Source organism: Panulirus ornatus, chromosome 42 (genome assembly GCF_036320965.1).
Source record: "Panulirus ornatus isolate Po-2019 chromosome 42, ASM3632096v1, whole genome shotgun sequence".
Classification (NCBI taxonomy): Eukaryota; Metazoa; Arthropoda; class Malacostraca; order Decapoda; family Palinuridae; genus Panulirus; species Panulirus ornatus.
Genome location: NC_092265.1, coordinates 2334464 through 2406552, shown reverse-complemented (window position 1 = coordinate 2406552; position 72089 = coordinate 2334464).

The window sequence follows — 72089 nt, the reverse complement described above, 5'->3', positions numbered from 1 at the left end:
ATTTTCAAACCGTTCTCTTCATCCTGAGTCTGCACGATGAATGAGAAAAGTTATACCGGCTGTAAAATCATGCTGTGAAACTCTACGGGGATGTAAACAATCACTCTCCTGCAGGTTGGTACATACAGATCTCGTTCGTAAAAATGTCGGAGTTTCTGGTTAATTTTCTATCGGATTGTTCATCTCCTGAAGAGAGTGAGTGAAGAAGTATAGTTCTATAATTTGAAATATAAGATTAATCCTTTCATTCGGATTCTTCATCATGATATGATATTTCATGACATACGTAAGTCCTGGCAGAACCTGCCTGGTGGCTATCGAACCCTCTTAGGTTGCAGTCAAACCTTTTAATGGCTTGTAGGAGGGAGCCATCAAGCACTTACCACTACACTGATGTTATCGTGGACCAGCTTCACTTGCCTCTTGGTGAGATTGTGGCCATACATTCCCTCACCATGACAGACACCGCTCCAGCAGGCAGCAGGGGTGTAGCTTTACGCTGAAGATCTTTGTTACGTAATATATGCAAATTGAACCTGTGAACAATTAACATACTCTTATTAAGGGATTATTATTTTCTAAATAAGTACACGTAGGTGATCAGACTCCATTGGTCATCACTGATTACGGAGTAATATCAGCGTTTTTCTCGAGTGTTTTATTAACACCTTCAGCACGACGCCACGACCTTTAAGCACGTCACCACGACCCTTGAGCACGACGCCACGACCCTTGAGCACGACACCACGACCCTTGAGCACGACACCACGACCCTTGAGTACGACGCCATGACCTTTGAGCACGACGATACAACCCTTATAGCCACAATGATGACCTGGCCTGTAACTTGACCCTAAGGGCTCGTACCGTCCCCCTCAAGGTTTATAACGCTGCATTCAAGGGTTTAATACACAGGAACACGTCACATTAGATGTGTGTTCTGTAGGGTCACTGTGAAAGCCACCAAGCCAGGGTTATATTACCAGGTTTAACCACAAGACCTGCAAACCTGAATATGATAGTCTTGTGTACCTGTGTTTTCTTGCTTGTATAGTAAAGCATCCTCGTGTGTGTGTGTGTGTGTGTGTGTCTACGTCTTCTGTGTATAAAACCCACTCAGCCTTGTAAGGAGCCATTGTAAAGCATTTGACGAAGCAGGTTAGATGCAGAGATCACTACTGTCAACAGGTAGGTACATACAGCAGTCCAGCGGCTCCTGATTCTTATAGTCTCCCGCCACACTCATTCTCCCTCTCTAATACAATACGTCCAGGAAGTGTATAAAGTATTATAACCTATAACAACCGCTAGTGACAGTTTTATGTACCATTATTAAACTGAGAGCTCCAAACAGTGTTACAAGTTGTGTGATCCAGCGGAGGAGCAGTAATTACTAAATGCTTTTCTTTAAGGCAGTGAATCACCTGTTATCATACTCGAAAGATTTGAATGATTCACCTCGTTTTTAATTCATGTTGCAAAGTCATCTGGCAAGACGGATCCGGCCCGAAAGTATTTTGCACTCACAAAATTGGAAGTCATCTTCTCAAGGCGTGAATCCCTGTAAGCGATCACCTCCATATTAAGACGGCCGTGATAGAGGACAAGCTTCGTTATTTATGGCTTCACCTGGAGCGGGCGGGCTCCTCCTCGGCCAGCAACAGTGGACACTCACTCGTTATTTAATGCTCTTAAAGGCAGTGACGGAGGACACGACACAGGGCCGGATCCCCGCGCGCTCCAATCAGGTGCATCTTCAGCGGTCCCTGCCCTGCCCTTGCTGCGTTGTATAATGTGTATTATCCTTAAGAGAATGTTGATTAATCTTTTATCACGTTGAGGCTGCTTCAAGTACGTGAATCAGATCAACGGAGCTTCATGCATGTGAATCTTATTGGTGGAGCTTCACTGTATGCGAATCTTTTTGTGAGATATGATCGACCCTGGCGAGCACTGTTGTCGTTTGCAGACGCAGTTTTCCTTCAATAGTGTCTGCAGGCTTTCCCTGTTTGTGTGTGTGTGTGTGTGTGTGTGTGTGTGTGTGTGTGTGGTGGCTCACCTGGAGCCCTCTGGTTCTGGTGGTGAGAACAGAACAGTTCTTCATCTTGATACATTTTGCATCTGGAGTGTGAGACTTTCCTGATCTTCTGTGTGTCTTAACTTTCACATTACTCTGATCTTCTGCGTTATTGTCTTCTCGTAACACTTGACTTTCATTTTCTACTTATGTTGTATTCACATCACGACCTTCCGAGACACGTCGATGCATAGGACAAACGAGTCGCAGGTGATGTACCGGCTTGTGTGGAAGTTCCTCGCAGGACGAGTTGATATCGTTTCCTTCATCTCTGTCGAGTTAATGGTGACCCGGGGAGGCGGGACATGATATCGTAGTTCTTGAATAACTTTGTTATTTAGTATTTGGCAACGTGTTTCTTCGAGCCATTACACGTGGTTCAGCCTCTCCTTCTTCTCCTCCGTACACTTCACTTACCTCTTCCATGTTGCCTCTTATCTTCTGTCCTCCTCCCCTCCGCCAACAGCCCACTCCCTCCCTGTCCTCCCTTCCCCTTACACCAGCAGCCCCATCTTCCCCCCTCTCTCTCTTCCTCCTACCCCCCCCCCCCCCAGCCGACCCCCGTCAGCCTGTCGTACTAGGACAGTGTCCTCTGCCACCCACCCACCCACCCCACCTGCCCCCCAGGCCCTACAACCGACCCCCTCCTCTCCACCTGACCAAGTGTCTGGGGACAACCTCCTCCTCCTCCTTCTCTTCCTCCTCTTCCCCCTGTTCTTCTAATGACTTTCCCTCTCCCTCTCCCTCTTTTCCCCTCCACTCGCCCGTCTCCCTCCCTCCCTATCACCTCTCACCCGGGCACCCTATCCCATGCTCACTTGCTTACCTGCTGGATGCTGCGCTGGGTCTGCACGTAGACAGATTTACGGTCCGAGATAAACAGCAAATCCCGCAAATAATGAGAAGCAAGATGGATTGCCTCAGCGATTACCGTCCGCCGGAGGTATGCCGGCCACTTGGGGCTTAATGTCTCGGGTCCCCTTGTTTACTGCACCTCCCTTAGAGTGGGGAGAGGCAAGGTGGGGAGGGAGGAGGTAAGGGAAGAGGGAGGAAGGGAAGGGGGTGACTGGTGAAGTGGAGAAGGGGGCACAACAGGTGGGGGAGATAGAAGGAAGGCTGATGTGCACTGTAAAGTGAGGTGTAGTCTCTCTCTCTCTCTCTCTCTCTCTCTCTCTCTCTCTCTCTCTCTCTCTCTCTCTCTCTCTCTCTCTCTCTCTCTCTCTCTTAGTACTGGGAGGTGTAGGAATCCGAACTTGTGACGGCTATGGTGAGGAAGCCAAACGCTGAGATGGCGGGACAAAGATAAATTGGAAACTGGATCTTCGAAGGAGTGATATTGTCCTGGTAACTGCAACGAGATCAGTGATGTGATTTACCGTAATATTCGTGACGTCGAATTGCCGCGTCTGTAGAGAAGATGTTTACCAGCAGTACATGTAGCCTGGCAGAGCGCGGGGGGAGTCCCTGGGAGGCACCTCTACCACCTGAGGGGCAGCTTTACCGTCTGAGAGGCACCTCTACCACCTGAGGGGCACCTCACCCAGCTAAGGGATATTACTGCCAGTTGAGGGGACCTTTTCCTACGGAGGGGCATCTCCACAAGCTAAGAGGTGCCTCCAGAGGCAAAACGTGAGAAATGATCTAACGTTCAATTTCTTCCGTATTCGTCCATTTCCATCTCGTTTCCTATTGTCTTTTCGCTCCCCTGTTTTTAAAGTGTTTTGTAGAACTCTTAATCTTACAGAAAAGAGAAGAAGAATCTTTTACTCCTTGAATGAATTAAGATCATTTAGATCTATTTCATCTCATCGGTAAAATTCTTTTCGGATTAGATGCTACACACTTACTATTTCCAAATCTGAATCACTGTTTTTAGCAGCAGGTAAGCTCAGTCTACAGGTGCTGAAGCTGGATTGTACACGAGTCATATTTCTCTCATCATCTTCGTCAGCCTCCCAATACGACATGGTGGTGGGCGAGACACTGGAAGCCCTCGACAGAGGTGACTGTTTAGATAGAGATAATAACTATATACTGAGGCTGAGGGGCTTGCAAGGCCTGCATGACTGACTCCCACGGGCAAGACAAAGACACACTGAGGTTCCGACGCCCCTCTCCTTCTGAAGGCCCAGTTCATTAGTACTAAAGAGGAAAAATGAGGGAGAGGGGAGACAATAAATGAGAGGAACAAGCAGGGGTGGTGCTTGCCGGTGTCTCATTAGAGGGGAGGGAGGGAAAGAGAGTTCTTGGTGCGGAGGGGAAAAATATCTGTTGGAGACAAAACACGAGGAGAGTTGAACGATAGTGGAACAGACAGGTGTGGGGTGGCCAGGGAGGTACTGTGTGTAAAAAGAAGAAAGTGAAGACAAAGGATGACTGCGGCGAAAGAGGAGTAAGGTAAGGAGGGAGGTAGTGTAAAGGGGCCGTTAGAGGGAGAGTGAGAGAAAAATTACTGGTAAGAAAAGAATGCAAAAAATTAGATATCAGGGAGGGAAATTAGATTTCAGGTTGTTCATGAGAGTCAAGATGACAGCAATGGAGAGTTAAAATGAGGACAAAGAAGAAATCACATGTTCAGTAGAGTGGGACAGCAGACTCAAATCAGTGCTAAAGAAAATCCAAGAAATTTTAAAAGTCAGATCGAAAACGAAAGAAAATTTGAAGAAAAGGTTAGCCTTAGAATACAAATAGAGGAGAGAGAGAGAGAGAGAGAGAGAGAGAGAGAGAGAGAGAGAGAGAGAGAGAGAGAGAGAGAGAGTCGGTGCACTTAACAGTGACCATACATGCCCTCTGCAGTGCTGGTGTTGCACTAAAGCCAAGCCAACGGAGGACTTACTCAGGATCTTCAAACTTTCCTCTGTGGTGTCAGGGATACGTGAAAATGCTCGAAGTTCATAACGACCTCTCTCTCTCTCTCTCTCTCTCTCTCTCTCTCTCTCTCTCTCTCTCTCTCTCTCTCTCTCTCTCATTAGAACGGAAGAGAGTAGGAAATTTTGTTACCATTAATGATCTTTGTTAACAAAATAATGTTCCTTACTAAAGAAAAAATATATATTTTTTCTTCATTTTTTGATAGCAATGGCATGGCCTCTACCTTACCTTAAACAATGGTTCTTAAGAGAGAGTTTCGAACCGAGTATCCGTATCTTAGTGTCGTCAGGGGATAATCTTTTGGAAAAGATCGAAAAAAAAGATACTTGGGGCTGAAAAATAGAGGAAAATAAACGAAAAAAGTTAAAAGGAAGTACATATGATAAAGAAGGAAATGATTGCTGTGAAAACCTTCAGTGAAGACAGTATTCAAAACTAGATGAATGAGTATGTAATGAGAGGCATCAGAGCAAGGTAGAAGAGTTGTTAAAAAATGAGGGAACGAGGTTTACCAGGTGAGGGAGGGCAAACGGGAAGTTTACACACAAAACAAATGATGGGCCGTAAAGATGTGGTGGTGGGAGGAGGAGGGGCGGAGTGGTTGTCGTCAGTCGCTTCCTGCTGAAGGATTGTTCACCTCGCCAGCCCGTGGGAAGCTGCTGCTGCTGCTGCTGCTACCCTGGGGTGTGGTGGTGTTCCTGGTGGTGGTGTTGCTGCTACCCTGGGGTGTGGTGGTGTTCCTGGTGGTGGTGTTGCTGCTACCCTGGGGTGTGGTGGTGTTCCTGGTGGTGGTGTTGCTGCTACCCTGGGGTGTGGTAGTGTTCCTGGTGGTGGTGTTGCTGCTACCCTGGGGTGTGGTAGTGTTCCTGGTGGTGGTGTTGCTGCTGCCCTGGGGTGTGGTAGTGTTCCTGGTGGTGGTGTTGCTGCTACCCTGAGGTGTGGTAGTGTTCCTGGTGGTGGTGTTGCTGCTACCCTGAGGTGTGGTAGTGTTCCTGGTGGTGGTGTTGCTGCTACCCTGAGGTGTGGTAGTGTTCCTGGTGGTGGTGTTGCTGCTACCCTGGGGTGTGGTAGTGCTGCTGTTTCTGCTGGTGACCTGAGCTGTGGTGGTGGCACTGACCTGGGCTGTAGTAATGGTGGTGCTGGGGGAAGTAAATTATGATAATGGTGGTAGTGGTGGTGGTGGTAGTAATGATGGTGTAATGGTCATGATGGTGGTTGAGGGTTGAGAGGTTAGTGGTTGTGATGGTGGGAGTGGTATAGTTGTTGTTGTAGTTCGTTATGGCTGGTAGAGGTGATCATGGCGCTGCTGGTTTAGGTGAAGTGATCTATGACCACAGGTAACACTGCTGCCCATGATGATGATAATGTTAAGAACGGATCAAGATTTCTCAGAGGCAGCACAAACGTCAGGATTGTTGGATCTGTGTACGCACACACACTGTCACGAGGTCCCCTTTCTAAGTTCGTAATGTACTCCTAATAATATCAGAATAATTCGTACATACCAAAGAATAGTCAGTCAGGATCGCAAAACATTCAGACAAGGAGCCAGTAATTCCTGCCATATACATCTATGCTGAAACTCACTCTCATCCTTTTTTTTTCTGGGCAAATTAGTCCGACCATCAAACTCTTTAAGATGTTTTAGTTCGTCGTAAACCGTTGTGGAGGAGCTCCCGTGTGGTGGGAAGATGTCTTCAGTCCATTGCTCAAGGGTCGTTCATGGACACTTTTATCGGTGTTTAGGGAGGAGGGAGGGAGGCTGAGAGGGGTACACACCAACAGCATCCGGAATCTCACGGGACTCTGTCGAGGGGAGGTGAGGGCGCGGGAGGAACCTGTAGAGACAGTCACTGCCGCCCGCTGAGCATCATCCCTGCCAGACGTGTTAGCGTTCAATCCTGACGACGCACGAGTTCAGCAATGCTGATGGTATTTACAGTGTTCTTATCTTGTAGGGTTAAGATATATATATATCCCACATTCGAAGCAAATTGACGTTCTGTTTAACCTCTTCCTGACAAAAAATGATGAGACAAAACACTTCAGTCATTATGCTAAACGCACGTTCAGAGGTGCTTGTTTATATGAGCATTTATGTGGAAGATGTGAGGCATTACTCTGCGGAGGAAGACCAAGAGAATCAGTTGGTGATGGTTGCTGTGGCGCTCAGCAGGTTGGTCCAGCTGACTGGTGCTGACGATCGTTACATTCTCTGCAGCTCTACACTGAAGTATATATTACATTTTGGTATTCACTGTGTACACACACACACACACACACACACACACACACACACACACACATACCCAAGATACTTCAAACATTGGCTCACGTGTTTTTATGAGGTGTTGCTAGAGTGTTGGTGGAGTGTGAGATCTGTGAACAGCTCGGTGTTGACTTCCGCCTCAGTTGCAACTGGAGAACAACGCTCCACCAGCCCCAGTCGCTTGATGCAGTGCACCTGTTGGGGCCGCCTGCAGTGTGTGTGTGTGTGTGTGTGTGTGTGTGTGTGTGTGTGTGTGTGTGTGTGTGTGTGCAATTGCCTATTTATAATAATCTAGTTCTACTGTATGGGGAGGGAGTGTTATTATACTTATGCGGACCCATCTTTTGAGCATTCTCTCTTATAATACAACTTCACAATCACTCTTCTTTGAGTTATAGTATCAAAGGTCTTCCGGGAATATATTATCCAAACAACAGGTCTTCTCTTTTCTTTCTAAGGTGTCGCTTCGTCTCTCACAGAATCCCAACAGATTAATCTCTTCATATCTTCTTGTCGCATCTGAAAACAGTATCGTTTTTAGTCTGTCGGTATTTGCGTCTGTGGACAAAGTGTGAAAAAATAAAGAGAGAGAGAGAGAGAGAGAGAGAGAGAGAGAGAGAGAGAGAGAGAGAGAGAGAGAGAGAGAGAGATTATTTTCCAAACCAAGGACCCCTCTCATGGGTCTACTGATGCGCCCACACGAGAGCACGGTAAGGTGGATTCCATTTCATTCTCTGATTATGACAGAATGATGGTGAAAATTACTTTTTGTTCGTGGTCTTCCTCCTTGCAGACAGAGTCTGGTATTGTGTATATATATATATATATATATATATATATATATATATATATATATATATATATATTCGGTGGGTGGCCGGGCCAAATACATTATTTTTCCCAGCAACACTGAAGTCTTCGCCTACAGAAAACGGTCATTAATTAGTGTTGGATGATGAAGGACTGACCTTAACGACCCTCTCAGATCTCAACCCCGAAACTTCAACCTTGTGGAAATGAAGTTCCTCCGGGAGCTGTTGCCGTGAAGGCGGGAGACTTTAAGCCCCTGTTATTAGCCTTGTGATATGACAAGCTACAAGGTGGGTGAGGCGTTGTGGGCGTGGAGGTGTTGAGTGTGGGCAGCGGGCGTGAGGGCGGTGGGCGGGCGGGCGTGCAAGACAAGCCGCCCACCCTAACAGGCCCTGATGGTTATTGCCTATAAATTAACACACACCGCACCCTTCCCAGCCAGCACACACACGCGCACTTTTTCTCCTCTTCTCCTCTCGTGTTTAATTCATTTTTCGTGTGTTTAGAAGTAGTTCTTCTCATATCCAGTGTCTCTTGTTTCCTTTTTTCGAAACTTTTTTTTTAATCTTTTTTATATGATCGGTTTCTCAGGTACACGTAGTTAAATATTCGCCCGTGGTATGATGGTACATGAAAATGGTAAAAAACAACGATAGATATGGCTCATTGTTTCCTTCCTTTTAAACACGACGGTATGACTACTGAACACGACGGTACGACCATTATGTACGACAGTATAATCCTTGAGCTCAATGGTACGATCCTTGAACAGTTCAGTACGGCCCTTGAGCTCGACGGCACGACCCATTCAGTACGACAGTATGACATTTAAGGATGATAATAACATACACTTCGACCTAACCCCTGCAGGATCACGTCGGAGCTCCCGACCTCCTCCCCTCCTCCCTTAAACACTTCCCTCCGCCTCACACTCCCCCTCATCCTGGAGCTAGCCGCCAACCCTCCGCCGCCCCTCCACGTATTTCCACAAATCCCACCACGTCTTGGCAGCGCCTTCCTCACCCCCGTTCTTCCCTCAGGCCTCAATTTTTTATCCACATCGTCCATAAAGGAGGACAAATGAGGGGTTTATCTGTAATTTGAGTCTTGTAGTGCGCTTCTCCCCTCGCTTAAGCAACATTTCTATTCCTCCTCCTCCTTCCTCCTCCTCCTCCTCCTCCTCCTCCATTTTTCACTTTTTCACTCCGTCCTCTGCCCTTCTTCGGTGTATCATACATTATTGTTATTATTATCATTTTATATATATATATATATATATATATATATATATATATATATATATATATATATATATATATATATATATATATACTGCTGATAGTAGATATTAGAATAATGCTCACATGGCAGCGGTCACCATACATAACCCCTCCCTCCGTCTGTAGAATCATCATTCACTCACTACATTTTCCTAAGTTTTGATGTTCACTTTTCATCCCTTCGGCCATCGTCAGCTCAGCTGCGTCGCTTTCAGTAGCATGGGAGACCCAAGTGCCTTGGTTCTCCTCATGTTCCTCGTCACCAAGCCGAGTCATGGTGTCCTGATCCCCGCGTCTTCGTCTACTGCACCACACACACAAGTGCCTCTGTCATACCCATCCCCGTGGACAAAATATGAACCTCATTTTCAGGCAGAATTTGTGATGATGATGTGGTCAGAATGTTTCGGATATGAAGAATTTACAGTTAGTAGTACTCATTGATGGTATGGTATCCATCTTCGAGGTTGTTGAGATAACTGTCCTCTTACGTTATCACTGTAGGTAACAAACTGCTACAGGTACCACTTGTGTAGTGTGTCTGTCATTAGTGCATGGCAGTGTCCACACTGAGGCATGTAGCAAATTAATGAACATCCTGGGATTATGATATCTTACCTAATCTCAAGTACATAACTGACTCTCTCTCTCTCTCTCTCTCTCTCTCTCTCTCTCTCTCTCTCTCTCTCTCTCTCTCTCTCTCTCTCTCTCTCTCTCTCTCTACTTAACACACTCTCCGTTCGTACGTTTACATACCCCTCTCCTTCATTTTAAGATTCTGCCCCGCAAGACCCTAAACGCATCTGACATCTATCAACATGTCCCCCGCCCCGGCCTCCTCCTCCTCCTCCTCCTCCTCCACTAGAACACACAAACAAGGTGGCAGTCATCAACCCTGACGTTTATTCGACAAAACTTCCCCACCACCACCACCACCACACACCACCACCACCACCATCACCACCACCACCACCATCACCACCACCACTCTGGGTATTTTTCCTCTGTAAAACTTGACCCAGCAGAAGTTTTACAAATGACCTGGAGGAGATGACGTGGATGTGTGGTCTTTGTTTTTTTTTTCTCGTATTAGAAGAAAAATATGTATCTGTACCTTTGTGGTGATGTCATGTTATGTTGAGTGAAGTATTACGTGTTTGATGTTACCTTATCTTTCCTTTGTCTTGGCTCACTCAAGCCGCCACCTACAGAGGTCTTGCGTCTGTCGTGTCCTGACGGTGGAGGCGAGGACGTCTGCCATCGTCACGTTCTGAGCAAGTCGGATCATTCGTACGCCACGTAGCTCTCAAGATTGAGTTGTGCACGCCGAAAGAATCTCTTCGTATTTCTCCCTTTTCTCGAACTGTTGCTTAGGTCATTCATTCCCTTCCAAGGACTCGTGTTCCGAGATTCATTTGTTTTTCGAATCATTAGTTTCGAGAAGAACTGATTATCCTGGCGGTGCCACTCTCTTTACCAGGAGCATCACAATTGTCGTGGGTCTTCTCATGCTCAAGTCTTGTAAACATTGCTGACGACGTCAGGAGACTGCAAGTGTGGTTAAAGGTGATTGACAAGGAGATAATTACCCGTGTCTAATTGCAGGAGAAAACGGGGTGGATATTGATGGTGTGTGTGGGTGACTAATCTATTCTAACGTCAGCTTTTACGAAGTTGCTGAAACTTGTGTGTTTTTCTCCCAGATGGGCTACTGGTTTGTCACTTTCAATTAAGTTGTTTGTTTAGCTTGTGTTTTGCCGTGTTTCTGTTTTTTGCGAGGAACATTTTCTGTGTATTTTCATGATGATGGTAATACTAAAATAAACTTAACTGATACATGAGACTGGTAGAAACTGTGGAACATTTAATGTTAGAATACACGTTGTCTGGGGACCAAGTGAGGACTTTGTTAACTATAATCATGCGTTACATAGATCCATATATTATCTTCCATTTTCATGCACTTATGTGACGTTTAAAAAGTATTTGGCGAAGCGCATATCAATCTTCTTTGGATAGATCAAAGTTAAATGAGCATTGTGACACCGTGTACAAGCGGAGAGGCTGTTTCCTGTGACAGTCACGAAAGCACCACAAGAGGTCGTTAAGACTGTCGGCATGAGGCAGTGTTGATGAGTCCCATGACTCTCACAGTTGACTGATCTCTATCGAAGTCGTCACTTGCCAACACCCAGGAGAAGGTGGTCTCCTTGCGACGCTGTCTACAGCTCCTGCGAGTACCATGACTCGTCACACTGGGGCCACAAGAGAGAGAGAGAGAGAGAGAGAGAAGAGAGAGAGAGAGAGAGAGAGAGAGAGAGAGAGAGAGAGAGAGAGGTTCAGGGATGAGATAAGATGAGTCATTTTTCTCCTTTTGTAGTGAGGATCGAGGCTACTGCATGGCCATGTTTGGCTCTCAAGCATCATATCTCAACAGGACTTGAGCGCGTCGCCACGCCCCCACGAGCGTGTGAACCAGGCGCTCCTCTCCCTTTCTTTGACGTTCGTGTTTATGTAATCACCTGGTGATGAAGATTGACGTAACGTTTGTTATCAATTACTCCCATTTATCTGATTGCTTCTCCTCGCCCTTGATGAGGTGGAATTACGAACACCTGAACGACTGCATCGTTTGCACACATTCGCCCTTTGGCTGTCACGTATGATGTACCGAGACTACACTAACTGTGTGTATGATTTCACTGGATGATATATAGCCTCACGATTTCCCAGGGTAACCGTTGTGGTGTCTGACACCGTCAGTAGGTTTTGGCAGATCAACAGCTAACAGCAAGGCTCCACCATTCTTCTCTTTCTCTTCCCTCGTGTGACCTCCTGCCATCCCTCATGTGTCCTCCTCCTGCCATCCTTCGTGTGATCTCTACATGTCCATCACATCACACGAGCTCTGGTGGCGGGGTATGGCATGAACTCTACCCTTAACCTCCTCAGCCGCCGCTTTCCTCCAGCTTTTAAATCTTATTTTCTTAATTTCCATATGGTCTTTTAGCCTCCGTACTTGCATCACCCAGAGATTAAGTGCATAGTTGTGGTAGCAGGTAGTAGTGGTAGTAGCAGTAGCAGTAGTAGTAGTAGCAGCAACAACACTTCTGCTGCTAATAGTGGTTACTACTATTACTACTACAACAACAACTACTACTACTACTACTACTACTACTACTACTACTACTACTACTACTACTACTACTACTATACCACTACTATTACTATCATTACTTCTGTTACAGTGACCTCAGTTTGTTTTTGTGTTTTGGCTTTCTTAAATGATTTCATTTTACACTTTCGTATTTAAGTGTTTAACACATCCCCGCCCCACCCCCCTTACCCCTGCCCCAAAGAGGAAGTGAGTTTATCAGGGTGAGGATCGTGTTCTGGCCACTGATACCATACATAGGTGGTCGGGGTCAGGTTACCAACCAATCATGGCTGGTCTGCTTCAACCAGGCCGGCTTCATCTTTACCTCCAGACTCGAAAAGTAATTTTAGACAAACCCTGATATGGTTAGGCACACGCGATGTTACAATCAAAATGTATGTAAGTTTTGGTAAATTCGTGAATTGTAATTATAATTAATCAACATCTTAATATATGATACAAATATCTGCAAACACGGCGAAAGAAAAAGTTGAATCTGTTACTCTTGAAATTTCGGTTGGTGTCCAGTGAAGACATTTGATCTTCCTTGGTAAAAAGAATTAGTTGAGTCAGTCAGCCAACATGACCAAACCTTTGGCAACTTCCACCATCAATCTGTATCTGATGTTCATAAACTTTGCTCTGTAGATCTTCAGATAGAAACATATTTGTTGTGTTGTGAAGCAAAGAAAATAACAATGCTTGAAACTGAAGTTGTATTTGCTTGCAATTTATTTTTTCCTTTCTAGTTATAACATATTCTATAGTCTATAGATTTTACAAAGTCTCTGAAAAATCAACTCTATATCACACGTTCAGGTTGTGAAAAGTTATATATAGCCAGATGTGTGTCTCTGTTCCTGTAGACCTCGGATATGATAATCTGTAGACCAAGCTTTAACGTACATCAAATTTCACAAACGTAAGATGTAAATATGCAAAAAAAAAAATAAGCAATTTTGTTTTTACACGCGATAAACACGAAGGTAAGTAGAGAAATGATTATTACTTACGACGATATAAAGAGAAGATATACCTCATCACACATCCCGGATATCATAACACATAACTGGTCTCTCCGTCTTGCAGTGAATCATATATAGTCAAAACACTTTACAAGTTGCCCAACATTACATTGTGTTGTACAAAACAGATGAATTACCGGATTGTGAATTCGTGTCGTATATGTACACCGTAACACATTAATGTCGGTGTCTACAATAGACTTCCTTATAAGATGAGATTTATAATATACATTTGTCGCGCTGCTCTTCACTACGCTAACCGTATCTCAATTACGTTAGGTAAATCGTTCCTTGATGCAAATTTTCCTGATTTTTAATAGACTTCCGTATCGAATGAGAGTAATAGGGAACCTCCTTCATACTTCACTGTCTTATTCTGTAGTCAAACATGTCAAGACTGCAGCGATGATGGCTTAAAAAAAAAGAAACTTAGAAGGGATTTTCAGCAATATTTTCATTGTTTCCCCTGCTTATAATGAATCATAATGTCAGGTTCACTGTAGTGCATAGTACACCACAGTGGTGCTAGGGGACATTTTTGATAGTAGTAGTAGTAGTAGTAATAGTAGTTGTACTGTTAGCAGTAGTGGTAAAAGTAGTAGCGGCAGCAGTAGTAGCAGTTCCAGCAGCAGAAATAGAAGCAGACGTAACAGCAGTCGTAAACACAGCAGCAGCAAGACCATCATCAACAATGTTATCAACGACAACAAAGAAACACCATTAATGGTCGTAATGACAAAAGCAAAAACATGCAGCAGCAGCAACAACAACAACAGCAGCAACAATAACAACAACAACAACAACAACAACAACAACAACATTAGTGGTAGTAATAACAATAACAAAATCGTCATCAACGATAACAACAACAGCTGTAGCAACAACAAGAACATTGAAACACCAACAAGTACAAGAGTACCAACAACACTAGTAACGGTGCCTGTATAACAACAAAAACAACAACATCGGTTACAGTAATAACGACAACAAAAACTGTAGCAACAACAAGAACAGAATACACTAAGAATAAGAACAGTAGAGAACAGCTGGTGCAGGTGGTGCAGCAGGAAGGTGTCTCATGTTCTTCACATGGTTGTGATACACTCATGATCCACGTAGCCAACTCGTATTTGTCTCCTGTTTGTTTGTTTGTTTGTTACGTTCAGAATTCATCCTCTAGCAAGGAAAACGAACAATTAAAGATTGATTTATCCATAAACAGGAAATGATAATAATGATGATGATGATAATGATAATTATAATGATGATAATAATGAAAATGATGATAATGATGATGATAAGGATAATGATAATGATGATAGTAATGATAATGATGATGATAATGATGAAGGGTTTATCAGAATAAGGCAGCCATCTACATCAGATGACACAGAAGGATCACACTAGACCAGGAAGGTTCATGGTGACAAACAGACGTACATCAACTTTCACTGACAAGTGCATCACTGGAAGGCTTCCAGCACCATCTGTCGCCAGGGGCTTCCCCGGCCCACCCTGAAACTGGAAACCCATCTCTTTCACCCCCTTCCCCTCACACCCCCTCCCTCCCCTCCCTCTCACCCCCTCCCCGCCTCACCCGGTAATGTAAAGTTAAATCGATGAAGAATTAATCCCCCTTCCTCTACCCTCCTCTACCCTCCCCTGATCCTGACGGAGCAGGGCACCGAGCCCTGTGTGGCAGCGGGGGTCAGCTAGCTGGGGGAGAGAGAGAGAGATGTTAATCCGTCTACAAAAAATTAGGTTGATGATGGGCTAATATTTCCAGGATAGTAATCACTATTAAACGAAGGGAAAATTGTTATGATTACTATATCCTAGGATGGCTGGTATGAGGAAAAGTGCAGGATGAAGGTGGACGACGGATGGCGAGGGAAATTATACTCATTCATATTTTTTCCTGTTTTACGATAAAAGTGAAACCACATTTACGCATGGCCACACAAGCACGGGAACAATTCTCCTGAACGATACACAGACACACACACACACACACACACACACACACACACACACACACACACACACACACACACACACACACACACAAAGTCTATGTCCACAATACCATGACAGGAAAGCACATAAGAATGCAAACTGTCTACTGGTTAATATCAAGATTACTTTTAAGTACATGGATAATGAAACGTTCAGCAAACTATTTACGATTTACATCAGACATAAATTAGAATGTGCCACACTTAAAGAGCATGAAGAGGAGGTCCAGAAGAGAGGCAACAAAGACGATACCTGGACCAGAAGACGTGAGTTTAAAGGAAGAGGGTTGAGGCTGCGGAATAAGGAAGACTGCATGATTATTGTTCATGTTTGTGGATCAATTTACGATATGTCGTCAGTGATCATTTCTTTCAGTGATGCAAGGAAAGAGCAGACAGCAGGCACACTGAGGAAAGCAAACATAAACTCACTGTAGAAAGATGTAGAGAAGGACTGTTGCTGATATCACGCGTTGTGGGTGACCAGGATCAGGTAACTGACCACACTGTGAATGTTGACGGTATGATGCAGAAGTTAAAGAAGTTGTGCTGTTATGAATAATAGGGAAGGTACATGAATGAAGCCCTAGGAATGTACAGAACTCTCTCTCTCCCTCCGCTGAACAAATAGGTAGTCACACACACACACACACACACACACACACACACACACACACACACACACCGTGCGAGCGTGTTTCGCTGAGCCAAGTCACTTCTTCCTCCGGTAGGCTGGGCCGCACGACCATCAACCTAGCCTGATGGAGGCTCCAGCTTCTCGGTCTCGGCCTTAGTACCTGCTGTCGGCAAACGAATGTCTACTTACAGTTCATTAGGGCTAAACATCTGATTGCCTCTCTATGTATGGCCCTGACAATTGGCAGTTGGAAACGAAGCAATTGGTGTAGTTTATTCTCTGTTGTTCCTTGTAAGGCATGATTGCTGTGGCATCCACCGTTACCTCATTTCCTTTATTGCTCGAGTTTTTTTTTCATAATCAATGTCTGGGTCTTCGGTGTGTGTGATTGCCAACGTAAGTATTACCGGTTCTTGTGTGTGTTTTATTGGGCAAATCATCACTGCTGTATGTGATGAGTAATCTCGATACGTTGTGATTATCGACAGCTGTTGGAGACATAACTAGGCAGAGGGGGATTAGTACTGCCAACGTCGTCTAGATAAGTTAACTGTTGACATGGTTGTTCCCAGGCTGGACACGACGGCGACACCTTCATTATACCTAATACTGAGAAGTTTATTGTGGAGGTGGCTACAGCCTCGACAGGACAGCTGCACTTTGCTCATAACTTGTTGCTTTTGCCTCCGTGAACACGACTCAAAGGCATGATGGCCAGATCATCATACCCTACACCCGTATTGTCGTACTTCAGGATCGTATCGTCGACCTCAAGGGTTTACCACTGTCCTGTGAGGGTCGAACCGTCGTCCCCAGGAAGCTACGACTAATATCAAAATCTCTGCAGTACGCTGATGAACATACACAATAAATCCAAACATGTATTTGCATGTGATAAACTTGACGAAAAGTACTTTACCAAGCTTTCCTCCGTAGAAGACCCACACCTTAGGAATCCACCACAGAAGACAGATCAGAGTTCATGTATGTACGACACAAGGTAAGAAAAGTGTACAAGCATGAACGACATAATGAAAACAGTATAATGATCATGTCTACAACACCCGTCCCAAGAATGAGACAGACGCACCCTTGCTCTTCTCTCCATGACCCTATCAACTGCTAGCCAGACAGGAAGAAATTAGTCCACTTTGTTCTGGTATGTAGCTATACCGTCTATCCCTCAGAGCGAGAGAGAGAGAGGGGGAGAGCAGGACAAGAGCCCTGGACATAAAGCCACCACGTCAAGGCACGCATCATTCCCTCTTAAGCCAGGAAGAGCCAGGGATCGCAGGTATCCAATCAGACATGCCACATCTCCCGCGTTGCCTCGGTGACCGGTCGCCCATCATCCCAACTTTCGGAAAAGTGATTAGCGCATCCCCTGGCCCCGATTACTGATCAATTCCGTTGCCATGACAGTTTATCTGCACAAAAATGGAAACATAATCAACCCTGATGCGATGGTATACACGGGAGATTGATCTGGCCGGAATTAAAACTTCGATATAGGGAACCCTTACCTTACTGAGAGCCTGGGAAAATTCACAGTCGGTCGGAGGGAAGGTTAAGTCTGTAGATTACTTGAACTACATCATTTCCAGTCCCCCAGGAGCAGATCCTTCAAGCTGATGAGAGGGAAAACATGCAGGGAATATATCTACGCAGGGAACACACCCCCGTCGCTTATGGGTCTTCTCCTGCGTCCGGTGGAGATTAATTAAATATTGTGGCATATTGAATGTTATCGTGTAGCTTGATTTATTACGTCCAGAAATTACCTTCACTGAGAAAAGAATTAGCTTACTATTGATTTATTTTTCTCTCTCCATCAACGTATCATAATTTCATTTTGTACGGGACAACATTTTGTTTCATAATATTCCAGTTCAAAAGTTTATATATATATATATATATATATATATATATATATATATATATATATATATATATATATATATATATATATATATACTTTGTTGCTTGAGACCAGCATCAGAGTGCTGATGTCATGCATTTGTCTATGTATCATTGTTAACTCTGGCCACAACTCCACGAGGTGAGTTACGTGCGTACAGCCATGATGCATCTTTTGTGGGAATTGATATTACTGGACTAGCGTTCCCAACCCTGGCCCCACAGGCTGGCAGGAACCAACAGATAACCACAGTAGACTTGCTACCCGTCTGGTGAGTCTCACCTACACTATCATATCCCTGTGAACCGCAAGGTGCGCATCTGTCCCCACGTTTTGTGTCTTATTGTTGGATTTTGATGATATCGAATGAATGAAGTGGATTTGTCGTCTTGATATGAGCAGGAAAGAAATCCCGTCCCTCAAAGCCTGGACGCTGGATCGGGTTTAGGAGACCCTCACCTTCCACACACACACACACACACACACACACACACACACACACGCTAGACTCTGTGCCTGTTCTTGTGAACTTGACCTTACAAGGCAGATGTGATCCAGTTCCAAGTTTCCCAGTAGGTAGAGGACTGAAGGCGACAGTCTCGAGAGCTCTGCTGCTAGAGGAAGATCAGGCACGGAGATGCTCAGTCAGACTCACGCCACACAACAACATATTTTGGAGAGTTTGTCCGCCAAGTGAAACTGTGTATTGTTTAAATACCCACAGAAGTCCACCCTGAGTATCTTGTGTTTGATCGTGTTAGAGTAATTATGAGGATTATGAATATAAATTTCATTTTGAATGCTCACGGTGTATTACAACTGGCCCTTTATTGTTTATCATAATGTTTTGATGTAAAAGATCGTTCGAAAGCCTGTGTATCTTACACCTCTTTATTTATCATTATTCTTGAGATGCCTTCAATACCCAGTGTATAAGACTTTAAGACATATAATTGTAGTTCTAAAAGCAAATGATGGATCACCAGAGGCTGTTCATCAAGTTGATCTTCCCTTATATATATATATATATATATATATATATATATATATATATATATATATATATATATATATATATATATCCATGGAGGACAACCTTTCTTGGTGGTGATCTCTCATCGTCCATCAGCCCCATTGAGCCTACAGCAAAGCCTCTCTGACACCTCCGTCGTGGCATTTTTTAGGTAATCCATCTGCTCTCTGACGCCCCTAATTCACGCGTGTTTTTACCCTCCTCTCGCCCAGAAAAGCCAGGTTAAGTGGGCGAAAACGTCGGGTTTGATGCATGGACGGTGGGGCACGACGGAGTTTGTTTGTGTGTACATGACGAGATGGGAGGAAGCCCCTTTTGAGAGGTAGGGGCGTGGGAAACCATGGGTCTTGCTTGAGGTCTTTATACATGTGTCCCTGTGTATCCCAACGTGGCGTAACATGTGTCACAAATATGGTGGAATATGGATCCTGGTCTCAGTAGGGACTCTGTTCGAAGTGCTTTTATGTGGTGTATTCCGACAGGATTTTTGTCTAGGGAAGCCGGTGTTGTGCCAGTAGCGTAACCAACTTTTTTTGTACAGTACGGGGAGGGAGTTTTACTCTCGTTGAGCCCCCTATCTTGAATCTTCCCCCATTCATACAAGTTTTTAGACTTCAGTATGTACATCTGTACATCATATTTTTTTCACAGGTGTCTTGATTGATTATATGTTATGTCCTCTGGTTGTTCTCTTCCTACATCATTCGGTAAAATCTTCACTGTCCCCGTCATCAATCTGGTTTAAAAACTGCTCTTCGCTCACCGTACCAACGCCTCGTAAACTGTCTGTTAATGAATGCCTTACAACGTAAACATCTCGCAACGTTTTTTGAGCTCCTTCCTCCTCTCGTAACTCTTTTGGTTCACGGTTCCCAATCCTTCAGATCCTTTCATTTCTCAGGTTTTCTCATTATATACTGCAGGTCAGTGTGACTACGTGTCATAAACAGCTCTCCCTTTATCTCCTTGTTCCATCCATCATTTATCTTTTTTTTTTTGTAAGTTGTAGAGCAAAAGTTGCTCATTGATTTTACATTTGGATGAACTTAATTCTCAGGACTTTGTGTTGAGATAGATGGGAGAACAACTTCCCAGATGTCACGTTACTCTGGTGGGTCTTGTGATCAGGTGAACCTTCATGGCTCGTTAAGAAGTAACCTGCATCACCTACACCTTAACTGCTCCTTTAATCACACATGTCAGTCGTCTTCACAATGCACTGAATGCTGAAGGCAGAACCTTCACACACCAGCACAGACCAGACACACACAAATGACCAAACTCCCTCAGTGCCGACTTCCCTGCCTTTTTTACACACAATGGCACCAGCAGACCTGACCCAGTTTTCATTAACAGAGCTGCTGCTTACCACACACCCTTCCCCCCCCCCCCCCCCCTCCAGGCTCGTTATCAGGCTCAGATCACAACCCAGTTAGTTTCCACATACTTAAGAATTTAGCTGTAGCTAAAATCACACCAAAATTTCAGTGCAAGAATACATACATGGATATTTCCAAGCACATACCTCATAAATATATATATATATATATATATATATATATATATATATATATATATATATATATATATATATATATATATATATATGAAGGAGTGATTGCACTTCAGTAGATCAGGTAATTCTTTGAAACTTTACAAAACATGTCCCCGGAGGACATCCGCCTCATCAGGTGTAAACAACTGAAAAAGTTTCAAATCCCAACACGAAGATAAAGGCTCGTACATCTTCCCATCACCACACCAGGGTACACACTGACCTTTGGTCGCTGAAGGGAAAGTAAGGGGGTTCCCTGTGGGTAAGGGGGATTCACGCCGGGGTTGTTGGCTTGGGTAGGGAGGTGCTTGTTAACTTCTCTTCTTAAGTTATGTTGTCTTGATAATTGTTTCATAAGGATTTAGTTGGAAAATAAGATGTGCTGTAAAGCTACCTAGAGATAAATTGAAGTTATTCACACTAGCAATTGAGGCAGATTCAATAACAATATAGATAACATGATCCGATGAGGAGTACGATGTGATTGGGTTGTTAAGGTCTACAGGATGGTCGGTTTCTTGCCAGTGCTTAACAATAGCATTACTGTGGTCACCCATACGTGCTGAATGACTGGCCAATTAGCATTTCTCGGTCACAAAATTGTTTGTTGAGACAAGAACGTCCATCAGGTAAGCCATCCTGTGAAGGCTTTATGAAACTGTTCTTCAAGGTGACCTTGACCGGTAATAACCCGTCGGCCAAAACGCATCCTATTACTTGTTTGGACTTAACTACCTATCATGAATTAGTAGACGAAGTAACAGCTGTACTCCTTCTCCATCTTCAGTCATTTGTAATTGTAAAAGCTTTCCTGATTCTGTTATGTGTGTCTGAGAAGTCTATATGATCATGTGGCTCAGATTCTCTGATGTCTGTATCTAAGAAGTCCGTATGAGAAGCTAACATTGGTACATTGCTTTTCACTTGACTGGTGAAGTAAAAAGAAAAATAATTTACGATTTATAACAGTGAGTGTAAATATTTGCGTTCGTTCGTTATCAGTAAGGTTTCCTCGTATAATGTAGTTGTATAGACGAAAGTGCAAAGTGTATATCTCTTGTTCCACGACGGTATGGGTCATAGTGACCTGGCCAAACCCTTACAGGTCTAGTTAGAGAACATACTGCTGTTCCCAAGGGTCGTCCCGTCGTTGACCGTATGTGTTCCCCGTGACACAAGTCTAATCACCTGTCTCTCTAGTTGGTCATACCCAGCACATGCCACATCCTGACGTCAGGCAAACACAAAATGGGCACTACACATGGGTGTTGCGTGTGTATCCCTCCATACCTGCCACCTGTCTGGCAACACAGCCTTCAGCCGCTGGATCATATAATAATCAGGTATAGACTAACGACCACGCAAACCACACTACTAGCGACACAAAACAACATTCAAAACCGAATCAGAAATAAACAATCATAATGATACTAATGTCTCGACATTCCCAATAAATTCTCGCATATTGACGAAATGAAACGCAGGGGCTGAAAGCAGAACACAGGTATCGACTCTACAGTGATACGTTGCAGGTTTCAATATCGAGGCACACCGTGGCAGGGTTTTAATTGGACGCTGCGCTCCGGGTTCGTAAGCCATTCGCCTGGTATGTTGTTGATGTGTTGAGGGAAAATATAACTTATAATCAATGGCTTTGTTTTCTACGCTTAAAGCCTTTGTTTTTGCTGAAAATGAATACTTGAAAATGAAATAGTATGCTATATATTTTTTTCTTTTTAGTGATTCAGTACCCAATAAGTGTTGGAATAAGTTATGACACGCCCACAATAATTCAACAGGTGTGAGATTTAATCATACGTCTGACGAACCGAAAACAATAAAAGTCGATCCCCGGGGGTTAGGGGGAAATACAAGTATTGTTATGCTGGGGCATGTTGTGCTGCCCCCACAACGCACCACTGCCCCAGGAGGGATGTGTGGCATTGACTCCCGACCTGCCTGGAGTGTCTAATACTTCGTAGGTTGGAACGACATGTGCACGTACTAATCATCAAGTGCACAGCAGGTTGGTGTTAGCTAACGCGGTAACAGCAAATTTGATATACAGGAACATATGAATGTGATATGCCTGTTACGTACGCGAAAAAACATAATACAATATATCATTTTAGAACTAGTTTAATATATATACACGTATATGGAATTGACCTCGTGAGTAGAAGATCACCACAGTTTTTGTGTCCAAGCAAAAACTCCAAACTAAAAGAAAAGATTCGGTAGATCTGTTCAGAAATCATGCGAGACATCATAATTGTCACTCTTTGAACATCAATGGGGCTAGTTGTAGCTCAACGAACTGCAGCAACGTAAACTTGATGAATAATATAAAAAAATATAAGTGAATATATGATTCTGTCGCTGTCTGCTTTCGGTTTAGCGCCGCGAGAAAGAAATACATTACATCACAAGTAATCACAATATTACTAACATTAGGTTTACACTTAATATGTATACACGATATGTAAATGAAATCATTGCCTCCCACCTCCTGGAGGTTTAGGAACAAAATTCTTCCACACATTAACTATTTGGTTTTTGTTACGATTATCCTTGGCAAAACACTCTCCAAAACTCAAAAAAAACGTGATTCACTTTCCGGCTAGAACTTACTCGTTCAACATAACATGGCCCAAACATCATTAACTATTGCATCACTCTATATGAAACATCCAATTGTGGCGCTTCATAAGTTTGTTAAATTTAGCTCAAACCAGAATGACCATCCGTGCAGATCCAAGTCTAAAACATTATTATTTCCATCAACTACTATGACGATATTATAAAATATAATTATTATATATATAATCATATATATAAAAATATACTCAATATAGTTGCCATGCGTGGAAATCTGACAGATACATTTTTTCTGTGACTGGAAATCGTTGGAATGCTGTGACCTGATAACAGGATGATGTTCGTCACACCAGACTTGGAATGTAGCAGTGAGATTACATTAGATTACAAAACTGTGTCATTACGTTTGGTGTATCATCTTGGAGTGCATAAGTGCTTCAGGAGCTGTTCTTGCACTGGAAAACAATGCCTTGGAGCCACTAAACGATGCATGAATCAACCAGAAACTAAATGATAACGACTTGCTACACCAGCGAGGGGAGGCCTGGGTTATTATCCAGGAGATCTTCTCATACTGAATACAGCTGTTGCTGATGCAGGTGTTCCATATGAGGCTCATCCCCTCGTCCTCACCTGGAGCTGAACACAGTGAAACTATTTAGTCAGCTTACAGATACATACCTGAACACATCCCAGAAGAATACAAGCAGAAACCTGATTGGCCTGAAGGCTTTTGCAAATGCAGTCTAGTCTTTAAGACCATATTTCTTTCCTCTCAAAAACATACAGGAAGTCTCGCCTAGTTTGTAATCAAATGCAAAGCCATTTGTGAACTCACAAGCACTTTATCTACAACGAAATTGATTATCAAATCCCACGAAGAAAATTACCAACAGACACACATGCATGCCCAAAAGGAACCACGTAGTCTCCCAGAACGCACGAGAGAATCAGAGTCGGTTCACAAGGAACAATCAGAGGATAAACCAGCACGTAATGATTCTGCTGATAAACCCAAGATCCACGTGATGCACCTGAACACACCCTGGTAAGCAGGCAGACATTGCTGCATACATCCCAGTAAAGTTGTAATCCATTTCGCCATCCTGATAGAAGTGGAAACAACGTAGACATGCAAGCAATCAAAGCAACTCTGGGAAACTTGCTTTCAACTCGACTCTGTCTAGTAAGATGGCAGAGGTTGAACCTCCCCAATGGCGGGAACAGTGCTCCACACAAGGACCAGTAAGCCTCTTGATGACTGGAGCAAGATAAAGAATAATCATCTGAAGAGGACATCCAAATCCTGAGAAGGAGATTTAGCTATTTGTGTAACGTAGGGTTTCCAAGATAGCTTATGTTTTATGTTGATACCAAGTACGTGTACTGTGTTAGGAAATGGGATTAATCAGCCAACAAAGGAGACGGAAAGATTGGACGTGGTTTCGGAAAGAGTAGTGGGAAAAAACATTTCTGGAGTCGTTAACCTAACTAGGTTGCGTTCTACCCCACAGGGAAATCTTGTCCAAATCTGTTTATAGAGCTAGTTGTGACGAGATGAGGCGTTGATTGGGTAAATGAAGATGGAGTGGATTTGAAGGAAGCGGAGCAATGTAGTGGTGAGTCATCAGCGTCTGAGCGCAGTTGTTTATTTTCTGAAGAAAAGAGGAAGAGCGTAGGTGACAAGATAGAACCCAGAGGAACACCACTGTTGACAGGGAAAAGTTGATCCATCAACTGTCACAGAGACACACCGGTATGAGAGAACAGAGTGAGTGCAAAAATGAATAGAGAGGAACATAGAAATTAGACCCCTGTCCTTCCCTCATTATATAACCTTTTTATATCGAAGAGTTAAGTCTGCAGGCGCCTGAAGAGCTCCAAGTGACGTTTTCTACGTTCTTTCTCTCAGACTTTATTTCCCTATTATATTTCCCTATTATACAACCGCCTCTGCATGTCTTTGCAGATTTTGGGATTTGTGATATGTTAGTCTAGACCAGAAAGATTATTTTGCGTCGTGGTGAGCGAAATTGACGCCCAGATGTTTTAGAGATATCAGGGAGAAGGGAGGGGGCATGTGGCAGAGACATTCTCTATATACAGTAAAGCGTTAAACAAACTTTGCAGCGGCTGTAAAGGAAACCATTTTGAGCTGGTTCTGGCTCAGGACTGAAACGACAACAGTCATGAACTTGGCAAAAGGATATGAACTTGCTTCCAAAAGCATCTTAATCGATAGACAAACAACAGCAGAAAGTGTTTGGTAATGTGTAAGGATTGTGGATGTGCGTCGGAGTGTATGGTGGTGTGTAGGAGTGTGTGGTGATGTATCAGGAATGTCTGTGATGCACAGAAGTTTGTGGTATATGTGGGTATGTGTTCGTGCGCAGTAGTCTGTGGTAGTGTGTAGAAACATGGGGTGGTGTGTGGGGTGCATGAAATTTAGCGCAGTTGCTACGAAATTGCGACCACACAAATCCTGATTGCAAGGCTAGTGGACAGCCACACCCGCACAAGCAGGGCTACACTCTTGGGTACACAAATTGACGCTAAAGATGCTTAAGCGGAGAGGGCAGCCAGTGGAAAAACATCTAAATGAAAAGAGGCACAGCTAAGACATCATACCGCAAGCAGACCGAAGCAAAAGCACTTTTTTGCAAAGCAGGCTCGAACAAAATCATTCTAAGGTAAAGACGACCAACGTAAAGCATAATAATGCAACGCGGCTTCATCCAGAAAACTAACTACAAGGCAGGCCAGCCAGACACATCCCTACACATGACAGGTCCTACAAACATTGACGCAAGTCATCCTAACGCCAGGTTAACCCAAGCAAAAGCACGGTCTGTCAGGGCATCATACAAGGGCAGCTAAATGATCATATTTCTTCGTAGTTTCAGTGATTCATGATACCCGTGTGTGATGAGAAAGTCCAGGCAGAATATCGTCACGCATGCGAATCTCGTGATCAAAATCATGACAAGCAGACAACAGGAATTTGATCTGTACGAGATAATTGAATGAGATATCATCTGTTTGCTTTTGGAATTATTATACCTGGCTATAATATATGATCATTATTGTATTTAAATTCCGGAGAAAAAGGTACGTATATAAGAATCAGATATAAGGATGTTTTTTTCCTTGAGGTAATTATGCAGTTGTGTAAGTACTGTCTTTTGAAAAACACAATAGTTTAAAATCAACTTTATATAAATCATAAACAGAACGTCTTGTAATCAATATACTAAATTATCAGAAGAAATTAAGTGTATGAGCTGTTGTTATCAATGTTGCAGCCCACTGTCTGGGATTAGCTACGTGAGTCGCTTGTATCAGTCAGTGGAATCAGACGAGAGGGTGAACAAGATCCTCCGCCTATCACACACTTATACTCCAGATTAGAATCTTGATCCAGCTCGACCTCCGAGCGTATCTCGCGAAATGTCGTGGTAGATTAACAAGTGTGCGTCCTGTCTGAGGTATATAGACAGAAAAACAGTCAGACGGACAGACGGATTTTCATGGTGTGCTGAACATGGACAGACAAGTCTTTGGATGCTGAACATTAACATTTCTCTGTTAAGTTATGTATCTATGTTTCAGGCAGTTAGGGGAAGATTAGTACGTCACTTAATACAGAACAGACAAGCACTGAATATCGCAAATTAGTCCTGATTTGCGAGAAGATAATAAAAGGAAACAATTGTAAGAATTTGAAATTAATGAGAAGAAAAATTCTTCACGTAGGCCATCATACTGTAGCTTTAATGAGATGAAATACGTGACTATCTTTTGCACAAGGCCAGATACTCGTTTTTCTAGGATAATAAAAAAAAAAGATTGTAGTCAAGTCTCCCAGATTAACCATGGCGTTCTCGTGACGCAGACCGGATTCACCAGCTCGTCCTTGTGACGGAAACCGGATTCACCACGTCGTTCTCTTAACGGAAACGAGCGGACCGGTTCTTGCCTGAGGTTGAGTGATGGCGGGAAGCCTAGCCAGTGTTGCTGCTTGTGGAGGTAATTGGATAAACTCCGTGTCATCCGCCCCAGTCGAAGCCACTGCAGGGATGATGCACTTATACCTGACGGTCTCTTCGGTCATGGCGTTTCTTGTCTTGCTTTCTTTGCGTAAAGTCTTTTCAATCTTCTCCTTTTACGAGAATGATACACGCCCGTGGCGTGACGAAATCCACACGGCGTTACGTATGATGACGGAAGTTATTCACGTGGTTAAGACTCAAGTTTTCTGACACAAGCTTCGGAGTCAGGTAATAACTGACTTGTTTCATGTCTCGCCTGGGACTAAATAGTTGCTTCCACTAGGTTTTGTTACACCAGTTTAATAGCGATGCGTCGTGAGATATATAATTCAAACGACTGCCAATAAATATTTTTCGAGCGCATATATATTCTCTCTTTTGGTGAGGTCAACATTTATCAGTTTATAGTCTGGCTCTCTTACGAAACCCCAGGCAAGGGAAACATGTCGGAGTACATGAAAGAATTGTAACACAGTCTCCACACCTCGCCAACTGCAAGTACGGAAGAAATTAAGCAGAATTTTATATCTACAAATAAGGAAATGCCTTCTTCAAGAGCATTTGGGTCTTTTGACACTCTTCCTAAAACATATCTAACAGCGAGTCTCCAGCGTTTATACCAGTACATCTCATAACTACAAACACTGAACAAGAGATATTTTTCATCCTTGCTGACGCGACTCATCATGATGATGGACCTCTATATCTACACAGTCTGCTCTCCCACATTTGCTTCTCTTGCCAGTCGGTGTATTTTCAAAATGGTCCATCGTATCGACGTGCTCACACCCAGGCAATAACCACGTAGCTGACAAGTTCTTAATGCCTCGTAGAGGGTAATCGCGTGGTCCACTCGAGACCCTAGATTCTCTAACATTTGTCTCTCCATTCTGAAGTTGATGTGTCTCAAGATTAAACGTAAGATAAGAAAGGAATTCTTGCCACTTCGTAATATATTGACCACCTCTCAAACTGTTCCACAAAAATAATGATAATAATTCATCAGACCTTTCTCCACCAGTTATTGATAACTTGTTGTACACTAATGATATTCCTCGGTGAAGTAGTTACCTTAGATAACTATAATTCTGACGTCAGTACATAAACTGGGATGACTTTGTTCACGTGCGAGTGGTATCATCACTCTCACTGACGGTGATGCCCTGCACCTTGTGATGAAGTTCTTCACCTTCAGGGAGTTCTTCATTGCTTGCTTCACCTTTAGGGAGTTCTTCATTGCATACTTCACCTTCAGGGAGTTCTTCATTGCTTGCTTCACCTTCAGGGAGTTCTTCATTGCTTGCTTCACCTTTAGGGAGTTCTTCATTGCATACTTCACCTTCAGGGAGTTCTTCATTGCTTGCATTTCTTATCAGTAGTTGGTGCTCTCCGTCTTGGTCACTTCCTTCGTCGGTTTTCCTCAAGTTGTAAGCATACGATGCAGCAGCTCGCTGAGCATTACCTGGTTTGCTAGTGGAAGATACACGCAGGCAGCCAATTTCTGGGAGCAGAACCAAAGTAATAGCCATAGAAGAGTGAGAGATATCTTACACTGCTGCGTAGGGCAGGTGCATCAGGGTTCCACATCAGATTTGTTCCTAAGGAAAACAGCCAAGAGAAAAAAAGTTTTATGCCAAGGGTGTCTGTCAGGTTATGCTCTAAAACTAACCACATTTCTATTCTAGACCACAGCATTGTCAAGTTCAGAAGAGAAGAGACTTCGATGTCTGAAGAGGACTCCCAGTTCCGTATTGGCAGACTTCGTGATTTTAGGTAATTGTTCGGATATATTTTGCTAGCTACGTCCACTTGTGGTTTTTAGTTGACAACTGACTCTTTATGGTCGTATATTCCCGTAGTTTCCACAGTGGCAATATATTCTGGATGATGTTATTTCGATTGATATATATCTCCACAATCGCCTCTTTCCCTCCTCCCACGCAGAACGCACCATCACTGTATTTCTTTACGAAGGACGCAGCCCCTTCGTTTTACTCGCGATCTGAGCTGATTTTATGCGATATTTATAAAATCAGTTTTCAAGAGGTGATAAATCATCACTCACCAAAGGGGTTAGTTTTTCCCCTCCTTCAACAGTCGTATGTAATTCCCTTTGAGGGGTTTTTGAGGCAAGATTACGGGCGTGTCGCAATGTTTTACTTTTGAGTGTTCAGTCAGATGATATATGATGACGTAATAACATATTAGTGAGGTTGTTTATAATTCTTGCGGATGAAATACTCACTAGCGACTAGAGACTGGTTGGTAGAGGTTGATTTACTGCACACGCACATGAACGGACGCGCGTGCACAGATACAATCACGAGTGCGTGCGCACACATACACACAGATATCCATGAAAAACGCACATGCGTACATGGATACATACAAAGCACATATGTAGACATGGACACAGACACACACAAATACAGACACAGATTGGAGATTATTTAGTACTTTGCAGACTTCCATTAGTTATCCTCAGCGTCTACACTCTTACTGACGCACTAATTTTGGGTTTCTCAAGTCTCTCTTCATGAGGCTTGTCCCTCAGTGGCGGAATTAGTTTTGTTGCTTTTCTATGAATATGTTCCAGATTTTCTTGATTATTTTTGTCAAGTCTGATGACCAGAAATGAAAATTGTATTCCTGATGAGGTCTGTCCGAGGCGATATAAAGTGTGGGTATTATACCTCGTCATATAATATTATCTTAATATTATTCCAGGAATTAGCGATGTTTCTCATGATTTTGAATATTCACGATATTCATGTAGGAACAACGTGATTCTGATCTTGGAATGCCGTGAGTTTTACCTCCAAATATTACTGATGTCATCAATGAAATATTAAGGAAGATTTTTTAAGATATGAAGATGATTTACGTCCATAGACGATGTTAGATCCTCTTGGTGATGAAGACTGTTGCCCCACTGGCTGATCCATGGAACCAGAAGCTTCCTGACCGATCTATAGGCTACAGTTCACGTTGTCATCTTAGCAGTAAATATATGGATTAATCCCATACGGGTCATGTTGAGTAACTTAATGTCAACAAATGTGCGTCCCAGACAGGTATTCTCAACACTTTATGCAAACCATCGTAAAGTGAAGATACCAGATGTTGCCTTCCCCATCCTCCTTTTTATCTTACCTTTGCATACTTTATCGTTCTAGAGAAAAAGTAATATGTATGAATCAAACTCGCTGTAGTGTGTTGGGTACTTCGTTGTGGGGGACTTGATTTAGATACCCGTCCGTCCCGAGTGTATCTGACCAAAAAAAAAAGAGAAAGCAAAAAGTTGCCTCATTCCTTAGAATATTCCTGCTGGGAATGACTTCATCTGTTTGTTTAGATGATTCACCCGACAGCTACAGTCTATTGCTGTAATATATCCCATTCACGTTATATCCATGCCTAAAGCTAACTAGTAAAACACTCCTAACCAAGCTGGATATAACGAAAGAAAATACTTCAGTATCAAAGCTAACATTGTGAGTCAGCAGAGAATTACAATCTTCGTATCACGATTATTTACAGTTGTAGCATCTGGCTGTTGATTATGTATGACATGTTTATACGTAGAGTTTATGTGATGCAATAAAAGATAACTTCCACACTAGGGATTGTGTGAGTACAGCTTGAGGTACGTGTCCCAGTTTCCAAGCTGAGGTACTTCATGATATGGATGTTACATTCCCGTGCTGACAACTTCTATGACCAGGGTTCGAGCCCTAGACTAGGCAGGATTGATAAGGTTTTGTTCTTCGTGCACGACCGGTTACCGCCACAGTGAGGCCTCAGTGAGTACAGTGGATCAGTAAGGGTGGGTGATTATCGATGTGTGACTCACCTCATCCGACTGTGTAAGAATAAGTCACACGAAGACTGTCTGTTGTGGTACATCCCCTACTCTTACAGCCAAGCTGTGGAATTTCTCTCTCTCTCTCTCTCTCTCTCTCTCTCTCTCTCTCTCTCTCTCTCTCTCTCTCTCTCTCTCTCTCTCTCTAACCTTCTCACATTCGAGAGCCGGGTCCTAGAAACGCCTCCAAACCTCAGATGTATATAACTTACATCGTTCTCTGTTTTAAAGAAACTCAGATTCTCCCTCCTTCAACTGACACGCCTTTCAGTGTGGTGCAATATCTGCAACAATATAAACATTGCAAAAGAAAAGAGACACTTATAATGTCGGGTCACCAATGCCCCATTGTGATTTACAACTTTTCCTTCATGAAACACTTCCTTTATATTTTTCGATCACACAAAGTGAAGTAAATATTGAAAGCACAACAAACATGCGCCTGTGCGCCCCATCAACGCTCACCATCGTCCACGGATCTGATGGTTTTCTGTGTCTGCTCAACATAACGTAATCACGAGAGAACCTGTCATCCCAGGTCTCCCTCAGCCTCATCGTTCTGGCGGAATGATCCCTGGTAGTAATTACCTGGCTGGCTGGTCGGTGATGATGTTGATAAACGACCACACTGATGGTTAGCGCGGCTCCCGTCCGCCACGCCCGTCCTCGGCCAACGCCTCACCTCCGCCTGGTCATTTGTCGAACGAGGTTCTTCCTTCACCCTCCGCTGGTTTTGAAGATAAAATGGAAATATCTAAATAAATAGTACTTTTATGATGAAGATATAAACGGTACATTTAGATAGATAGATAAATAGATAGATAGATGTATAGATAATGTTATTGTGTATATTGTTAGGTTTGTGAGAGAGCAATTGAGGACGTAATCAAGCAGCAGTTACGGAGAGTCGTGTTCCTTCTCTCTGTCTTTCGATATCATTTGATCCTGGCAGCATGACCCTTGAACCCGACAGTATGACCTCTAGGTATGATGACCTTTGACCTAACCATCTATAAGGTAGGTCAAGGGTGCTATCGACGTGATCGAAGGTCCAGGAGAAGGTCGAGTAATCTTATATCTTGTAATGTCAGTGTGTGCGTTTGTCTGACACACACACACACACACACACACACACACACACACACGCCGTATGTAGCTGTTTTTTTCCATTCATTTCGCTTTTTTCATTCAAAGATAGGAACTTTTTTTTGTGGACGTAGTTTGATGACGCGGGTATTCGTGTGGCTCAACCCGTCGTGTTGCACAGATGCGGAGAGCAAACTCATTATGCATAACAGGAATTTGTGTTGCGCAGTTTATCATGATACGATCGCTCTTCTGGTCTGGCTCGGAGAACTTTGTCTGCATTTGGGCACACAGGAGGAGATCCTATACACATGTAGTTGACCCTATGTCTTGGGACTAACATCTTTGTGTCTTTTTAAAAGTTTTATTTATGGCTTATTGAAGGCGAGCTCGCCATCTGCTGGGTTTTCGTTATGGTCTTCTATTATAATATGTGGATCGTTTGCCCGTTTCTCTGTTTCTTGATATTATAAGTGGAAGAGCCTTTTAATTCTTCTCTTCTTTCATGTAGGTTTAGATCCCATGGTGGTGGTTCAAGCAGAATCTAATGAACTTCATTTCACTTTCCTAGTTACGTTGGTTCCAGGTTGTATGTGTGAGGTATCGACTGTAAGAGATGAAACATTGTAACAGACGCTTAACGTAGTCTTCATGAATCGATTGAGCGAGAACACCATTCTGTCAAGATGGATCAGCTGTTACATTAACGCATCAGCTGTTAAGTCGGCTGATCAGCTGTCACGGAGACCGACCAGCTGTTACATTGATGGGTTTGATCTTATGTTAACAATTGAATTGCTGCGCTTGGGCGTATCAGCTGTGACGTAGACGTAGCGGGTCCTGCTGTTAAGTAGACGTACCAACTGTTAGGTAGACGTACCAGCTTTTAAGTAGACGTACCTGCAGTTAAGTAGACATGCCAGCTGTTACGTAGACGTGCCAGCTGTTAGGTAGCCGTACCAGCTATTAAGTAGACGTTCCATCAGTTAGGTAAAAAGTGCCTGGAGTCTCGTTGGTATTGTGGTTAGCGTTGCTGACTAACTAACTCATTGGCTTGAGTTCGATTTCCGGCACGGACAGGCGGCTCACAGCTTACCCAGCTGTTCATCCTTCCTCTGGTTGGTAGATGAATAGGAACCAACTTCGCTACAGTCATGACAGGCCAAGCCAGCCGACTGGCTGTAACTGAGTGGCAGTAAACCCAGAGGTGTTCATGCCTGGTGCCAGGAGTCTGGCTGACTGGCACGTGACCCTGCTTGATGCTGTTAGGTAAACAAATAAACTGTCACGTGAGTATGCCAGTTGTCACATGAGTTGGCTTACTGTTACGTGAGCAGCTGTCACATAGACGGAGGAACTGATAGGTAGACTGGTCACCTGATTGGCTGAATAATTGGTTGATTGGCTGAATAATTGGTTGTTTGGTTGGTTATTTGGGTTTGTGGTTTGTCAGGGTTGATGAGCTCGTCAAAATAAAGTTATAACATCAACGGAAAAAATGTTGAAACATTAGGTGTTCGAAATTACTCTTGGGCTGCAAGTTTGGCCCTGTGCCAGCGGTGGTTCAATGTGTTACGTTGGCAGACGAGCCGTTACGTGGGGTTGATTTACTGTTACGTGGACGGGTTGAACGTCACAAACCGTTGTATGGAGAGTTTAGTTATCACACAGACCAATCAGGTGTCACGTATACGGTATTAGCCAATGATTCGAAGGATTAGAAATTATGTGAACCAAAGTAGATTATTTGTATCTTGGAAGGATCAGCTGTTGTGTAAATGGATCAGCTGATGAATGGACAGATCAGCTGTTACGTGAATGGATCAGGTCACATTCACTCTCTCTCTCTCTCTCTCTCTCTCTCTCTCTCTCTCTCTCTCTCTCTCTCTCTCTCTCTCTCTCTCTCTCAGTAACCTTGGCATTTCTTTCACCGTGTCTTCAGTATAGGGAGCTGAGGGGTAGCGTGCCCAGATGTTGGTAGCAAGACACTGTGGCTTGCCTGAAGACGTCAAGTGATGCACGTAGCCACCCTGGGTGTGTTAATGGTGTGGAGGAGGAGTTTGTGTGTAAATGTTATCTTGGTGTGTGACCTTAGGTTAAAGTGCTCATCTCTGTCTCTCTCTTTCTTTATATATATATATATATATATATATATATATATATATATATATATATATATATATATATATATATATATATATATATATATATATATATATATATATCTTAGCTTTGTTTGTTGGCCTACTGGCGCATCAAGAGATTCAGCCAAGCAGAAATCAGCTGTGTCATCTCCCTGAGAGCTGGACATTAGACCTGACGGAGAACATTCTGAACATACTCGCTTAACATGATGTATCGCATAGCATTATGTTCGTCCTTCACTGCTGCAGTAATAGAGAGCAAAATACCTATGTTTAGTGAGACTGTTCTTACCCTATTGACTAAGACGGTTGGATGTGTTTTTCCTAATTCCCTCTTGATATGGAACTTCCTAACCTTCCCTCACCAGATGTCAGTCGATATCAACATTTCTTGTGGGATTGAACGAGGTTTTCCTTCGCCTACTTTGCCTCGTGACCCAGTCAGACGATCCTCGGGAGATACAGGCGTGCTGAAGGACCCACTTCGCAGCGTGGTGTCTGTGGTCATCTCAGGGAGTCGTGTATGGCGCCCATGGCTGCGTGTGCTCGGGGAAAGGTGATGCTGCTGCCCCTGCCGACGATGCTGGGGTAGGGTTGCTTGTTGCCACGCGTCCTCCTTGCTGCCTGTTGTGAAAGCAGAGGGTTGTTTACTGCTAATACACAACAGAGTCGTTCGTGCTTTGTTTATAGAACTGTCTTAGGCTTTATGTCAACCTGTTTCGTGTCATATAGGTGTCTCTTGATGGTATGTAGATCAATGTAACTGGCTTTCTTATGGCCATCATGTGGTCTGTGAGGCGAGATATCCGAGACTCCTCGTTAGAGGTGCCTGTGCCCTGTGGAGTAGTGGAGGGCAGTGACGAGGAGCCTTCGTGGGACTTAGTGTGGCTGTTGTACGAAGACGTGGAGAGAGGGAGATTACCCTCAGTGTTGGTGGTGTCAGTGTGACGAGGGGCGTCCTTATTGACTCTCTAAACGTTGACTCGGGTCACGATCTCAGCAGTGGCCTCTGACGAAAGGTCTGGGTACTGAGGTGGAGGAGGTAGATGCAATCTCTGCCGCAGTCGTACTTCTACGCGCCGCCGCCGTGCGCACTCACCACGCATAACGCATCGCTCATGCGCATGATGAGTGTGCGCAGGACGGCGTACATGACTCATACATTATTAAACCACCATTATTTCTATGATCAGCCGACCTGAAATCGTAGCTTGGTTCTGATATATGCACCGGGATGTAATGCTCTCCATGTACATCATGGGTTCGGCCACAACCGATGGTTCTCATCCGTCTTGAACAGGTTACTCTCTCTCTCTCTCTCTCTCTCTCTCTCTCTCTCTCTCTCTCTCTCTCTCTCTCTCTCTCTCTCTCTCTCTCTCTCTCTCTCTCTCTCTCTCCTTCCCACCCATCTTTCCCATGGAACCTGCCAGGCCAGTTGGGTGTGGCCTCTCCTTGGCGTCCACTGTTAGCTTCATTACCACTCACTCGGGAGGGAAAGTTAATATTCCCCAATAAGGAGCGTATCGGCTGGCCTACATCGGTGGCGGCCAAGGGGGTAAGATGCAGCCATGGGTAGAGGGAGGGTGGGAGCTGGGGTAGGGGGAGCCGAAGGGCGTACCAGGGTAGAGCGGAGGTGTTGGGGCAGCGGCATAGACTTGGGGAATAAGGCGTCAGGTTGGAGGGATGAGCAGGTACTAAATGTAGGGGATAGAGCGTGAGGATAGAGAGTGGGCTAGACGTTCGCAGCGCAGGACGCAGGTGTAGGGTACAGGGTGTTGGTATGGGGTGTAAAAGGCATGTGTTGTGGCCAGGATGTGAGGTGTAGTGGCCCGGGTGTGTGACGTGGTGGCCTGGATATGGAGTGTAGTGGCCCGGTTGTGGAGTGTTATGGCCGGGTGTGGATGTATGGCCCGGGTGTGGGTGTAGTGGCCGGGCGTGGGTGTAGTGGCTGGGTGTGGGTGTAGTGGCCGGGCGTGGGATGTTGTGGGTGGGGCGGCAGTCTGATGGTAGACCAGATACAGGTGATAAAGTGGGCATTTTTTTACCGGACTACCAACAGCTACGGTCATTAACCCGGCCAAACAAATGGCATACATGCAAAAGCCGTAACAAGCGGCCGAGGCTCCTGCCTCTCCACCGGTCCTGGGCGTGGCGCACGTAATTTGGAACTGAAGTTCACTCTTTAATGCTGATGATTCTGCCGAGTAGTAAATGAGGCGAGAGTCAGGACCCGTAGTTCTCCGGCTAGCTCAACAGGTGAGGAAGTAAGGTATTTGAGCAGTGACCCCAGCCTCTCATAACTGCGAGTGACAGATGCGTCTTATGTGTACATGAGACTCATCTTTGAGAAAAAGGAGAAAGAGAGAAGTGAAGGAAAGAGGAGAGGAGGCTCACGAAAGTTGAAAAATTAGGAATGATATAAATAGAAACTCAGAAAAACGTTAGCAAATACTTCATACGGAATCAGAATTTGTACCAAGATGTAGAACTGTAAAATCTTGCTCACAGAAATACACCGCTGACAGACAGAAGTAGCAAGGGTATCATGGCTACATTGGTGTAGTGAGATTACTGATTTTGTCAGGTTTGTAAAAGTCTTGATATGACTCACATCCTCTTAAGACTGGAACAAATAGAACATTCGTGACTTTCAAAGACTCTAAGTGGCGTTGAATTGGTTCTGGAGATTTGATGAAAGATCAGATTATATCGGAGATAATCAGGAGAAATGGCAGATCAGGAGAGCTGGTTCTGAGGTCTTTGTCGTCGGCCCTCATCTTGGTGTCTGTGGCTGAGGTATGGGTTAATTCCTGAACAACGTTATCCCCCTTCTGACGTCTCTTGTCAAGTGTAGGAAGGAGCGAATGGAGGTTGGCGCTTACGTAGGTTACTGAAGGAGTTCAGGAATCACCAGGTGCAGGAGAATGTTCCAGGGACCTCATCAAGGACTGTATGAAACTGCGGATGTGGCTTGGGGGGTTAGGGAGGAGGGAGGCTCCTGCAGAAGGAAGCTCCAAGGTTACACCGATCACAAGAACCTAGCAGGGGTCTGCACCTTTAATTATTTTACCAGTGATTCGCCATTTGACCGAAAGTGTGTGTGTGTGTGTGTGTGTGTGTGTGTGTGTGTGTGTGTGTGTGTGTGTGTCAGACGTTTCAGATTAACTCACAGTCGTGTTTCAGTATCTTGCATAAGCGTCGGAGACCTGGTGTAGCAGTTGTGCTACAAGAAACAAGTCCAGTCTTTACAGGAGTTGACGCTGACGATACTGAGAACGAGGAAGCTAGATGACTCGAGCCTGGCTGTGTCCTGCTTTATCATCTCAACTGTGAACATGATCTACAGTTTGTCTCCTCTTGTATATGCTAGATATCACACTGAGAGGTGGAATGAGCAAAACCTCCAAATTTGTCCTCTATACGGGTGGTTAAAATCCACAGATGGCAAATAGAACCAATGAGAAAGTCAGATATATGTAATCGACTTTTCTATTTTCATATGAATGTGATTCGTTTGTCAATCTATGTGTTCTGTCTTTTCGTATATGTCTGTCTACGTGTGAGTCTCTTCCTGTTTATCCTTGTATCACCCGTCCGTCAATACATCTGATCTGCGCCTCTCACCCTCCGCATCCCGTTACACACAGCAGTGGTCCACGCACATCCTTCTCCCTCCTCCGTCGCTTAGCACTTGCCATTCTCTCTCGCCACTACACACATTCCTTCCACTTTCTTCCCGCCTTACTGTAAGCGATGATGACCATGGGTGACTCAGTCGTATACAGGAGGGAAGTGACTCTCCCCATTAACAAGTTTTTATACTTAATTGGCTTATCGGAATTTTATGAGGGGAAAAAAATCTGAGATCATGAGTAGAATTTGACCCTGAGGATGCATCCATAAGGTTTCGGTTTGCTGAGTGACACTTGAAACTCAAGTCACTGCAGGATGTTTACTTGTAGAAACAGAAGGAGCAGGTGATAGTTTAAAGGATGAGGTTGACTCATGTGGCAGAAAAAAAAACTCATCCTGATATGAGGGACAGACGAAGGAGACTTACTTGACTGAAAGGAAGCGACTCTCCCAATGAAGGACCTTTAATTACAAAGGACCAGAAGGAAGACTCCTGTGTTGACCACAGTAAAAACAGCTCCTGTTATACGAAACATTCAGTTATAAAGGACAGATGGCAGGCAATTGTTGTAAGGGGAGAGAGACTCTGGTCATAAAAAGGTGTGTTATAATGGGGACAAGGGCGTGGCTACGTCGGTGGAAAAGGTTAGAGTGTCCAGCATTGGCACGTGAGACTAGAAAGGTCACCCCTCTCAGCACGGGTGTGGTGCACTCAAGAAAGTGACCGATTGTTGGGTTTCCGTTGTTCTCCCACGTCGCATTTCGACTCGGGAATGAACACTGATGTTGCCGGTACTAACAGAGATACATCGTGCGGGTTTAGTTAGCATGAGAGATTTCATGGTACACCAAATTCTCTTCAGGTTATCTTAAGTGATGAATTACGAGAATAAACATTCTAATACGAAAAAAATATAATGGTATCTCGTAGTGATGTGTTGTCGTGGGCTTGGCGGAAAGAAATCTATGTGACACAGACGAGACGAGGGACGAACCGCTAATGTGGAGAATTTTTTCCCGTTTTTTGTAACGTTGAGAAATTTAATTTTTGTAATGAGGTACTGTTATGTTAAACGATCGCTGGGTGAAAATGGTCTAGCAGAGACTAATGTTGTTTTGTGTACAGAAATAGTAGCAGAACGTAGCACCTCCGTGGTGTAGTGGTTAGCATTCTTGAGCGTGACTCATTCACGAGCTGCCTATGGTTGAGGGCATTGGTTCGAGTCTTAGTTGTGGCAGTCGGTCCACAGTCAACCCAGCTGTTCATCCACCCTTAGGGTTTTTTTGATAAAATGTGTACCTAGCTCAGGTTAGGATATATATATATATATATATATATATATATATATATATATATATATATATATATATATATATATATATATATATATATATGTATATTTGTTTTTATATCTTAAGATAACCTGTTTTCTATGTTAATGGATCTGAAATCGTAACCTTTACATTATTGATATATTTTCACGTATTTTCAGGTATGATCAGGTAAACTGCAAATGATTTGTGGTTGAATAAGTCTGAAATTTTCGACTGGGGTAACATTTACACACTAACCCAGGGTTGCAAGTGTTGGGAGAGATACCCCATATATGGATATAACTAAAGGTCAAGATTCACTCTCCAGCCAAACCCATCAAAGTTTCCTCTAGTTTCCCCAGTAACTCAAACCGACTATAGAGAAATTTGTTGTGAAATTTTGCTTATCTGGTTTCTCCGATCTAACATCCTGATGCCGTAGTGAGGGAATGAGATAAAAAAAAACTCTTACCTTTAGCTATTTTCCTTCTTGGAGATAATGTCTACCCCTTATGGACGAAGAGAAAAAAAAATGGATCTATTCTTATGTGAGAGTTACTGCTGCTGATGATGCAGACATTTTCAACCTGTTTTAACTTTTGCTCAGTCATCTTTACCACTGTCAGCTAACGTGTGGGTCTGAGGGAGAAATCCCAGGTAAAGATCGACAACATATGATAATTATAATGCATCTTGAAAATCATTCTACTGAAGTAACAGCAGAAACACATGAGAGAAATACCAAGGGGCAAAAGAAAACGAAAAAGACATATGGTTAGAACAATATTGGTTAATGGTTTTGTTCGTGTTTCCCAACATTGTGGTACGATGTTTGTTAAATGACTCACCTGTTGCCCCGTCAGGTGGTGCATAGGAACCTGCAGGAGGGTATAGGTGATAGAATCTTCAATATATATAGCCTGTTGCAGTGGTCGACTGGCTCATTTGTCTTGGCACCACTGGAAAAAGCTCTCCTGTACCTGTTAAACAGAGGTCTTAAGGGCGCTCAGGTCAGACTCTGGGGTTTGTATGTACGTGGAAGAAGCATTTGCCAGGGTAGGAGAAGGAAATATGGTAGCTAGTTTTGCCTCTTGTGTCCGGGAAGCCATAGTAGAGGATACAAACATCTGAGTGTGATGTCATGACTTTACACTGACAAGAGGATTGAAAAATGAATGTTTTTATTTATGCCTTAGATCGAGACAACGTTGCCAAAACTGGTCAAAATGGAAACTAGTCACTAAGTCTGAAATTCTTGGTGATAACTTAGAATTTACATGACATCAGAACTGCCTTCAGCTTCACTACAAAGGTCTTAAATGATCCCTAAAACACATTATGGAATATGTGGCGTAACTCGATTTCAGCAGAGATTTCCTAATAAGATCCTAGAAGCTGCTGGTGTGCCTGCCATCTGTTCTCTATGCACTAGATCTAGATCAACACTGCCTGGGTAAACAGCTTTTTTTTTTTCACCTGTGTTGAGAGGCGTTGCTTTCGGTGCAAACATTGCACATACACATATGATCTAAAGTTGGAAGGGCTGTCGAGGTGAACAATGACAATATTCATGGACCAATCGACTTACCGTAACTCAAAAACGTCGACTGATTCTGATGGTAAATAGACCTCTTGACGTCATTCCAGATTTGGTCGCATCTGGTGACAGATCCCACTGAAAGAAAAGTTGAGGTGCGCATTACGCTACGTCGCTGAACGCACTTCCCCCTACGAAACTTTATGAGTATTTGACGAATGAAATATTGAAGTAGACAATAGATATCTATGTTTGATTTCAGCTCCTGGCACAGTTATTCAAGTAAACAATGTAACGTCACCCTACACATCTGAGATGATCTTTGTGTGCCTACCGCCTGGAGGAAACAAGCAAGCAGAAAATCTTGTTCTCCATTTATAGTTACTTCATTCCCAGAACTCCGGTGATTATGATGAAAATGATGATATTATGCACACATAAAGTGTGTGTGTCTGTGTGCCTGTGTGTCTGTCTGTGTCTGTGTCTCTGTGTGTCTGTGTCTGTGTCCGTGTGTGTACTCAGGCCAAGTGGTTGGCCTAATATAAGAGACTAACGTCCTTGAACTCATTTCAAAGGATACTGGAGGCAACAAGTACATACAGTGGCTGTTGGCACATTCAACAGTCACTACTGAGAACAGTTTTGGTCCTGTTATCTATGTATTCATCTGTCTTTTATCATTAACTGCATTTCCACTTACATGGGATGGATCAAGTAAATGCGTTTACAGGTACTTTGGTAGTAAGCACATTTCCAAAACCAGGAGTCCACACCCCCGTCCTTCTGGCTGGAGAAGGACGGAGACGCCCGTTTGCCTGGACTAGGCTTGTCTGCCCTCATGCCCACTTGTCCTGCTGTTTCTTTAGATTTCAGTTTGGTAGAATATATTTCCCGACCATCACGAAACTTTGGGAAATGAGACGTTGGTGTTCTGACGTGTGTCCTTTGATGTGACGAGCAGGGATGTGATCAGGCAGCTCGGAAATTCAGGATGACTTCAGCAGAGGAATAGAGACTGATTCAGGTTTCTGCTCCGAGAGTTGATTACAGCTACCTTACTAATTGTCAGATCATATTTTGTGATTACAATGATCATTCATCCGTCAGCTCATACCTAGTGATTACAATGATCACTCATCCGTCAGCTCATACCTAGTGATTACATTGATCATTCATCCGTCAGCTCATACCTAGTGATTACATTGATCACTCATCCGTCAGCTCATACCTAATGATTACATTGATCATTCATCCGAAAGATTTTGAAATGATTAATTGTGAGTCTTGGCAAAGGAGGAGACTTGGTCATGGTTGTCCTGGGATGTAGCTGAGGGTGGAGGTGTGGGTGTGAGGTGAGGTTGAGGCCGGTGATGGAGAGGTTATGAGGGAGGTTAACATGGTGCTGGAGGAGAAGTTGTGAGGGGATGTTCAGGCTGGTGTTGGAGGAGTGGTTGTGAGGGGACTGTAGATCACCCAAATAAGTCAAAGCTGGGGAGAAGGTCGCAGGACGAGGGAAAAAAGATAGAGGGGGGGAGGGGTGGAAGAGAGGTGCTAAAGATAGGACGCTGGTGCAGGGGATGTAGGAGATGTAGAGAGGGATGAAGAGGGTGAGAGAGGGATAGAAGAGGTAGGGGATAGGAGGAGGGACGTAAGAAAGGAGAACGGGAAAGAGTCACGACAACGAGAGGGAGGGAGGGAGGGAGGAGTGTGGGAATACAGAAGCTTTCATGTGTTGAGTGGGTAGGGGAGAGGAACACGTGGAAGTAGTCAAGAGCAGGGTCACTTTGTGGGTCAGGTGGAAGGTCATACTTCAAGGGCATGGTTGTAGGATGAGGTTAAAGATCACAAGAACAAGATCACGGTCTGTGGAGTGAGGTTAAAGGTCAGAGTAACAAGGACATGACGGCTTTGGGTTCATCTGGAAGGTCAGTTTCAAGAACCTGAATATACAACTCCAAATATTAATAGGATCCGTGTTTCTTCACGAGAGGCGTTGCCGCGGGGAGAAGAAATCAAGTCAGCAAAATTCAGTTTCTTGCTTGAAATCTCACCTGTACTTACGATTCTACATTTGAATATATATATATATATATATATATATATATATATATATATATATATATATATATATATGTGTGTGTGTGTGTGTGTGTGTGTGTGTGTGTGCGTGCAGTTTTTCGCAGTTTCTTGCGTCACGAAGTAGCACCAGTAGCAGACGAAAAAATGACCTTATTCGCTCACATTCACTCTCTAGTTGTCATGTATAATGCACAGAAATTAGAGCTCCCTATCTACAACCGGCCTCACACACCTTTCCAATGACAGTACGTCGCACCCTGTATATCACACTGTATCAGTTCTCTCTATCTCATGCACAACTCACACCATTATGCATATTCAGACTCTGATATCTTAACGCATATTTCGCTCCATCCTTGTACTCCTCGGTTTCCACCTTTTCCTTGGTCCCTCCACTTCCAGCCAGTACATCCTCTTTATCACCTTTTCACTCATCCTCTCCATACGTCCAAACCATTCAAGGCAAACCTTTTTCAGCTATATCTTACATACTCCTCGTACTACACCACCTCTCTTATACCCTACCACTTATTTGATCAGTACTCTTCACGCTACATTTTGTCCTGAACATATCGACGACCCATCCACCCTCTGCCTCGTATTCATACAATACTGTCGGGACTGCTGTGCCATCAAACATATCTGTCTTTACCCTGACAGATAGTGACCTTTATTACCACACATTTTTTAATGTCCCCAGGACCTTAGCCCCTCGCACCCTCCTAATGGCTTATTTCAGCTCCCACAGTTCCATTAGTTGCTATGTCCACTTCCATGTATCTAAAAGACTCCACTTCTTCCATCTTCCCTATTTTCAAACTCACACTCCAACTAAGCTGTTCCTCTCCACTTTCATTTGCATTCGCCCTCAACTATCTCCATTCGTACACCCTCTCAAAGTTAGAAACAAGCTTCTTTTATTTTTCACTCCATTCTGCCACTAGCGCCGCATCATGAGTAAACAGTAATTGACTCACCTCTCAGATCCCCATCATTCCCATTTCCACCTTCTATCCACTGCAGATATATATAAATATATATATATATATATATATATATATATATATATATATATATATATATATATATATATATATATATATATATATATACTCTCGTATAACGGCAGATATTCAGACTACCGCGAACTAACTAACACAAGGCCATGATGTTACGAGTCAACCCTAAGAACATATGTCAGTGAGGCAATATATAAAGGTCAGATCATCAACTGCAAGTGTTGACGGTATTTACAGCTCAGACCCTTAACGCCGACTGCTGGCGATAATTAGAGGACAACCTCTTAAGTTATACACCACTGCAACCTTTAGAAGCATGTGCAAGGAATTAGTATTTGCAGATAAATTCCTGCTTTTACGTCTCTCTCTCTCTCTCTCTCTCTCTCTCTCTCTCTCTCTCTCTCTCTCTCTCTCTCTCTCTCTCTCTCTCTCTCTCTCTCTCTCTCTCTCTCTCTCACTCTCTCTCTCTCTCTCTCTCTCTCTCTCTCTCTCTCTCTCTCTCTCTCTCTCTCGTGTGGAAAATGTGTATACCAGTGAACGAGACTGTTTGACCAGCTTCTGTGTGGAGACCTTAAGACACAACCAACCACTGGAGTACTCTGGGCTGACAACATACCAAACACCAGACTCTGTTTTGAGTTTCTCTTCTCACTAACCCCTTCTGTAATGAGAGCTTAAGATGCAACACCTCCACCTGTGCTGTTAGTGTGTGGGTATCACAGAACCCACCTGTGTCGATGAGATTAGAACACATCGAACTCTTCTTTGTTATGTGTTAACCATGTGGCAGACACTGGTGGTGGGCGTGCGACACAACAAAGTCTCTTAGTGATGTGAGGTTACGACACAGCGGAGCATGTCGTACCTTCCTCAACACTTGTATTTTCACGGTGCGATGCTGTGATTGATGACGCATGCTCGGGAACAAGATACCAACACTTGACGATCTCGACCAGTGACTGCTACGAAAAAAAAATGGAGGTGAAGAGAGTCCGTTCTTGACCACAACACAGCGACGTCAGGTGGAGACAATCTACCGTAATGTGGCCTCAGGTCACAACAGCAGAATGAACGATACAAAGGGAAACAGTCGGCTGTGGTTTGACCTCGACCCTGCATGACTGGAGAGACAAGAAATATGGCTGACAGAGATCTTGAGTGTACGTTTAAAGACAGTTGTTTTATCGTCATCTCAGAGGAGTGTACTGCAATAAGAGGAGCTTCGGGGACTTACTAGATCTGGTAATAATAAGCTGCTGGACTCCCACCTGGTTGTGTAAGATGAGAGGACGTGTGGTGTGGGAGTACTCCTTCATGCCGTGTTATGTCACCTGATGGCAGTAAGAACCCAACGTCACAGCGAGATGACTCCGCCAGCGTAATAAGGTGGTCTTTATTAGGGTATTCAGTTGCCCGTATCGTCTCACTTATCATTAAGATGTATACATACATACAACATGCCGGGGTTCTCTCAAGTCGTCACAACGTTTAACTCTGGCTGACTCTCCCTCACAATCTGGAGTCCAACCTGAATGTCACACAGTTCTTAATGGACAAGTTTTCATTCTGAAAACTTCGTCATATGTTACGAAAACTGTAACGCCAGCGGCCTACGTATACAAAAGAGCTTGTGACAATGGCAAGTGTCGCTAAGAACTCCAGCGCGCCGAACGTCACGCTGCCACACAGCCTTTAGTCACAGTTAGTCATATGAACCCTTAAATGTGACAGACATTTAACGCTGATTACCTCTCCATTACAGGGCAAGTTCATGACAGATGTTACTATGTCATCACGCGGATCGTCACGCCGTCACAGTTGCAAATGGTGGCTCCTGGCAAAGTAACGCGTAACACACACACACACACACACACACACACACACACACACACACACACACACACACACACACACACCTGGCTTAGGCTGCTGCTGTGTGTATGTAAAGACATGTTAAATACATACAAGGTTAAGAAACGGGGCAACACGGGTTTAAAGCTCTCCCCCGTAACACACAAGTAATTATCACACACACACACACACACACACACACACACACACACACACACATGAGTGAATGTAGCGTCAGGTTCCACGCTGGGAGCCTGACCAACGGGGCTGACTGCTTCATAAAGGTACATTTGCATTATGCTGAACGACTGTTTAATGAAGGAAGCGAATGTTTATCATTATAATGTCTCATGCCTCGAGTGAATGACAGCCGTGAATGATGAACGAGAAGCCATGATGTCTGGGGTTACGAGTGGAGTGCATCATTCACAACTCGCACGAAACTTCATCTACTGACAAACAATTTCATTCGTGTCATGGTCCACGCACGCCCCGGGACGGACGAGGTGCATTCGAACATGAATTATATATTCGATTATCTCAACAATGACCTAGAAATGATGTAACATCAGGGAAATTGATCTCTTTCTCCTAATTAAACAGGATCAGTTCTGCTGTGTGTATCCAATGTTACCTGTCAGTTTTTTTCATACAGTTGTACTATATATCTCACATGTGTTTGCGTATACACAGGTCATTGCAAATATATATATATATATGTACATAGACATATTCTGACTTATGTTTCATTTTCATTGTTGAGAGATCATTGTCTCTTATTTCTGTGTGTGGTGAGTATTGAGTATTTATCAGAGATCAGATGTAAGACGCTTTTCAGAGGCTAATTAACGGTGAGATTTATGTACGAGGCGTCCCATTGTGCCTGATGATAGTCTCTCCGTTTTCTTTATAGGTAGCACTTGTAGATTTAACGTGAAAGACTTACGATAACGTACCCACAACTTCAATGAATCTCTCTCTCTCTCTCTCTCTCTCTCTCTCTCTCTCTCTCTCTCTCTCTCTCTCTCTCTCTCTCTCTCTCTCTCTCTCTCTCTCTCTCTCCGGTTAACTTAGTGCTCAGAGAGGAATAAATTGCAATACAATGAAAAGGAGGAAAACAGGTTTGCCAGACTACGTTAGTCTTAACGTAAGAGTTGGTCCTCTTGTTTATGAAGAACCCGTTACGCCTCTGTGTGGCGAAACGACGAGTAACAAGTGGACGTGGAGCCACACGCGGAGTGAGGGTGGATGATGTACCTCAGCGATGACAGCATAGATGGCCCTGGCAGTTGATAGGCCTCAGGCCGAAATAACCAAGAACATTGTGGTTGCGGTTGTGGTGGAGGATGTATACGGTTGTGGTAGAGGATGGTCCACACATCCCCCGTGCGCCCCTCGGACTACTCTTGACTGGTCCACACCCCCCTGTGTACCCCTTGGGCGGCTCCAGGCTGGTCCACACCCCCCTGTGCACCCCCTGGACGGCTCCAGGCTGGTCCACACACCCCTGTGCACCCCCTGGACGGCTCCAAGCTGGTCCACACCCCCCTGTGCACCCCCGGACTGCTCCTGGCTGGTCCACACCCCCCTGTGCACCCCCGGACTGCTCCAGGCTGGTCCACACCCCCTGTGCACCCCCTGGACGGCTCCAGGCTGGTCCACACCCCCCCTGTGCACCCCCTGGACGGCTCCAGGCTGGTCCACACCCCCCTGTGCACCCCCGGACTGCTCCTGGCTGGTCCACACCCCCCTGTGCACTCCCGGGCGGCTCCAGGCTGGTCCACACCCCCCTGTACCCGCATTCAATTAATCTGTCTCATGTTTAGCGACTGCAGACCACGTGTTCCCGTATCTCACGTCTCCTCTCCCGGTGCTGCCCATTTCTCCCCCTCATACTACTCTCTCATTACGCCTACATACGAAACACACTCATCCTCTCCTCATACCTCACACTCTGATCCTCATATCAGTGCATTTCCTCATGCCATACTAGGCATAAACATACTTCCCATGTAAAAAGAGGTCGGTCGGGTGTGTTGGAAAAGCGGGCGTGACAGCCAGAAGCTTGTGATGACTCGTTGATAATCTGTTCCAGATGCCCTCGACCCCGCAAGGAACGCCGGTGGTAGGACCTACGCAACCCCTGTACGCTGAATGCCTCTGCGTAGAGGGTTTCAGCTCATGGATGTGTGGAGAGTGAGCAGTGCTTCGTGACAGAGAGTCAAGGAGTCGAAGAGTTGTAAATAGTTGTTGGGGAAAACAATTTAGAAGAGGCGTTACATGATGGAAACCTTGAAGTTGACATCACGCAGAACACCTCGTGAAAACATCACATGAGAAGGATCGTGAGGAAGACCATCACGTGAGAAGGATCGTGAGGAAGACCATCACGTGAGAAGGATCGTGAGGAAGACCATCACGTGAGAAGGATCGTGAGGAAGACCATCACATGAGAAGGATCGTGAGGAACGTGAACCATACTTTGGTCAGTGACAAAGTTAGGTTCAAGTACACAAACACTGAAGCATTTAAGAAGATAATCAATAAGTAGTACATCAGACCACAAAAGGAATATAATGCGACACTGTTCTCCTTACTTGAGGAAGCACGTAGAACGAAACTGCTGTAGACTCTGAAGAAATTTCACAGGGATGGCACTGTGCCAGACGTGGATGGAATGAGCTACGTGGAGAAGGGAGGCGGAGCCGAGGCCAAGAAGGGGTAAAGGTAGACACGATAACGGCGTGTCACTTCCCAGATGATCGTTACAACATCTACATAGCGTAGTTTTCCTGGTGTTTGATGAGAGTTCAGAGTAAGAGACCACACCGTAAAGTAAGGCAAGAGAAGCGCGCGGAGGGTCATGAGGAAGCATTTCCTTCAGCAACACAGCTGTGGTGGGCTCATGGAACAAGCTAAAGGAAGAGAAAGTAAATTCAAGTTCCATTTGAAAAGAGAAAAACATGAAAAATAGAAAGGCAGGGGGTTGGGTCCCACGAGTGTAAAGCTCCCACCCCATTGTCACTAATAAATAATAACAACACACACACACACACACACACACACACACACACACACACACACACACACACATACACACACACACAACATTCTCTCCCTTCTTCAATTGGTTGGAGTAACAAAAGCAAACATCTTTATCCCCACATAAACACCAGTCTATGATACCGCCGACAGTCCTTATCGCCAGTTGAGTTCATGTGTGACTGAGTGGTAGTTCGTCTTCGTTGAATATTACATGTGTACAGAGTGATACAATGTGAGGATTGTAAATGTAGCGTGAAAATGTAGAACTTATCTCGTAAACGATAAACATCAACATTATTCAAAGTTAGTTGATAACAAAAACCACACAGCAGATAAGATATTATAATCTCTGTTAATTGTGAAGCATAAAATTGGTTCTAATCGATGCGTTAATTTCTGTTGTCTTGATTAAACAGGAAACGGCGAGCTGGTCCGTGGGGCGTATGTGTCAGTCGAAAGAACGATTGATTTCCAGTTATTCTTGTTTTTGCCCATCATCCAGTGAGCTGCGGCAGAGGATGATGACCACACCATCGCTGACGCTAATGGCTGCCTTCTGACGTGCATGTCTGGACGCTTTAGATCCTACTCTTCCTCCCAGCCACGCGGAGAATAATTTTAATAAGTCACTCGTGGCTGCTTAAGCTTTTGTTAGCCTGCCTGTCTGGTCGTAACAGAAGAGGGTATAAGACCTCACCTTGGCGAGGGGCTCCGGCGTTCGTCTGCTTTGGGTTAATGTCAAAGTAGCTCATTATGTATCGTCTGTGGATTACTCTGCCCTTCAGGTAGTAAATCGTATTTCGCTCAAACATACATTTCTTCGGTAAATCCTATCACAGTAAAAGATCGCTCTCCTAATGCACCGTGAACGATGCTGTTTACATTTGGCATGGGAGCTCGTCCATGACTGGTGAAAAGAGAAGAGGTGGTGAAAGCCTTGCGTTGTATGAAAAGTGGCAAGGTGGCTGGAGTGAATGTTGCTGCAGTTGAATTTCTTAAGAAAAGAGTTGACTTGTGTTGTTGATTGGTTAATTAGAATTTTCAGTGAATGTATGGATTATGGTGAGATGCCTGAGCATTGGCGGAAGGCATGCATAAAGGCAAAGGGAATAAAGGTGAATATTCTAATTACAGAGGTGTAAGTTTGTTGAATTTTTCTGTTAAGCAGTTTCGGATAATGTTGATTGAAAGAGTAGTGGTATGCGCAGAACATCAGACTGGGAAGGAACAATGTGTTTCAGGAATGGTAGAGGTTGTGTGGATTAGGTGTTTGCTTTGGAGAATGTGGTAGGAATGCTTAGAGAAACAGAAGGATTTGTATGAGTTACTTATGAATCAGGACAAAGCGTATGACAGGACTGCGAGCGATGCTTTGCGTTACTTCCCCTGCTGGTGGTTGCACTGAGAGGGAGAAATCGTCTTCCACTAGACTGTATAGTCGTTAGTGGACAGAAGGGAGTACAGTCTCCGTAAGAACCTTTCTTGCTTCAGAGGAGTATTGTATTTTCTTGCTCTTGCTTTAGAGTACAGCCTTTAACAACACAGAAGGAACGTCATGAGAAGTATGCACAGAGATTTAGGACTGCGTCTCTATCGTGTTCATATCGTGTAGATATAATACTTGTAGACAGTGTTCGCGAGAGTGACACCTTGCGACATATTTCTGGAGACGAGAAACGATCAGACAGACATTACGTCATTGCTTATGATTTCCGACAAGGCAACTTTCCATGTAAGTGGTCGAATTGATTGCCAGAGCTGCATTACCTGGGGCGCGGGGATCCTCACGAAGTTCCAGACCGCGAACATGATTCTCCGTAATTGAGTGTGTGTTGTGGCATTACAACGTATGGCAACACAGGGACGTATAGCTCTCCAGATCACATTGTTAACAGAGACGATTATCAACAGACACTTCAGGAAAACATTCTAGAGAACTTGAGAGTAATATTCAATGATGAAAATCTACAGCAAATGGAAGTGAAAAACAGATTTATCAAATACAATGCAGAGTATAGTATGTTATACCCTATAATAAAGATGAAAATGTAATGCTGAAATGCAAAACAATAATATGGGCCACGATTCTAAGACCCATTTCAATATATGGATCAGAAGCCTCGTCTTTCACAACCAAAACAAGTTCACACCCGCACTGCCGAAGTGAGAGCACTGAGGCTAATAAAAGAAGTTACAAGGATGGATAAGATGAGAAACGCCAGGATAAGAGAGGATCTGGATGTTACATCTGCAGTAGAAGTGTATGAAAAGAACAAGGTAAGATGGCATGGCCATACACAAACATGGAAGGCACCAGAAGTGCCAGGAAGTATATGAACTGGGCCCCAGAGAGGTAGACGTCCAGTTAAATGGAAAAAATGGCAAGCTTAATGTTAATGTAGCGATAGTGATGAAAGAAATAGAATGCAGCATAACTGAACACCATGAGGATAATGTATTATCAGTCAAGACATGTAGAAATTAGATCCATTTAGTGTAGAGGAGATTATAGAAAGTTGTATTAACTGTTCTTAAGTATAAGTTGTTATGTAAGTCAACCTTGTGTCCGATCTTACCTGAGTGGGGTCATCCAGCAGTTGTCAGGTCAAGGTTAGGTTGAGGGTGGGTCACGCAGGACCTTGTGCCAACCTCGTCTCACAGTAATTATGAGACCACTTGACCCCATTCCATGTTTCCTCCGATTCTGTATACATAACCTGTACTGTATCTATCTTCTCTCTCTCTAATTATTCCGTGAAGATGTGGTAATACATGAAAGCGCTCAGGATTCTCAAATCTCCTTTCCCTTGCGTTGTATTTGCATTTACGTAGTCACGTGTTTGTTGTGATTTTCTGCATATATATATATATATATATATATATATATATATATATATATATACAGTCACCCCCTTTTTTAATAAATTCCACTGCAATACCATCCAAACCTGCTGCCTTGCCGGCTTTCATCTTCCGCAAAGCTTTTACTACCTCTTCTCTGTTTACCAAATCATTTTCCCTAACCCTCTCACTTTGCACACCACCTCGACCCAAACACCCTATATCTGCCACTCTGTCATCAGACACATTCAACAAACCTTCAAAATACTCATTCCATCTCCTTCTCACATCACCACTACTTGTTATCACCTCCCCATTTACGCCCTTTACTGAAGTTCCCATTTGCTCCCTTGTCTTACGCACCCTATTTACCTCCTTCCAGAACATCTTTTTATTCTCCCTAAAATTTACTGATAGTCTCTCACCCCAACTCTCATTTGCCCTTTTTTTCACCTCTTGCACCTTTCTCTTGACCTCCTGTCTCTTTCTTTTATACTTCTCCCACTCAATTGCATTTTTTCCCTGCAAAAATCGTCCAAATGCCTCTCTCTTCTCTTTCACTAATACTCTTACTTCTTCATCCCACCACTCACTACCCTTTCTAAACAGCCCACCTCCCACTCTTCTCATGCCACAAGCATCTTTTGCGCAATCCATCACTGATTCCCTAAATACATCCCATTCCTCCCCCACTCCCCTTACTTCCATTGTTCTCACCTTTTTCCATTCTGTACACAGTCTCTCCTGATACTTCTTCACACAGGTCTCCTTCCCAAGCTCACTTACTCTCACCACCTTCTTCACCCCAACATTCACTCTTCTTTTCTGAAAACCCATACTAATCTTCACCTTAGCCTCCACAAGATAATGATCAGACATCCCTCCAGTTGCACCTCTCAGCACATTGACATCCAAAAGTCTCTCTTTCGCACGCCTGTCCATTAACACTGGACTGGTTGGTAAGGTTATTTAATGTATGTATGACTCATGGTGAGGTGCCTGAGGATTGGCGGAATGCTTGCATAGTGCCATTGTACAAAGGCAAAGGGGATAAGAGTGAGTGCTCAAATTACAGAGGTATAAGTTTGTTGAGTATTCCTGGTAAATTATATGGGAGGGTAGTGATTGAGAGGGTGAAGGCATGTACAGAGCATCAGATTGGGGAAGAGCAGTGTGGTTTCAGAAGTGGTAGAGGATGTGTGGATCAGGTGTTTGCTTTGAAGAATGTATGTGAGAAATACTTAGAAAAGCAAATGGATTTGTATGTAGCATTTATGGATCTGGAGAAGGCATATGATAGAGTTGATAGAGATGCTCTGTGGAAGGTATTAAGAATATATGGTGTGGGAGGCAAGTTGTTAGAAGCAGTGAAAAGTTTTTATCGAGGATGTAAGGCATGTGTACGTGTAGGAAGAGAGGAAAGTGATTGGTTCTCAGTGAATGTAGGTTTGCGGCAGGGGTGTGTGATGTCTCCATGGTTGTTTAATTTGTTTATGGATGGGGTTGTTAGGGAGGTAAATGCAAGAGTTTTGGAAAGAGGGGCAAGTATGAAGTCTGTTGGGGATGAGAGAGCTTGGGAAGTGAGTCAGTTGTTGTTCGCTGATGATACAGCGCTGGTGGCGGATTCATGTGAGAAACTGCAGAAGCTGGTGACGGAGTTTGGTAAAGTGTGTGGAAGAAGAAAGTTAAGAGTGAATGTCAATAAGAGCAAGGTTATTAGGTACAGTAGGGTTGAGGGTCAAGTCAATTGGGAGGTGAGTTTGAATGGTGAGAGGCTGGAGGAAGTGAAGTGTTTTAGATATCTGGGAGTGGATCTGTCAGCGGATGGAACCATGGAAGCGGAAGTGGATCATAGGGTGGGGGAGGGGGCGAAAATTTTGGGAGCCTTGAAAAATGTGTGGAAGTCGAGAACATTATCCCGGAAAGCAAAAATGGGTATGTTTGAAGGAATAGTGGTTCCAACAATGTTGTATGGTTGCGAGGCGTGGGCTATGGATAGAGTTGTGCGCAGGAGGATGGATGTGCTGGAAATGAGATGTTTGAGGACAATGTGTGGTGTGAGGTGGTTTGATCGAGTAAGTAACGTAAGGGTAAGAGGGATGTGTGGAAATAAAAAGAGCGTGGTTGAGAGAGCAGAAGAGGGTGTTTTGAAGTGGTTTGGGCACATGGAGAGAATGAGTGAGGAAAGATTGACCAAGAGGATATATGTGTCGGAGGTGGAGGGAACGAGGAGAAGAGGGAGACCAAATTGGAGGTGGAAAGATGGAGTGAAAAGGATTTTGTGTGATCGGGGCCTGAACATGCAGGAGGGTGAAAGGAGGGCAAGGAATAGAGTGAATTGGAGCGATGTGGTATACAGGGGTTGACGTGCTGTCAGTGGATTGAATCAAGGCATGTGAAGCGTCTGGGGTAAACCATGGAAAGCTGTGTAGGTATGTATATTGCGTGTGTGGACGTGTGTATGTACATGTGTATGGGGGGGGTTGGGCCATTTCTTTCGTCTGTTTCCTTGCGCTACCTCGCAAACGCGGGAGACAGCGACAAAGTATAAAAAAAAAAAAAAAAAAAAAAAATATATATATATATATATATATATATATATATATATATATGTTGTTTGTATAGACGTAAGTCAGCGGTCGTAAATCAGGGCTCCCATACGTGTTGGTATGACGGACAATAGACGCCAAAGACCCACTTCCTTCGCTCCCTCATAAATTGTTCCAGCCTAACTCATTCTCCCTTGACCGAGGAGGAAGGGGCGTAGTCTGCCCACTATCCACCGTGTCCTTGTGTTTTTGTTTTTGTTTTCCACACAGAAATGTCAGAGAATGTAAGACCAGAAAGACGGCACTTACATTGGACTGTAGATTAGCGGTGAGAAGTACAGGCGATCGACCTATGATTAAGCAATATATTCCTGTCGAAAAACTGGCTCCCGCTCATTTCAGATACAAAACCTAGGAGCCAATTAGCATGGTAAGCTTTCATTAAGTTCCTCGGGAAAGAATTCTTCTTTATCGATAAGTTGATGTATTCCTGTCTGAAGCGGCGACCTAATGCTCTACACTGAGTCCCTTCCCTGATGGTGTGTATGTTACGTGTGCATATCTGAGAGTCTTCAGTGTAGCGATAATAACATTGGTTTTCTAGCTTCACGAGGAAGGAATACATGACTTACCTGCGCTAAGAACTAGGACATGTTGTCCATCTTAACGTGCGTTTATACTTGGCTCTGTGAAAATTCGTCTGGTCTGTAGGAAGATGATAGTCGTGATGCGTTAGATTCCCAACTGTATCTCCTCCTTACCTTTCCATCTCTCTCTCAGTGTAATGATGATAGTACCAGGCTGGCTAGCCCCATTGGCCACGTCGGAGGTAGTCTATGTACTGTGGACGATACCTTCTCTAACCGACTTTCAGCCATCATTCTGACTCTTCATTAAAATGCATTTTACGGTGAGATTTTATTTTGATTCCTTTCATTTAGTTAGATTTACGTCACGTGCCCCCGTGATACTTACAACCCATCCTTGACAGCATCTTGGTAGTTTTCTAATCTTATAAAATCTCATTTTCTTTACCATCTCTTTATGATATTCAAGCAGAATCTTAGGGAGGAAAAAACGTATGCTTTAATTTGTTGTTTTAATAAATTTTTTTTTCTTCTTTTTGCATTAGCGAGATACAAATGCATGTATCAACCGGTCCTCACCAGCGGACACATGTGAAGGACATACGACCCTGTGAGATAGAGTGAAGAGATAAACCTTTACGAGAAAATGGTACTTAACGTAAATCAGAAACATACTGAGGCAATTTGAGTGTTAGATGGACGTAAAACATGCAGGTAATTTATAGAAACCAATACGATAATGTAGAAAGACTTTGAGAAGGTGATTCTTCACGATCAGACGAGATAAGTGGCAAACCAATTCCACACTGAGAAGCTACTTGAACTTAGCAGCGACTCTACATCAGTCAGGGATGGAGAGTTTTTATTTACATATTTGATAACTCATTCCCCATATTACCCCTGAGTTCATGGTTCTCTCAACTCGAGACATCTCGAGGATTCGACTCAATTTCCCACAATTAGGATAAATCCAGCACGCTGGACCACGGTCAGGACGGGAAAGGGCAGGGCAAGGGTGGGGTGGTGGCCGCACATACCAACGTCAGCTAATTGCTTCAGTCTCCCCTGCGTCGAGGTCCCGCACTGCATGGCAACGTCTTCGTTAAGGACTCCCCGACAAAAATGGACTGACGATAATGCTGATCTTTTTACACATCCTGAGTTATAAGTAGCTGATTCTGGCGAGTGAGTCGGGGCACTCGGGTGTTTATACATGTTGGCCATGTTGGTGGAGGTTTGCTGTCTGTGTGGGAGCCTCCTTATTACCCCGGAGAACACTCAAAGGTGGGGACCTTAATCGCCTTTTTATAGCGCACCTCCAGGAATGTCCACCTGGATTAGCCCTGCTCATTTGTCTGTCGCTAATCCCTTGTCTTGGCTCGTATGCAATATGTATGTGTTATGTCGCAGGGGACTGCTTGTAAGGAGGGGTTGTCAGGGTTTGCTAACATGTGTTATTCGTAGCCTCATTAGCATACGTAGGGTAGGTCAGCCTCACGAATTCTCATGAGAATGTACAATGATGTTGCGTATCATCTTACCCTTTTGTGTATATATATATATATATATATATATATATATATATATATATATATATATATATATATATATATATATATATATATCATCTTTCTGCCCTAGAAGTCCCTCCTATCCTCCTGAGGATCCTGCAGCCCTCAGGAAGCGTGCCACGTCCACCGATTGGGATCACAGGTCATAAAGTGTTGTCATGTTCTGCGTGCGCGTACATATATATATATATATATATATATATATATATATATATATATATATATATATATATATATATATATATATATATGGCCCGTGTCTTATGCAGTTATTGTATCAGTCATCAGTGTGTTATCCCCCAAGTTGACAGGCTGTACGAGGTGATGTACTTTATGTCTAGTGTTTCTCGGTGTACCTCAGCTGGGGAGAGGCGGCTTGTGAGGCAGACGATGCTCGCGGCTGCCTAAGTCTTGAGGGAGTCAGTTTACCATCACAAACAAATCTGTGACAGCTGTACAACGGCGTGTTTTTAGTTCCTGACTCGGCCTTTGACCTCAGATTCCTGGTGTTAATGAATCACACTAACTGTGCGTCTTAATGAAGCTATCTGTCTACGTACAGCAAGAAATTATCCTGATATTAGATAGCACAAATGTAATTGAATTATTTTCATGAAGGCCCAACACGGCTTGAGTGTAGCAGAGAAAAAGAAATTAACAAAACACAATCTATCTCATTCAAAATGTCGGAAATTATGTTCTCAGATCTCTCTCTATACATCTTCCGTCTCCAACCTGTAATTGTTACTGCATCAAGCCAAGATCTGAGCATGAATCTTAGAATTCTTTGGGTTACATGTAGCAACAGTCACAGCTCTCAAGTCTGTGATTGGTTGATTATTTAGCTGTTTAACACCTAATCTTCATTTCCCGCAGTAACTGCCAGGGCTTAGCAGATACCACATGCATTACTACCCGGGCATGTACCAGCCATAGATATGAGGAGTGGAGTAGCATTTTGTGACTAGTGACAGAGGTGAGCTTGTGGGTATTATATAGGATGCAGTGATAAGACATCAGGAGCAGACAGATGTAGAGTGATGGTGTGAAAAAGGATTTTCCAAATCATTTGCATCACCTGACACTGACTGTGAGGGCGTGCCATACTTCAAGGACTTGGCCTGTACCCATGTATATATATATATATATATATATATATATATATATATATATATATATATATATATATATATATATGTAAGGACTATAGTGTAATATGTAATGCTTTGTACAAGGAAGCAGTAACAGCAGTGTTGTGGAGCCTTATATACCTACATTAGTTTATCATCACATAAGACTTGGTTATTATCTTCTCAAAATTATTTATTCTCATTTTTTTCTTCCTTCGATTGTTTAGATGTTATTCAATTATTCTGATCCCATCTACCTGTTCTCTACTGAAGGATCAGATCTCTGCAAATTATTCTACACTATGTTTTTAAAGCAAACAACTGGATAACTTCGAGTATAATTTACTCAAATGTTTGGTTTCAGCTTCGAAATTTTGGTATTTTTGTATCTCGTCCCCTGACCAGAACAGCCTTTACCCCTTGAGTGTCACGACTTGATCCCTGGAAAGCAACGTATTAACTGAAGCACGATGACTCTAGTCTCCATACTCAAGGAGTAAGTATCATATGCAATGGATCAAGTCATCTTACTCAAAGGGGTTAAGTCGTCATTCTCACGGTGGTGTCGTGTCCCAGTGGCAGGTGGTAGTTTTTCCTGGTGGTGGATGGTGTCATGTCTCAGTGGCAGGTGGTTTCATCGTCCCAAGTTTTGAGTGTGCGGTGCGAAACGCTTCAGCCTTACCATAGTCCTGGCCATGAGTGTTGCTTCAGTTCTTTAGTCCCTCGCTAAGTGTCAGTCTTCAGCTCTCCAGTCCTGAGACGCTATTCCATCGCTCAGTCTCTCATGTAAGAAGCAGGTACCTGCCTTCCATCTCCAATATCTGACATCTGTTACTATTCTTGATAACCTGCAGTAAATAATTCCAAGTTCTTTCGCTCTTTCTCTCTGCCTTCGTCACAAAACTTAAGTTCATTCAGTTTTCTTAATTCCAAGTTTCAAGTTTTAATCCTAGTTCCCGGCTTCTGCCTCACCTCATTCATCCTCTCCAAGTACATAGCATCTTCTCCCGAGCCTCATCCCCCGAGCCCCATCATCAGTCCCTGTTTCTTGATGTGTATTCTCGGCCCGACCTCTGGAGGACAGTCTCAGCCATCAGAGGTCACCCATATACCACAGTCCCTCAGTCCTTCGCTTGAATTCCCCGCCTCACCTTCAGTCCACCATAGTCTTAACCCTCTATCCTCGTGTGCCACTCCTGACGTCTATCCCTCATAGCCCCTAAGTTGAGGCCTTCCTAGCCTCACTTCAGTCTACACTTCTAACCTTTGAAGTCCAAACTCTTGTCCGTCTCAAAACCAATTCCTTAATCTTATCCAGTTTCACTTGAACCCAATCTTTTATTCTAATCCCTCTTCTGTCTAACCTAATTCCCAAATTCACGTGACCCTTATTCACCCAGACCCCAGCATCTATTTTCTCCTCCCATGCCTTTTCTCCATATGACGCCCTTATCCAGATTGGTCAATTTCAGGTAACATGCAAACTGTTCATTAATCATGAGAAAACGATTTAATGACTTCTTTACCAGCTGTGTGGGAGTCGGCTTGGCAGCCAGGCTCACCCATGTTAATTGTAGTGAAGGAGTTGGAGTTTACTGCACTCGGGATACTCGTCTTACTGTTGTGAAGGGCATAAGTCACACTACTCAAAGGGTTAAGTCTTTTGTAGTGAACGAGTTATGCCATCATGCTCGAGCGATGGCATTATACTCAAGGGGATGGATTTTTATTTCAAAGGGTTTAGATAATTATCGAACTGAAGGGTCAATTATCGTACTCAATAGGATGGGTCATCATGCTTATAAGGACGGGTCAAAATTTTTCAAGGGATTTAGTCACACTGCTTTAAGTGAGCAAGCTATCGTACACAAACGATAAAGTTATCGTACACCAGGGATTTATTCATTGTCTTTTAATAATTAAGTTATCATAAAAAGGAGACAAATTCATTGTAATCAAGCGGTTTTGTTATCACTTTCAAAGGACTATCTTCCATGAGTACGATAACAACTCAGAATATAATGACTTTGTCTCTTGAGTATGATAACCATAAGCGCAATGGCTTTACCCATCAGTGCGATGACTTACCCACGATTACGATGACTATCCCTTGAGTACGATAACATAACCCCAGGTACGATAACTTTATCTTCTGAGCACGATAACTTAACCACGAATACAATGAGTACACCCATTGAGTACGATAACAAATCGTCGTCCACAAGGGTTCGTATATCCTTCTCCGTTCTTAATGGGTCGAGAATTTAAAGGGTTAAAGCAAATTATTAAAGTTTACCCACCTGTACTGAGTTACGACAGTGCAATAATAAAGTTGTATCTTATATGACGTCAAACGTTCAGGTTGAAATTTCACGTTTCTGTCAAATATATAAACGTCATCTATCCTGGTGTGCGTACGTACAGCCGCCCTCGGGGTCCGTACTTCGCCAGGTTGTCGGCGTCGGACGCGAAGACAAGCGTTTCACTCCACTGTTAAGCTCCAGTGATTTTTGATCAGAGTTGATGCCACTCCTGGCACTCGAACCTTCTTTCTTGCATTATTGATGGTAATGATCTTGCGTCTGTAGGTCGGCCGTCAGCCTCGGGGGTGAGGTTGTTGTGATGATTGGATGGCTTTATATCCACGTTATGGCCCGTGGAGAATTGATTTGCGCCAGCCGGGCCATTCGTGTCGTATGGACATATCTTCAACGTGTTTTCTCTATTCCAGTCATGCCTCGTCCTACGTTCCGAACACTGATTTAAGGAACGGCAAGACATGTGACGAATACGAAGCATGTTTCGGTGGGTGAAAGGAGACAGAGCAAGCTTCGTTTGTTGTCGAGTTTTAACTAGTGTGTGTGTATTTATACATATATATATATATATATATATATATATATATATATATATATATATATATATATATATATATATATATACAGAATGTTAATGACTTCAGCCTTATAAGTGGTACCAAACGGTGGAGAAGAAGCGCCAGTCATGCGTTGGCTGGGGTAGTCGCCAGTATATTAGGCAGACCTATTCGTAGCCACATTACAGACTTAAGGGAAATAATTCCTATATTCCAAAGTGAAGGTAAGGATACATTAAAGGCATCCATTCCACCTGGGATATTCATTGTGTGTGTGTGTGTGTGTGTGTTGCAGTGAGAAGCATCTCACCCGCCCAAACCCTCACACACACACACACACACACACACACACACACTTCAATTGGTCATCATCCCATTTTCTCCCATCATCCGGGTACTGCCGGTATTCCACTAACAATCCCGTATCTACCTTTCTTATATGTCTGGTTGATTAGTCATCTGAGGAATAATTATCTGGATGATTGCAGAGCTCACCTTTATCATGGGCGTATCATCATTGTGTCGCCATCATTATGAACACTTATCATGTGTTGTCGTTAGTTGTAGTGTGATTAGGGCATTTATTGCCGTCATAATTCTTGTAGTAGGAAGATAATGGTATACGATGTAGTCATGATTTGTGAGTCACTTGTTCTTTCTATATTTCAGACAAAAAACTTCATGATTCCTTCCTGAATTATTATTTTTTCTTTTGTTGCGCGAGACGGGATGGACAGGGCATGCCGTCTCTCTTGATGTGTGTCCGTCTATCTGTTCTTCTGTATTTGTCTGTCTGTCTGTGTGTCTCTCTATCTCTGTCTGTTCAGCAGGGTCAAAAGTCAGGGTCAGGAGGTTCTTAGGCCTGGCTGGTGACGGAGCGACTGTTGTAGTGCCACGCGTCACGCTGCACACCTGCCTTATTTTGCGGCCAAACGATTGGAAGTCTGGGTTCATTTTCGGCCTGGCGTGGGTGAGCACCATCTGCCAGTATGTTCTTAGGACGTTATTTCATTTCTTTCCTTCTGTTTTATGTTAGATTTACACTTTGCAGAACAGCAGATCAATATTTCATGTTCAATATCCTCCGTTCTTATGAGAACAATATTCAGGTGTCTTTGCTGTGAGATATTACTCCTCAAGATCTTTTTTAAAAAACCCTCGATCGACCTGAGGAAGACTGTTTGCTCACACAGCGTGAGTATCAGTTTACATGACCGTGTGGAGGTATATCTAGGCTCGAGTCGCTTTGCCTGGGCCCAGATCAGGTTCTGGGGACCCTTGGTGAGTTATCGAAACTTAATTTGCATTTTGCCCAACGTAAAAGAAGATTAAGGTACACCCTTAATGGCGATCCTCCCACTTTATTGAAACAGATAGCGTGATCGGGAACAGGTCATTAATTGGCCAGGATTAGAGGGTGGTGGTTCATTTGCATTCCAGCACACACACACACACACACACACACATGAAGCAACCTTCCCATGTCAGCTGCTACATTTGTCGTGGTCATCATCATCGTCAGGTTAGCGAGGGATCAGTTTGCTTTTGTAAATATATTTTTTGATAAATAAAAAACGGTTTCTTCGATTCAGGTAACCACTCGGCTGAAAATAGGAATTACTTATTCGTTAACAAATGAGTTCAGGATGAAGGTTGGATTGGAGACTTCAGTGGTGACTTTAACTCGTACGACATGTGCGCGGTCATCACAAAACCGACCTTGAAGGCCACGAGAGCGGTGTCTGTTGTGCGACTGATTTATTCTTTAGTATATATATATATATATATATATATATATATATATATATATATATATATATATATGTGTGTGTGTGTGTGTGTGTGTGTGTGTGTGTGTGTGTGATAAAAATCAAAACCAAGACCTTAAGAAATACTTAAAAGATAAGGTGTTCGTTTCTCATTTATGGGCAAAGGGTAAAGTGGAATGCACCGAACATGACTGCTGCACAAGGCGTGTATGTGATGAGTGTAGTGAGTTGCACAGGACCTTCGTCATCTACACCTCACTTTACCTACTCCTACATGAGGGGGTTCTCTCTCTCTCGAGGAGTTTGATCATTTGTACTTTTAATCAATTGATCTTGCAATGTCTTTTCGTTCACTTCTTATCTTTCACTTTATCCTTCCTTGATTCACTCATGCCTTGACTCGCTTATATTTTGACTCACTCCTCACTGTGACTCACTCTTGCCTTCACTCCCTTTTACCCTGACTCACTCCCATCTGACTAAGTTCTACCTTGACTCACTCATTCCTTAATTTTCCCTTTTCTTGACTCACTCCCACCCCGACTCTTCTCTGTCTTGACTCCTTCCTTGCCTTGACTCACTCCTGCCATGACTCACTTTCGATTTGAGTAACTCCAGCTATGACTCATCTTCGCCTTGACTCATCTCTCACCTTAATTCAAGGCTGCCTTCACTCGCTCAATTCTTCCCCCTTCACACATACCTCCCCCTCTCCTGGCCGCATCCCCCACCAGCCCCCTTCCTCCTCCTCCTCCTCCTCCTCCCTAATCAAACGTTCCCCCCCTCCCCTCCGATCTCTCCCTCGCCCCTCCACTTCCCTCCCTTGATTTCCAATCATTGAATATCTGGCCGGCCTCACCATGCGGGCGCTTTTGTTTTGGTAAAATATAATGTCCTTTGTTGCGTCAAAATCGGTTTATGAGGAAAAAGGTGCGGAGGAGGAGAGAGAATAGGAGATAATGAGTGTGAAAGGTGATAGTGGTGGTGGCGGTGGCTGGTGAGATGTGAGAGAAGTTCTCGTCCCAGAAATCGTGTTGGTATTGGAGATGTGATCTGATTTTCATCTTCACGTCTCTGAGTAATTCTTACGTCCGTCAAATTGAATTTAGATTAATAGTCTTGTGTTTTGACTAAATGTATAAACTAGACTGAGAAGAAAGCTAATAGAATGGCTTAACTTGAAGCTCAGCAAGTGTACTTTTAAGACTGAGCAAATACTGTGTGTTACTACTTGTGCTTGGGTTTTAGAAATTCATACACGCATTTTCAGCTATTACAGTTTTTGTGGAAATCAGTTAATTTCTACATCATCCTTTACCTGACAGACGAAATAAACGAAATTAACTTCGCGTTACTACCTCTCTCGCCCATAGTCTGTTTACATCGTCTAACACTATTGTTAGAACTGTATGGCAGGTTTCTACAGGATGCACTGCCTCTCTCACCACTCTCATCCACGACCCATGTCACCAACCTCCTCCTCCTCCACCTCTCTGTTAACTATCCCTCTAGCCACCCCTATCCATTATCCCACTCACCGACCCTTTTAATCCCCCGTACTATCAGACTCTCACCTGCTGCCGCCCACTCACCACACCTCTCCTCACACCACGCCCACTCACCGCCCTTCTTTTACACCACGCCCAATAGCAACCTTCTTTCCCCATACCACACCCATTCCCCACTTCTTCCCTCGCACCACGACCACACGCCCACTCACCACCTCCTGCCCTCACACCACGCCCACTCCGCAGATCCTCCCCTCACACCACGCCTCCTCTCCATCAAGGCGCCCCTCTCGTCACCCACATTATCAAGCCACACCCACCTCACTCGGCTCCCCCTCTGGTAGTGAAACAATAGCAGTCACGAGGGATTCATTGAATTACCATAAAACTGCAGGGCGGAAGCGGGGCAGGATAGCCGGCCGCTGCCACCTCGCCGACCTGCGTCGTTAAATCTACGTCTAATTATTCATTCCAATTTAGTGGCATTAACGTCAGAAAATACGAGAGCCGGGCAGCAGACCGTCAGGGCAGAAGATTAGGATTAAGGGTGACAAGTGAGGGTCAGAACAAGGGGGATTGAATGAGACAAAGTGGTCACCGGGACCCGTTTTTAAAAAGGGTTCCAGCATCATACGGGTTCTTTGTAGGATCCGGATTAAATTTCACTTTTTAAACATGAACGAACGAACGGAGGAGTGGTTTGTTTGGCTGGGTTTGTTTGTTGGCGGTAGAGATCGCTTTATATTTTTGTTATGCTACATTGTGGAGTATTCTTCTTCAAGTAGTAGATAATCAATGTCTCTTTGCACTTTACGATGTTATCAGAGGAAAAAAAAGCGAAATTAGACGTTGGCGATATTACTAGGGGAGCTGAGGAGATATGTTCTGGTTAGGTACACACACACACACACACAAACAAACAAACATTAGTTGACGCCAGGTAACCATTTATCGACCTGCCTTAGTTGAGGATAGACACCTGGGTTGGCTGTGAGCCGCCTTCCCTCTCCAGGACTCGAACACAGACTCATAAGATTCATGGTTCACAACACTAACCATTACGCCACGGAGGCTCATATGTGCGTGTGCTTGTGTGGATATGTGTCTGCTTGTGTGTTGCATCATACAGTTAATCTCAAGCAGGACGTACACATGTGCTAGGTGACCTCGGTGCTAAATACAAGACAGTCAGGTTTGGTTTCATCGCTGACCGTCACGACCAGCTGTAGCTACACAGAGGAAGCCAAAATCGAACTTCACCTCCTCCACCTCGTGTCTCCTCGCCCCTTCCTCTATCTCCTCCCCCTCCACTGCTTCCTCCTCCTCCTCCTCCTCCTCCTCCTCCTCCTCCTCCTCCTCTTCCTCCTCCTCCACACCACTTCCCCCACGACCCTCACGCCTGATCTATCATTTTTTACTCCAGCTACCTACGTCCCCACCACCTACTTCCCTACCACCTACGTCCTCACCACCTACATCCAACCACCTACGCCCTCACCACCTACGTCCCAACCACCTGCGTCCAAACCACCTACACCTCCGCGCCACCTACGCCCTCACCACCTACAATTTCACCATTTGTGCCCTCAACACTCAGTTCCACCGTATATGTCCACCTACTGCCGCCACCTGAGCCCCTAGCGCTTCCACTTACACCACCTACACTCCCACCACCTATAAATCCACCACCTAAGCCTTCAATGTACGTGGTGATGCAGATGACTAGCTAGATGGATCAAGACATCATGTTCAACAGCACCATTTCAAAGTCGTGGGGTGTAGAGGGTCGGGGCGGGAGGAAGTGTGTTGTTTGTCGTGCGGTAAGCGCACACCAACACTGCGGGTATAGGGGGAAAAAAAAGTCATGAGTTGTTGCTGTGAGGCCAGAGCAGCGGCGGACAGTGGGGCCGGAAGTGTCTCATCAGCTGGAGGTCCAGATATGTGGGGAAAATTGTTAACAGACGCAGAGCAGAGGGGAAACACTCTCTCTCTCTCTCTCTCTCTCTCTCTCTCTCTCTCTCTCTCTCTCTCTCTCTCTCTCTCTCTGCATCCGGGATATCTTGTGTCCTTTACATTTACGTACCAATGTCTCTTCAGCGATCTGTATTCCCAGTATCTTTTACGTCAGGACGTCCTGTATCCCCGTGTGTCCTGTATCTGAGGTGTCCTGTAGTTCATCCTGTCATTCTTCTGGGGAGTCCTGTATTACCCAGATATCCTTTTATCTCTACCAAACTTTATATCTTCATGCTCGTTCATCCTGTTTCAAAATGTCCTGTGTCGTCAATGTGTAGTGAATCACTGTTTCTGTATCTTACATATATCCTGTATCATTGAGGCTCTGTGGTCTGTATATTCCCCATGACCGACTTTTTTTTTTTGTCTTGTCATATCCTGTAAATCTGTCTCCATGTGTCTTTTACGTACACTGTGAAATATATATGAGTTTCCCTATGTACTGTATCTTTCGTCTATTTTGTACCCTCTTTTTCCCTGTCCTCTGTATCTCTGTACCTTACTTTAAGCTCGGTGGGTTTATCATAAGTTCACGAGTACGTATAATTAATCCTCACCAACCTCAACTGATCTTAACCTGATTTGGTACCGAACTGAACTTACCCTATACCCTCATCCAGCCAAACACAGCTGAGCTCCGGACTCAACTGACGCTGGTCTTGACACTTACTGAGAATAATTTGATGACTCTTCCACCTCGCATAATAAAGTCATTTAACTTATGACATAACCAATATTCCTGAACCCACAGGGAAGGTAGGATTAACCCTCACACGTCTCTGATCTCACATGGATCTAGTACCATCCCATTCCCTACCTCACATGGACGCAGTGTCGACTTGCTTCTTGTGGAACTGCTGCCGATTTCCACCTCACATGGGACTGATCTCGTCTCCTCTGACGCCGAGCTGGTTTGGACCCGACCTTCCCCACGTGTAACTAGTGATGAATCTCCGTCGGATGTAGCCAGCGCCACCTCTCATCTGGAAATAATGTTGTCTTCCCTCAGGAGGATCCAGTACCAACCTCCTCACCTGGACCTAACACACACACACACTTCCCCTCACATGGATCTGTCACCGATTCCCCTCCTGCATAACCAGTACCAATCCCCTTACATAGAGCTACCGCCGCGTCCCACCCCCCACGTGGAACTAATGCCGATCTCCCTCATGATGAGCCAGGACCGATTCCCACCCCTCACAGGGAGCGGCTACTGGCCATCTTAACTCGTCATCAGTGTCGACCTCCTTCATGTTGAGGCTACCGTTGACCCCACCCATGTGGTACTTGTGTTTGTCCCCCTCACACAGACGTGGTGCTGACCCCCCGACTCATCCGGGGGACTAGCGATCCGACCATCCCTCTCTCCCTCCCTCACTTCCCTCAGCCCACCTGGGCAACTCATACAGCGTCAGTCGGGTGTCCCACGCAACTTTTATTGTCCATTACTCCTTGTTTCCCGGACAGGTGCCACCGCCGTCGACGGCAACACGACACGACAAGCGTCGATTTACGGCATCGGCGGCGAGCGTCATGCCCAGGATCGTTGTTGGAACCAGAGTGCTGGTGATTAGAATCCGCCCGGGGAGATGAAGAGTCTCCCATATGGTCCGATAATTACTCGATTAATGACAAAAGATCAGACGGGGAAAATAACGAGCTGGAACCCTGAAATCGTCCTCACTTTTATGACCTTTTTTTTTTTCTCCGAGGATGAGACCTGCGAGCTCAAATGGCCTCGTTCGTTTGCCTCTTTGTTAGCTTCGATTGACGAATTCATCAAAAGAAAAAGATACTTCTACCTATTCCATCAATAAGTAAACGAAAGTGAGACACATTAGACGGAATAGTGAAGTCTTCTGGTGAAGCAGAAGACAAGTCTTCATAAGAATCGTTCGAAGCCAATGTTCACGAGGGATGATACAGGGGTCGAGACACGGAGGGTGTCCACCACATACTAGTCTTGTCAGGTTAAATAAACATAAAGATATTCCGAGCAATAAAGTACAGGAATGGGCTTCCAGCACTGGATTAACACCCTCGTATCTCCTGCTCTGGAAAATGGTGTTAAATACCTGTAAATTACGATAAAAAACAGCGACCGAGACTTGATTAGGGTTTAAGTGGTTTTTCGGCACTTGTAGGTGTGAGAACAACTTGTAAAACACGTGTATATATATATATATATATATATATATATATATATATATATATATATATATATATATATATATATATATATATATATATATATGATGTTGGCCACGAAATGTATATCATGTTTGTGACTCCAGTTGTATTTTCTAGTTTGGTTATTTTGTGCTGAATTCAAAAGGTAGAATGTTATTGTCTCTGCAGATGGCTAAGTGACCAGAAAAGCATGACCTCTTTATTGATACGTCCGCTGAGATGAAGATGGACCTCCACATTTAAAGAAACCATTTTCCCAAAGCGTTTGGTCTGTGCTCACTTCGCCTGGAAATGCCAGTGCATAAGTCATGTCCTCTTGTTTCCGACAGTAGCTCTTGTAACACATGTACACATCTCGCACGATTACGTACCATGGTGAACGATTCTTCACACAGTGATACGTGATGTTGCCATCCACTGAGAAAGTTGATGGGTTGATTTCCGTGAGGAATCATCCAGTTCTTGCTGTACAACCTAATTTCTCTCAGGTGTCCATTCAGAACATTAGAAGTAGCAGCCATATACAATTTTTCTTTTCCTCATTAATCTTTTTTTGTAATTCATCTCACACAGACAGACATTCACCAAAATATCACCTCACTCCTTGACCTAGGGTCCCGTCCGGTGGACGTGGCTAGTTTCCTGAGCGCTGCGAGAGCCACGCTATGAAGACACAAGGGATTCCTGGAGAACTCTCCCGCCCACTGCCTTGATTCTCACAGTTAAGGTGACCGCCCTGCACACTCCCTGCGTCCTGGCAGCTAGTGGGGGCTGTCCTTCCCACTCCCTGGGACTGACTAAGGAAAACTTTAAACCTCTTCAAATTTTAAGTCTAGCTTTTGAACCTTGAACCCACGAACCACTGAATGTACAAAACTTCCATATCACTGCGCGAGGCTCCATGACCCATTGAAGTTGAAGGAAACCTTTGAGATCTTGAACAACCGAATCATCTTAAAGGCCTCTATAAACCAGTAACTTTTAGCCAGGCGATCTCAAGTCCTTAAGACATTCTGAAATCCAATACGAAATGTAAAAGCAATGAAACCATGATTAATCTGCGGCATGGGATCAACGAAAGGTTTTGATGTCGTTCTGAGATCTGGAGAGAGCGACAGGGGGAACGACAAGGGATAAAGATACTCACTTCTTACCACATCTCTACAGTCTCCAGCCAGACAGACATAGCTAGAAATTTAGTCAACTAAATCCTGATATTCACTGGAAGTGATTTAGAATACCTTTCTTACTTATGAGTTAATACCTTTTATGAAGTGGCTTTGCTATAGTCCTCGTACCCTGTTGAAGGCATATCTTTGTAATGTATAAATGATGATTTCATTTAAGAGTTTCCTTGTAGGTGCAGGTAACATCAGCATTACAGGAAGTATAATCATCACTCAGCACACATCACCAACTAGACCAACAGACGTAAGGTGAATAGAATATCTCGATTGGTTCCAGAATACGTCTTCCATTTCCGGGATTCAACCTTGCTAAAGCACATTTGTTCATTCTGTTGACCAAGTCCGTAAATCGCTGTAAAATACATCGCGAGAAACAGCATCCAAATGATAACCCTTCACTGAATTATGTTCCAGATATGCAAATCAGTCTTTGACAAACATCCCTCGCGTATCTCTTTTTCCCCAGCTGCATTGCGAACACCAACCAAATGACAGGGATATCATTTCTTTTTCTTTTCATTCTGTAGCAAGATCAGATAATATCACATATATCTCGGTCCCTTGAGATGATTAAACACTTTTAACCAGAAAAAAAAAATTAGATCATGTAGGTGTTTACTCTCTGTTAAATCCTCATACTTCAGCAAGAGCCACTCCAGCCTCGGACGTGGCGAGGAATAAATCGAGAAGGATAAGTACGGAGCACGTGGTCATTCCTGGGTGAAATATCGGGGTGTGTGGTATAATCCGGACCTCGTAAACAAGACGAAGCTCTCAATCAGGTGTTTGGCCCCCGTCCCGTTCACCCCCGTCCCCCCAGTTAAACACACACACACACACACACACACACACACACCTGTCGTGTGTCCTCAGGTGATGAAACAGGTCAAGACAGGTGTCGACACTCAGACACTTCCTGGTGGTCTGTCACACCATAAAAGATGAGGGGATAAGATGTGTTGGTCCTGGACGAGAGGGAGGAGGAGGAGGAGGAGGCCTTGTTTATGAGGGCTCCCGGGACAGTGCTTTATAAGTTATGAGACAGTGTTTGGTTTATGAGTGCGCTGGGGACATTGTTTTATGTTCTGGAAAAATATGATATATAGAACAGTGCTTGGTATGCAGGCCCGCCTGTATGGTCTGTGGTGTATTTTGTTCAAGTGTTTGGTGGTTCAGAACGGATGGATGTACTTTGCGTACCGGAGCGTTGAGTGCTGAGGTACTGCTTCATGACCAAAGAGTTTATGAGAACGTTAGGATCATTGTCCGTGATCTAGGACTTTATGAGGGCGGTGGTCATTACTCTAAGAATTAAGGAGAGTCCTGGGAAATCTGCGTTATGTATTGGCATATTATTTTATGAGCGTGGAGTATACAAGGGCGTTGGGACATTGTTTTATGAGGTAAGAATTTATGAGAGGACTAGAATAATTATTCCAGTCTTGCCATAAATTCTTAAAGTTTATAACATTTCATGTATTTAGATGTTGTCGTATGAGCTGTGAGTTGAATGAGTGATGGGGCATCTTTTACACGCTGGAATATTGCACGATCCAGAAGTTTATGAGTTTTTGAGAGGCCTGGGATATTAGTGTATGAGACAAGCCTTTATTAGTGTTTGGACATTATCTTATATGCTGGGATATTTTTTTTTGAGCTGAAGGTTTATGAGATTTCTGGGATATTGTTTTGTAATTTTAGTTATTACTTTGTGAGCTTCGAGTTTATAAGAGTGTTCAGACATTATGAGGTAGGAGTTTATGAGAGTGGTAGGACACCGTTTCGTGGATGTAAGCTAAGATTTTATGAGTGGTGGGACATTGCCTTAAAAGTTGAGTTTATATGAATGTCTGTAGTTTTTTTTTTTTTTATCAACAGTAAAGGTCTATGAGTAACTAAACGCTGAACATCATAATAGAACAAATATTTCATATATACAATATATTTAGTCTTCTTGATGATCGTCAGTCCGTCCCTAAACCTCGGCAGCCAAGCACAGAATCACCATAATGGAGAGAGAGAGAGAGAGAGAGAGAGAGAGAGAGAGAGAGAGAGAGAGAGAGAGAGGAGAGAGAGAGAGAGAGAGAGAGAGAGAGAGAGAGAGAGAGAACTTAGTGGCCAGGGGAGGTTAAGGTGGCATTAGCTGGGAGGATCAAGTTGCCGGGGGTAAATGAAAAGAGCTGGTGGTAGGTACAGAGGATGACTGTGGTGGGGCCCCACCATAGTGGCCTGCCTGTAGGGCCCCAGCCAGACGTGACCCCCCCTCACACAGTGTATGGTGGCGGTGCGCCTCCTGCTGGAGGGGTCATAGTGCTAGGGGCCTCAGCTAGACGTGACACTCACATGTGGCACCCACCTGAGTTATGCTACTTGGACAAGCAGAAGTAGAAAGTTTCATCGGTAATGTGCCATCATACTGCTAAGAAAGACAAAGGAATTCAAACAAAAACAAACCACTGTGTTCTTATAAGGTTTTTGCAATAGTAGTAAGGATCATGAACTTATCATCTTGTGCGTTGAGAATAAAAAGATATAATGAGATTTAAATAGAAAATCTTGTCCTGTTTTTGTTTAACTAAGAAGACGCAAATGAGGTCAGCCTAGATTTAAAGTTAAGATTTATTAAGTCTATTGTTAAAGTATCTGTGATACTGCTTTCAACTGCTCTAGTTAACAGTTCTGTTGAAGGAAAAGTACGCCTCATTCGAAGTAAAATCGTTTGCTCACGAGTTTGTAATCATTACTAAGAGTGAAATCCGACGTATTTGTGTGTTATCTCGTGAAATCGAGATGATTGAAGCCTTTGATAAATATGAATACCAGTATTAGATCAACTCTTAACCTTCGCTTTTCTTAGCCTGATGAATGTATATCTTTTACTCGGCTCTTATAAACTTGTATCTCAGTCCGGGAGTCATCTTAGTAGCTCGCCTTTGCACTCTTTCCATTTTTCAAGTAGGATGACCAAAACTGAACACAACATCCATAATGGAGACGCA